The sequence below is a fragment of the Papilio polytes genome, unplaced genomic scaffold, assembly GCF_000836215.1.
Source record: "Papilio polytes unplaced genomic scaffold, Ppol_1.0 DF823935.1, whole genome shotgun sequence".
In the NCBI taxonomy this organism is placed as follows: Eukaryota; Metazoa; Arthropoda; class Insecta; order Lepidoptera; family Papilionidae; genus Papilio; species Papilio polytes.
Window position 1 is genome coordinate 1534249 of NW_013525269.1, and position 72089 is coordinate 1606337.

The 72089-nt window shown below is 33.1% G+C and overlaps 4 protein-coding genes across 5 annotated transcripts in view; all 4 read left to right on the plus strand.

Moving 5' to 3' along the window:
- The first annotated feature begins 3497 nt into the window (after nt 1–3497).
- Nucleotides 3498–16089, plus strand: LOC106101858 (4-coumarate--CoA ligase 1-like). Its single transcript, XM_013281199.1, has 9 exons — nt 3498–3742; nt 7217–7424; nt 8990–9326; nt 10305–10467; nt 11293–11432; nt 13087–13213; nt 13434–13655; nt 15103–15273; nt 15724–16089. The coding sequence occupies exons 1-9, from the start codon at nt 3626–3628 to the stop codon at nt 15847–15849; spliced, it is 1611 nt and encodes a 536-aa protein (XP_013136653.1). The 5' UTR covers nt 3498–3625; the 3' UTR covers nt 15850–16089.
- Nucleotides 16090–17831: 1742 nt separating this feature from the next.
- LOC106101856 (4-coumarate--CoA ligase 1-like) lies at nt 17832–22955 on the plus strand. Its single transcript, XM_013281197.1, has 9 exons — nt 17832–18373; nt 18824–19031; nt 19848–20190; nt 20649–20811; nt 21351–21490; nt 21561–21699; nt 21762–21983; nt 22250–22420; nt 22717–22955. Exons 1-9 carry the CDS (start codon nt 18257–18259, stop codon nt 22840–22842), a joined length of 1629 nt encoding a protein of 542 aa, XP_013136651.1. The 5' UTR covers nt 17832–18256; the 3' UTR covers nt 22843–22955.
- A 69-nt stretch (nt 22956–23024) lies between these two features.
- Nucleotides 23025–39490, plus strand: LOC106101860 (serine proteinase stubble-like). 2 transcript variants are annotated; one of them, XM_013281201.1, is made up of 7 exons: nt 23025–23887; nt 31794–31973; nt 37000–37177; nt 37546–37738; nt 38159–38263; nt 38349–38456; nt 38614–39490. In XM_013281201.1, exons 1-7 carry the CDS (start codon nt 23428–23430, stop codon nt 38788–38790), a joined length of 1401 nt encoding a protein of 466 aa, XP_013136655.1. In that variant the 5' UTR covers nt 23025–23427; the 3' UTR covers nt 38791–39490. The 2 variants fall into 2 exon arrangements, with proteins under 2 accessions (XP_013136655.1, XP_013136656.1); XM_013281202.1 differs by lacking the exon at nt 23025–23887 and adding an exon at nt 29277–29874.
- A 2124-nt stretch (nt 39491–41614) lies between these two features.
- The window catches only part of LOC106101875, a 33192-nt gene continuing 2717 nt past the window's right edge, over nt 41615–72089 (plus strand). Inside the window, exons 1-7 of the mRNA XM_013281228.1 lie at nt 41615–42002; nt 59241–59318; nt 61476–61623; nt 61866–62007; nt 70332–70510; nt 71177–71255; nt 71627–71769. Coding sequence (XP_013136682.1) covers nt 59249–59318; nt 61476–61623; nt 61866–62007; nt 70332–70510; nt 71177–71255; nt 71627–71769 — 761 coding nt within the window. The 5' untranslated portion in view covers nt 41615–42002; nt 59241–59248. The remainder of the gene's footprint in view (nt 42003–59240; nt 59319–61475; nt 61624–61865; nt 62008–70331; nt 70511–71176; nt 71256–71626; nt 71770–72089) is intronic.

The window sequence follows — 72089 nt, forward strand, 5'->3', positions numbered from 1 at the left end:
GGGCGCCTGTTATGCTTAAACTAGACCTGGTCTCAACCTATAGTTTAGTGAGATGCCAAACTATTTGTATTCTTCCGCAGAGGTCATAAGGTTACAGACAGTCTTACAGATTTTTTATATTAACAATCACTTTTCGTACAAGACAATGGATTATTAATGAAATATGTAGATATAAATGTAAACAGTTAGATAAACTTTTTACTATTGTATTCTATTGTCACATCGTTGAATTAATTAACTAAGGAAATTTCCACTAATGTAGATGTTTTTTATTTTAAATAAAATTGCAAGATTTATTTTGCACAAAAACATTTTTATCTTGCAAAATAATATTTTAATCTTACTAAGATTATAACTGCAGAAGCTGAGATGGATTGATGGATGTTTGTTAGAGTTTACCGCTTAAATGGCTGAACAGATTTCGATGAAATTTTTCATAGGTGTAGAGCAAACTCTAAATGAACTTCGTTTGCTTTTTTTTTAAATTCCTTACGGACGAAGACGCTGGCGATATGTATCTTTATAAGTTTTATCGTCTGAAGCACCCATACAAATAATTACTGCAGATTTAATACAAGAATGAAAATGGATTTTAGTATTTCGGTAGCTTAGCACGCAGTGGGGTATAGATATAATTATTAAAAGATATACATTATCGAATAAATATGAAATACAATTTATATCTAAAGTATTTAATCTTATCTAACACTTTATATATGTTTTGCAGAGAATAAAGTCAATAGTGAATTGAATTTTTTTTTCTTTAAGTATTTCATTAGAATATTATTGATTGAAATTAATGGACTTCATTAATGCGAGTCGTTTAGGAAATTGCATGCCAATTAAATAACAACGTGAATAATTGTATTTGCTTAGATAAATAACCTACAAGCTTTCGCCCGCGACTCCGTCTGCGTGGAATTAAAGACCAAAGTAAATAGCCCATGGGTACCTTCAGACTATTTTCTACATCTATGCCAAATTTTATCGAAATCCATTTAGCAGTTTAAGCTACAAACTCTAACAGACATCCATCCATCAATCTAAATTTTCGCATTTATAATGTTCGTATGAAAGTAGTGATGTAATAATTTAGATGGATGAATAGATGGATGGACGTTTATTAAGAGTTTGTAGCCTAAACGGCTGAACGGATCTGGATGAAATTTTGCCAAATTTCAACTATGCCTAGTTGTAGAGGATAGTCAGGAAGAACACATAGGCTTAATACTATTTTTAATTCCACGCAGACAGAGTCGCGGGCAAAACCTAGTTTATAATATTAGCAAAATAAATGTATTATATTATACAAGTTTAACGTCTAATCCAGAGTCACTTTTCGAAGTGACATTTTGTATTGTACATCACTCTGGGGCAATTTATCCCAACAAAAGGCCGACGAGGTCATACTATTATATAAATAAATGCGAAAGTTTGTGTAGATTAGTGGATGAAAGGATGGATGGATGGATGAATAAATGATAGAAAGATGTTTCTCACTACGTATCTCCACGTCTTTATGTATCTCGGTGTACGGTACAGATGTAGAACATAGTCTGTAAGAACATATAGACTTCCTATTTTGTAATCTCCTTAAATTCAGAGACACAGAGAGTTACAAAAATATAGAGTCGACATTAAATAAATTAATGTTTATTTGAGATTAAAGATGTCACATAGATGAATATCAAGCATGGTAAATAAGTATGTATTTACATAATACAGATTTTAGATTTATTACAACGAGCTGTCGCACGCAAACTTCGTTAGCGTAACGGACCGCCCGTTCCGACATTTTGAAAAAAACAAACGCGGACAGCGGACCGACACACGGACAGACAGACAAAAAAATCTTAAATGCGATTTTCGTTATCAGCAACGCATATACCTCACTATCCCGAAATCTGGAATTTTTCTTTTGATATTATAAACAGACAGTCCAATTTCCTCACATGTATAGATATACATAATTTATTTACGCGGTCACAAACTTTAATTTTTATATTTTTAAATATTTATCCGCTCCATCAGTATATCAATATTGTTGCTAGTCATCATACGTTGTAAGATTATTGACGCGCATAATTGACGCTTGATAATACTTGTTTCCACTCGTATTGTCGTCCTCTTCATTCTGTTTGAATAAATTGAGACAGTTATATATCACTATTTAGAGTTGATTAGAACTTCACGGATAAAGTTGTATTATTTTCCTTACGACGTTATCTTACTAATATTATAAATATGAAGATTAGAATAATGGATGCATGTTTGTCTTAGTTTGATGCTTTGAGGGCTGAAAGGATCCCGATAAAAATTGGTATACGTGTAGAGGATAGTCTGAACTACTTACTTTTGTTTTTTTTTCCAGGCGGGTGGAGTCGCGGGCGTAAGCTAGTAATAAATATTTATACCAGAAGCAGTATGGTGAAACTTATAATGACCCACAATATCAATTAAAACCAATGACTTAAAACACGTGTTTAACTAAACAGTGTTTAGTGATATTTTAGGGAGTAATACCAAAATTATATAGCGTGCATATGAGGCGGTGTTAGTCAACATAATGTTCTAAGATTCTAGAAGCGGTCTAGACCGCAACGGTAATGGTTTAAGATTGCATAGGCGCTGTGTTCACCATCTCAATAAGCTATGTCCTTAATATGATTATACTTGAAGCCAAAACTTTGTACCTCTTTTTAAGAACATAGCACGAACGGATAACCTTATGTGATCTAATAAAGAAGTACAATAAGATTTATTTTATAAAAAATAAAATACAATAAAGTACTGATAGTCATCTTGCAATTATTCATGCTTTTTTATTATACGGAAATAAAGAATGTTTTTCTATATAATCCGTAATCACACAAGCAGTCATTTACAAACAATCGCCTATCCATTTATGCAAATCAATGCCCACAATGAACTTGTCTTTTGACATTAAATTGACTTTGACATTACAATCGTTTGACAATTCTTTTTAAATTTAGTAGGGATGGGGTTGTGTAAAATCAGTCATGAATCTTATCGAGTTTCGATTTTTGTTCTTATAGAAGTTATCGATAGATTTATAGTTATAACTTATGAAATAAAACAAAAACACTGTTTTCTCAAATCAATAATGGCCATAACAATTAATAAGAGTAAATAAATGTTTATTACTACTACAGCCGTACGTAATCTAATTGGATTTCGCTATTTTTACTGTCATCGCTAAATTCTCTATTCTATAATCAATACTAGAATTGTCCTCAAAATTAGTGAATAAGAAAATAATAATTTTAGTTCAGTTCAATAATTATTTAAACCGAATATCGATAGTTCAAAATTGTTCGCTATGTGTGTTTGTTTCGTCACTACGATACCTGTCTATTAAGTACGGCATTTGCTTCATACAATTTGAATTCGATACTTCATATGCGTCATTTATCAAACTAATCTATCTTATTTATACACACTATAATTATTATTACATAAAAATTGGTAATATACGTTAAATACATTATTGCTATACGCGTACGACAAGTACAATCTAGTGATTACTCACTGCCGGTCGCAAACATTTGTACCATAGTGGCCTCGGTTCGCCGCGTATCGGACGTGTTTGTTAGCAAATTATATAATGTTGAAAAATCCTCTTTATGTATACGGTCCGGAGGACAGACATGTGCCCGCCAAATTAAACGCCGGCGATTTTTTCTTACAAAAAATATGGGAGCACAAAGATAAAGTCTCTATGGTGAGTAATAATATCAAATTATACACTTATTGTAGACTTTACAAACGACATTCTTGTATTTAAAGGTTATGTTTGTTATGGTAGATTGATGTAATACTAAAACGTTTTGTAGCATACCTAATTGGTTTGAGATTTTAATATTTATTATTTTGCTAATGTTGAAATCATTTCTGAAGGTCATTGGCCATTTGACATTTGTATCACAGATAACAAAGATTTTATGTTTGTAAACGTTTATCGTTATAGAGTTTTAAAGAATTAAATTAATATAATTTCAATTATAAATAAAAATGTAGATTAAATTATGAAATGAAGTGTATTGTTATATTAAAAGCTATCATAACTACACAACTTATACAGCGATGTATTGTCATCCCTCTTGTTTTCTTAAAAAAAAACAGAGATAGACATATGTATGTTGTGTACAGGTATAAACAAAAAAACCAACGGTGAGTTAAGACTTGACGTATCTACAATTCACACTATTTGTTCAAAATAAACTTTGTCTTAGTTATAGTTGTTTTTTAATATATTTAATACGATAAAAAACTATGTACACAAACTGGTTTTGGTATTAAAATTAATGATAAAACACACTTCCATTACCCATCTATTTAATTTGCTAAAAAAACGATTGTCATTTGTTTAGGACATAGATATATAACAATAGATAGGAGATTGCTTAGAAAATACAGCGTTTGCGTCGTTACGATTTTAACGCGCCTTTAATGTTAACTCTGTCATTAATGTTAGTTCGAGAATTCTCCCCAGGACCAACCTCAGCTATCAGCGCCAAAATGGCGAAAATCAAATAGACACACAAAACCGTAGTTTACATTATCACTGATTAACAACCTCTGTTTTTATTAGTAGACTAGCTGTTCCCGTGCGACTTCATCCGCATAAAATTATGAAAATTTTATTGTTTACATGTCTCAAATTATCAATTGCAAATGTCAAAATGACATGACATGATGACAAAACATGGCAACCTTGCTTTCTTCATGTTGGCAGGAACTTATGGTCTCTTTCGCACATTAGGGCTTTTTTCCAAAATGTTTTCCCCTAAGTTTAAAGGCGTGAAAATATGTAGCCTAAAGCGTGACGTAAGTGTAGGGCTTTTTATTAAAAAATAATTATTCAAAAATATGCTGTAATTGCTGACATCTTAGGCAACAAAGAAGTGTGTGTTTACGCTTTATTATAATAGTATAGACATAGATTGATTATGTGTGAAAATTATGGTCAATAAACATTTTATTTCGTAAAATCCAGCCTATATTTTAGTGTGGTATTTGCCGATACGCGAAAATGCAAATTCAGTATTATACATATAATAAAATTAAATGAAAAACAGTGGTAGTGCCCGCTTTAACATCTTAGCACGAATGCCACTGCCAATCTTAGCCCGGTGTAATACCACGACCACATAAAAGACAGGCGTGAAATGAAAGCAATACTGTGTTTCGTTTGATGAGTGTGGTGCCGGAGGCCTAATTTAAGTCCCTTTCTCTTTACCACCCTTTTCTTATAAGGAGAGGGAAGGGGAAGTGGATTTGATGTCGGAGGAGATGCATAGAAAGGGGAAATATCCTCTTTATGTGCGTCTCCTCCTCCGTCGTATAAGGGTAGGCAACGCATCTGCAATTGCGGATGTCTATGGGCAGCGGTCGCCTCGCCATTTTGGTGGATTCTAGTGGCCGCTTTCTCGTTTGCCACCTTATGTTATATAAAAAAAAACACGTTTTAGCTTATTTTTAAATAGCTATTCTATTGCTTAAAGACAATAAATGTTACAAACTGAATCAATGAAACCATTGAAATAAATATTTCAAAAACCTGATGTTACTTTGTGAAAGGAACGGAAATACTTTTTTCTTGGTGCGAGATATTTAGATATAAACAAAAGAACATTTCGGTAGCTTGCATCTAAATGTTTTTAACTAGTTGTCGCCCGCAGCACTGTCCGTGCTGAATTAATAAAAAATCTTACTTAGTCTACGTGTTCTTCTAGACTATGCTCTACATCTATGTTAAATATGGAATTCAGACGTTCAGCTTCTGACAACATTCACCTAAACATACAAATTTTTGCATAAACATAAATTAGTGATTATTTTTTATTACCTTTAGTATATCCTGGATTAACTGTAGTGACGACACCACCGGCGCAGACTATTCCAATAACAGTACCCCAGAATTCTCTTCTGTTCTCCGAACAAACTGCCACCACTTTAAAGAGAGAATGGGAAGTGTAAGTGGATTTGACCATGAAGGAGATGCATAGGAAGGAGAAATATCTTCTTTATGTGTGTCTCGTCCTTCATCGTATAAGGGTAGGCAACGCATCTTCAATTGCGGATGTCTATGGACAGCGGCGCCATTTTGGCGGATAGAGGTGGCCGCTTGGTCGTTTGCCACTTTATGTTATAAAAAAAAAGAGATTTTTTTTTATTTTTGTCTGTCTGTATGTCTTTATGTCCCAAGACACAGTCTGTTACGGGTGAACTCCGAAACAGATGGGCCGATTTTGACCAGACTTTCGTTGGAAAGTACCTGATGTTTGTGGGAAGGTCATAGGCCACTTTTTTTTTACTCTACGGTGACGAAGTCCACGACAGCTAGGCGAAAATAGGTTATTAAAATTGGCGACTATTCACTAGTTTATTTTAGTTAGTGGGCCCTTAAACAATGATTTAAGATTTCCATGAAATCGGACGGCGGATCCAGGGAGGGGGGTTATCGGGCTCATGACCCCCCCCCTGAGTTGTTTGGTCTTGACCACGACTATGTGACCCCCCCTGGCGCCAAAGCTGGATCCGCCCTTGCGTAAAATGCACATTAAACATGACTCATTTTCAGTAATAACACCTGTTGATAAAATATTGGACAGATTATGTTTTGCATTTTATCACTCGATTATATCTGACTCATAATGTTCTGATATGTTTTCGAAAGATTTCAAAGTGCGAAGTCCGAAGATAAAGTTAGCAATTTTCAATACTCGTGATCGGCAATACCTAGATTCTTCTTTAAGGCACTGAATTTTTCCATTGGCATCGAACATTCTTTAAAAAAATATTAATTCACACAATAAATTCCAACTATGAAACTAATTAACTAATGACCGGTTTCCCGGCTACTTTTAACCATTCGTTACTGTTTTTAGTTCGATAACTTCATAAAATGCGTCTCCGAACTACGTAGCTTGAGTTTTACTCCGTTGAAACTTTGTTCAATCTAACACTAAAGAATTTTCGGGTAATGATAAAAATGGACACTTCAGCAACCCAGCATGAATTAGTTACCATAAACACGTAACGTTAATGCGTAGATCGCGATGCGGGTCGGCGCCATGTGCACGAGAATTGAACAAATATGTACATACGTTAACCTTTAAAATCTAAACTACTTTGAATGGCAGACTTACATAATATTATTTATTATATAAAAATATTATTTTTGTTCTTTTAGATAAATGGAGCGACTGATGAAAAGTTAACATATGGGGAGATCGCCCAAGAGGCTATGAACCTTGCAGTATCTTTGGTGAAAATCGGCGTAAAGAGGGGAGATGTGATAGCAATATGCTCAGAGAATCGCCGCGAGTTTTGGAGTTCTGTTATTGGAGTGATCTGTGCTGGCGGAGTTGTTACCACTATCAATACAAGTTATACCAAAGGTAATAATTGCTATTTGACTAACGCGACTAGCTGTGCCGGTACACGTTTAAGGAATGAACGTCGCTAGGTAATGGTTTACGGGAATAGCCGATATTCAACCGTGCAGTTTTCGCGGAACTTTCTGCTCCGCTCAGCCGCATTATAGAACGGTCTATTCTCGGCGGTATTACCAAACCAATACGACTTAGGGTTATTCAAGAAGCGAGCCTACAACTTCCTCAAAGGCTAGCCACGCATCTGTAGTTCCTCTGGTGTTGCGGATGTCCATGGGCGTCGTTGACCACCTTTGTGTTCCCGCCGCTCGTTTGCCCCCTTCTCATATTAAAAAAAAGTGGAAGGCTATACCAAGAGAGTATTGTAGTATAAATTCTTTTTTATTCGAATTTTGAAACTCTTTGAAACCTTACCCCAGCCATCCCCTTCCGACGCCCTACAGTGGAAGGTACAGTCGCGAAAGTCTACGGTGTTCCACTTCAGGAAAAAATGCCTTGTTGATTGCAAAGAGACAAACTTTGCCTCTGTGTACCAATAACTAATTAGAGAGCAGTAAGTAGTGCTAACGAAGGGATGAAAAATGAAACTAGTCGTAACACTAACCGATTTTTTTTGTATAGATACATTTAAAGCTGCGCTGTATTAGTTTTTGTTTCGCGTCTCGTTTCCAAATGTTTAAACGTTTGTAGCTTACATACTGGAACACCGCCAGTATCTCCGACTGTACCGCTAGCTTTTAATCAAGCTAGTGGATAGGTGATAATGAAAGTTAAGAATGTGTACATTAGAGGAAGTTTGAAAGTAACGCCAGTGTTGGAGAAATTGAGAAGCAAAAGGTTAGCGTGGTATGGACATGTTATGCGACGAGACGATGGGGACATAAACCAGAAAGCATTGAATTGTTGCTGTTGCTTGTAGAAAGATTGAATGTTGCTACAAAGGTAGAGGAAGACTGAAGATAGTATGGATGGATTTTGTGAAAGAGGATAATTATAAGAAAGGAGTGGATTCAGATATGACGGCTGATAGAGATGTATGGAAGAGCAGCACATACTGTGCCGACCCTCAAGTGGCAAGTGGATGAGTGGATAGGTGATCTAATGTGATATATATCATTTAGGTGCCTGGAAATAATGAAATATGAATAAAGTGAATCAATATGTAAAAATGTTACTGCAATAAGGATGAAATATTATATCATAAGAATTATATTGTGTTTTCTTATCAAGTGTTGATTTTATACTAACTATTGTAAGTCCAATGGTCAAATATTTATTTACCTACAAATTTTAAAGTAAAAAATTTCGTGCAATTTTACTTGAAATTAGCGGGTTATCTTTTTGCGTTAATTACCAGTATAATAAGTATGTAAAGGTTATGTAAAAATATCGATTAATTTAAATTTTCCATTTTTACATACAAGTATATTATTTGCATTTTTATCACACATTTCATACCTCAAAATGGAGTTTATGGCGAAAAACATGATGGTGATTAAACCGGGACCTGGTAGATTTACATATGAACGTTTTAAAATTGCTTATTTATAGTATATTTTATTTATTTACAGACGAACTGAAACATGTAATGGGAATATCGAAGCCTAAATTTGTAATCTGTTCACCATTTTCTTATAAAGCGCAAGAGAAAAACTTCAAGAATATAGAAGGCATTAAAAACTTGATCATCTTTGGCGAGGAGATACCAAAGAACACATTGTCTTACAATGCCTTAGCTATAGTTGGAGGTTCTAACTCGATGCTGAAAGAAAATGTCAAAATAGATGAGTTTGAAGCAATAGAAGTAGTGGGAAAAGACGATCTGGCTATGATTTTATATTCGTCAGGTACAACGGGTCTACCAAAAGGTGTTATGATAACACATTTGAATGTTGTAACAGCTTGCTCGTACGTATTTTTCCATATTATGAAAATATTTTACATCAAATAAAAGTGGTAAGAGTTGGCACGTCGGGTAGAATGGTATTCTTGTTCCAGACGTGCCAAATGCATTATTAAAGAATTCGATCCGTTAAATGCGTTCACTTTTTGTTTCCATTTATTCGAATATGCATAAAGTAAATTTATTCTTTTACCTTAAAAATTATATTTAGTAAATTAAAATAATGATACTCCTAGTCCCGTGAGAACATTAAATGAAAACATAAAACTAGAATAAACGACTCTTTCGTTTTTTACAAATTAAAATCTAAAATTTCAACGATTTTGCATTTTTCTTAACAATGCGCTTCTACAGAAGAAAATAATTTTGATGTTTGTTGTTGAGTAAACCAGAGTACTGTGTTCAAAAAAAATTCAAGCAATCAGAATTAGGTTTTTAATAAAAAAAAATTGTTTGTGCAGTATGCGTTGCAATGTCAAACTCAGTATATTATACAATCAGGGAATTTGGCGGTGTACCATCTTATACGCTCAGTTATTTGACGACGATGCGAAACAATAGACTGCCTTTAAATGTGTACAAAAAAGTTCTGTCAGTGGCACAGGGATAGTTTCTTCTTTTTCGAGCATTTCACTGCTACCCAATTGATTAATTGTAAATCAAGATGGACTTTGTCTCGTTTAACGAGTTTTCTGTAAGTAGGGCACCGCGGTTTTCCGCCAACATACTTTAATCAAAGTATTCACTTTGACAGTGCTTTGAATTTGTCGCATACCGGGATCATCTATATTATTAGAGAAAATATTTGTATTTTTGTATGTAAATAACTCAAAAACTACTGGGCCTATTTTAAAAATTCTTTCACCGTTTAGAAGCCACGTTTTCAGAGAGTAACATAGGCTATATTTTTTTTCACATGAGTGAAGTCGCTACCAATAGCGAGTTAATTAATAAATAAAGATAAAAAAACTTATCGTTTGCAGTCCGACAATGGAGATGCCGGACATCGTGGCACTGACAATAACGCCGTGGTATCACACTATGGGTCTTATGAGCCACCTCATAGGATTCGTAAAAGGGAAAATGAGCATATATCTACCGAAGTTTGAAGTTGAACAATATCTACGGACCATAGAAAAATACAAGGTGTGTTGCAAACAATAAAAATTAAATTTTCGTACTTGGCAATACTGCTTAGTAAGGCATGTTGTAAAAGTCCGATTTTTACTCGAAACTTCACGTGTTTGTCAAATATTTGATTTATGGCACTTAGCTATTCCTGTGTAAGTTCATCCACAAGAAATAACTTTATTTCATTGTTTACATTCCGTTTAATAGAGACTGTTAACATTCCAATTCTTAAACGACAACGGAGGCCTATGTCATTGGCTAATAATTACCGTTACCATGGTAATCTTGCTTCTTAACTAATATTGGCTTGTAGATTGTGTCACTTCTTTGGATGACATTTTTATAATTTAGAGGCCCCTAAAATTAAATAGCTAAGCGTGTCATAAGTGTAGAAAATCATCAAAAAAATATGCTGTTACTGCTGATATCCTATATAACAAAGATGTGTGTGAGTACACTTTATTATATTAGTACTAGCTTTCGGCCGCGACTCCGTCCGCGTGTGATTAAAAAACAGAAGTGAGTAGCCTGTGTTCTTCCAGACTACGCTCTACGTCTATGCCAAATTTTATCGAAATCTGTTCAGTCGTTAAGGCTACAAACTCTAACAAACATCCATCCATCTAAACTTTCGCATTTATAATATTAGTAAGATGGATATAGAAGTATGGAAGTAGAGGTGGCTTTATTTGATGACATAGTCCATATTTAAAATGTTTGATGAAATAGGTGAAATGTTTTTAAAACTTGTTTCAGATTTCATCAGACGTGTTTGTCAGGACGATTACGCTTAAATAACGATATCTTTAAAATAATTCGTGTTTTGTTGTATTTTTTCAGGTATCTCAACTGTCGGTGGTGCCACCAGTGTTAGTTGCACTTTGCAAGTCACCAACTAAGCATGACGTGAGCTCCGTCATGATTGTGGTTTCGGGCGCAGCGCCTTTGCACAAAGAAACCGCGGATGCAGTGCTTAAAAGGTGAAATTTTATTAATTTTACTACCTTTCGCCCGCGACTATGTCCGCATGGTGTTAAAAAAAGTAAATAACCTGTGTTCTTCCAGACAATCATCTACATCTATGCCAAATTTAATTAGATCGGTTCAGCAGTTTAGGTTAAAAATTTTAACAAATGTCCATCCATCCATCTCAACTTTCGCATTTTTAATATTACTATCTGTTCCCGTGCGGCTATATCCGCATGAAATTAAGAAAATTTTATTTTATGGTTAACGTTTGTCAAATTATCAATAGCAAATGTCAAAATGACATGACATTACAATTCTTGCTTCCTTGATGTTGGCAGCAACTTGTGGTCTCTTTAACACATTAGGTTTTTTATTTAAAATATTTACCCTCTACGTTTAATGACGTGAAAATGTATAGCCTAAAGCGTGACGAAAGTGTAGGGCTTTAGATTAAAAAAGAAGTATTCAAAAATATGGTGTAATTTCTGACATCTTAGGCAACAAAGAAGTGTGTGTTTACGCTTTATTATAATAGTATAGATAGTAAGATTAATTTATTACTTTTTAAATTACATATTCAATTAATCGAATAATTTTATCACCGATTAGGCATCGGGTCACATTTATCTAAACCGGTTGGAACTCAGTATTAGTGATAGATTTGTCATTGTCTGATAAATGGATATCTCATATCAATAAAATTAAATTCTATTTAATAATTTACAGCAGGTAACTATATTATTAAATGAAACGTGGCAGATATGTGTATGAAAAGATGAACTATAGAGTGATGAGACGGTATAAAATAAAATATGTTTTTTTTTAATTTGACTTGATACTAAATATACTCTGTCCTAATTTAGTTTCGGAAGTTTATAAGAAGTGCCTGAGAAGGAGATATTTGAAACTAAAAGTTCAGCATGTTTTAGATCTTATAAATAACTAGCTGTTCCCGTGCGACTTCATCCGCATAAAAGTATGATTTAACTTTATTATTTACATGTGTCAAATTATCAATTGCTAATGTCAAAATGACATGACAAACCTTGACAATCTTGCTTCCTTGATGTTGGCAGCAACTTATGGTCTCTTTCCCACATTAGAGTTTATATCCGAAATATTTACCTCCTAAGTTAAATGGCGTGAAAACATATAGCCTAAAACATGACGTAAGTGTAGAGCTTTTTATTAAAAAAAGAAATATTAAAAAATGTGCTGTAATTGCTGACATCTTAGGCAAGAAACAAGTATGTGTTTACGCTTTATTATAATAGTATAGATTAAATGTCCAGTCGCACTTCTAGAGAATCTGGCAGTGGAATATCGCGAATTTTCAGGAAAAATTGCATCGTTCATTGCAAACTCCGCAATTTCCTATAAACAGCTTATTATATAGCAATGAGTGGTACAAACGAAGGGGGAATAATAAAAAGAAACTGACCGTGTGGCACTAACCGACTTTTTTTCCATACAGACACATTTATAAGTTGCGATGTATAGGTTTTTGTTTCGCAACTTGTTTCAAAATGATCAAACGATACCAAATTTTAAGATGGAACGCCGCCAGTTTTTCAGACTGTACAATAAGTCAGTTCTAAAGTTTAATAATCGGTCGCTTAAGAATATATAAAAAAACGATATACGTTTAACGATAAAATTTTACAGATTCCCAAATGCGCAGGCAGTGTTACAAGGATATGGAATGACTGAAGCTACTCTAGCGGTTTCCATAAATACCAATCCGGATAAAAAAGCAAGCGTGGGACAAGTTACCTCAAACAGTGTTGTTAAGGTGAATAATGCGTTATTTGTTAACTAAATATGACACATTGTATAGATAAAGTCTAGAATAGTATGCAAATAAAATAAATTCAAAATCCACAAAAGATACTAGGGTAAGAAAACTGCTATAAATGTTTTAAAGAAAAGAAATGTGTGAAAAATTAATTTGTATTTGGCGACGTATTGATATGTACTGAAAAACAAGTTTTTATTCTATTTATGATATACAGATCGTCCATCCAGAAACGGGTAAAGTTTTAGGACCAAATCAAGAAGGAGAGGTACGTGTTAAAGGTGTAATGTTAATGAAAGGTTACATAGGAAAGAAAAAGCAAGATGATTTTGACGAAGAAGGATTCTTTAAAACAGGAGATATCGGATACTACGATGAAGATAAATATTTGTACATCGTTGATAGACTAAAGGAACTCATCAAATACAAAGCCTATCAGGTTTGTATTGAATCTATCTTCTATATCTATCTATACATATAATAAAATTGGAGTGTCTGTTTGTAATATCGAAGGAAAAATTCCAGATTCCAGATTCCAGACAGAACGAAAATTGTATTTAATTTTTTTTGTCTATCTGTCTGTCTGTCCGCAAGCCGCGTTTGTTCCGGGTAATCTCCGAAACGGCTGGGTCGGTTTCGACCGGCGAGTATGCCTATCCATGTCAGCTACCTTCCAGTGAAAGTCCTGTCGGATTTGGACCAGCCGTTACGGAGATTTCTCGGAACAAACGCGGCATGCAGACAGGCAGGCAAAAAATTTTGAAATGTGATTTTACAAATAGACACTCCAATTTTATTATATGTATAGATTTTAGAACCATAACGCAATGAATGACTAAATGCAGATCCCATGTAATATCCGTTCAAGTTGCTCAGATTCTTCATACATATGCTCTGTACTGTACGACTAGTTGTTCCCTTACGGCTTCATCCGCTTGGAATTATAAGAACTTTTCTATATAGTAAAATTCACAATTGCAAATGTCAAAATTCAAATTAACTAATGACAACGAAGGCATTTGCATGGATTTGGTGGATGGATGAATGGCAAATGGATTTCCAAAGAGACTTACGCACCCTTTTGATCAGGTTCGCGGGTTCAGTACCTTGACATTGCGGTCAGTTTACGCGATACTATGTTGAGCATACGATTAACGTTGACGTTTCCAGTTCTACGTTAACATGAGATCAGAACACATTACCATTTACCTTGATTATAACCCTCCTTGGAGTTTAACCAACCAACCTTAATTTCCAATTAAAATTCATCTTACTCCTTACTAATCTTATTTCTTACTTCTTACTAGTCTTACTAATATTATAAATGCGAAAGTTTAGATGGATGGATGGATGGATGTTTGTTAGCGTTTGTAGCTTAAACGGTTGAACGGATCTCCATGAAGTTTGGCACAGGTTTAGAGCATAGTCTGGAAGAACACATAGGCTACTTTTTATCCCTGGAATGTTACGGTTCCCGTGGGATTTATTAATTTAGTTTTTTAATGTTTACTCCATCATTCTGCAACGGCTCAACATATCTCATTGAAATTTGGCACAGATATAAAACAAAGTCTGGAGTACACATGGGATAAGCTTCATCTCCGAGAAATGTCCGGTTCCCGAGGGATACGTAGCTTTTTGTAATTTATATAGTTTGTATGTTTTCTAATACCACGCGTACGAAGTCGCGGCAACAGCTCGTCCTACATATTTTATCTATCCTTCTTTTAAAAATACATTGAACAAATATTCATCTAGAAATCTTGTATAAATAAAATAAAGTAGCCATTAGTTTAACATTCTTCGAGTAGGTTCTGCTCTTGGGGTTAATATCGACCTTCTTAATATCATAACATCTTGATAATTCATTGAATCGCATGTTCCAGGTTGCTCCAGCAGAAATAGAAGCAGTGCTACTTAAGCACGAAGGTGTACGCGACGTTGGAGTGGTGGGCAAGCCGCATCCTTCAGCCGGCGAGGTGCCGGTCGCTTTTGTTGTTACTCAGCCTGATTCAAAAGTCACTGAAGCTGAACTACAGCAGTTTGTCGCTGAACGGGTAAGAATATATTTTGATCGTAACTTTTGCCCACGACTTCGTCCATAAAAAAGTAGCATATAATATGCCCGTATATATCAGCTACCATTTAATGACAGTCCGGTCGAGAACGGCCCAGCCGTTTGGAAGTTCACCCGAAACAAACGCGGCTTGCGGACAGACAGACACTCCAATTTTATTATATGTATAGATATAGATTAATCTTTTGAATTTAAGGAGTAAACAAGAGGTTTTTTCGTAAAAAAATCAGCAGATTATTATTTGTACTATTTCCTTGTATTATTATTCGTAATAATTGATCCTAACTTTAATATAGATATTGAGATACAATTTTTAAGTTTTAACTTAATATAGGATTTTAATTATTTTTTTCATTTACCATCCCTTTTAAAATTTGAAAATGTATTGGATTTTGAATCATTTACAACTTGATCTATTTTCCCTTTCCAGTTATCAAACACAAAGCATTTACGAGGAGGAGTAAGGTTCATCGATGCTATACCAAAGTCGGCTACTGGAAAAATTCTAAGGAAAGATCTAAAGAAAATGGTGATATCTTCGAAGAGTAAATTGTAACACGGTTTAATTAGTGTCTGTTAAATTCTGTAAAAACAGGTGTAATTAAATTATTTTTTCTGATGCAATTTTCGTTATCCATCAGAAACTAAACACGTGTTCACATTTTAAATTTTCTAGGAGTAAAGGTGAAGGTTTTTTTTATATTGTTTGATGCAACCAGTTAACAATACTTTCATTAGCTTTAAGACGTTATACGGTGAATTGTTATTTGTTATAAATTGTTATATATTTTTATAAATAAATGCGATGTGATTATTTTGTATGATATACAAATTTTTGTTTGCAATTATTTTCCTTTTATTTATCTAACCTGATGATGATGAATTGTAATCTATACTGATATTATTAAGAGAAAAGGTTTGTATATTTCTATGTATTGGAATAACCCAAAAACTATTGGGCGGATTTCAAAAATTCACTATTAAAAAGCTACGTTATCACTGAGTAACATAGGCCAAGGGGGTGACACTGCCATACAATATGATTGAAAAAACTTGGCACGGTAATCAACATCATCTAGTAGAGAAGTCTAGGAAACTTAGTCATTTAAAACGTTTAAATTAAGACTAGATGGCGTTAAAAACCAGCCAGTTACTCTTAATGGCTACAAAACTCTTTGATAGCAGCACAATATTGTGTCAAAATTAAAAGCAAAAATAGTTTTGACGTATAAACGTCACAAATTTTACAAAACTAAAAACGACTAAAGTTAATAATAAATAAATAAATTACTAAAGAAAATATCTGATGTGCCCAAAAGCCCGCGATAATTGTTATTTCGATTGTAAGGTGACTTTGTAATATAACTGAAATTGTATTCTGTAGAATGTAGTAATCATAGTTAATTTAGATTAGTTGTAGAGGAAAATTATAACAATACTTGTTATTACAGAAAATATCTATAAGTGCAACAACATCGACAGAAAAAAAGTTGTATTGAAACGTCCACAGTTTTAACGTATCAGGTCACTAAAAACTTAACTTTGCGGCAGGTTTGTGCCAGTGATTTTATGATGAATATTATTAGCAAGTAGCAAGTTAAATCAAAGTTCATGATATACTAGATTCAAATGGGAAAAATTGGAACTATTTAATAGTAGTCTGATGTGAGTGTTGCCTTTCTATGCCTATGAGCTTAGGTGGCTCAGGGGTCAAGTATCTTGACTTGGAATCTGCAGGTCCTGATTCGAATCCTGCCATGTACCAATGTGATTTTCGAATTTGAACAAATTGTTCTAATGATATAATTTAGAATTAGAGGTTGGTGACTATATAATCAGCGGGCGATAATTAGTAACCATACTATAGTAAAAATTATAACTCAGTCAGGCTGAGTTGTTAGTGCCTTGTTACAATGTTTAAAAGTACTAACTGCTCGCACCTTCTCTCATGCACAGTTTGCTACGCGAGTGAAACTGAGGGCGGTAATTAGTAGCGTAAATACGTTGTATGGTAAAATTTGTTATGCTTTCAGGTTCTCTGCATCGTTTCTCCAAGACTGGCCGTTTAATAGAAATATTGAAAATCTGGAAAACGCTGTTCGAGGACGTCACTATTGAAAATGGAAATATGTAAATGTATGATAACCAATTGGGTTACGCAATAAACATTTAATTCCAACTTTGGGTTTCTATTTTAGCAGATATTTACACTTATCCTAATATATGTAAATATACACATTTGAAGTATGTGTGGGTGTGTGCGTGTGTGTGGGTGAGCGCGGCACTTATACGCCATCTCTTGAACAAGGCGAGGAAATAAAAAACTGAAACGGCCGTGTCGCATCTATCTCAGTATATATATGTATTATCTATGACTTAGGCTTAATTTTTTAATTAACTGTTCCCGTGCGGCTTCTTCCGCATAAAATTATATTCTTTTTATTATTGTTTACATTTGTGTAATGTCAAAATTCAAATGCATAAATGACAACTTTGCTTTCGTAATGTTGGCAGCTTGTAAAGCGTTTCGTAAATGTAGGACTTTTTTATTAAAGTAAGAATTATTCAAAAATATGCTGTGATTGCTGACATCTTACGCCATGAAGTAGTGTATGTTTACGCTTTATTATATTAGGTATAGACATTTCACGCGGGCACAAGCAGCTGTTAGTTATCAAAACAAACACCTTGAAAAAGGCCAATGTTTCTATAATTATGATTACGTGAACATAGAATATAACTGATATAAACTTATCAGGGAAATAACAAATTATGTCGACAACGGTACAAGATAACAGTGTTTGCTCTCTCTTGTTGATACAAAAACATTCACAGAGCATTGAAATCTATGCGTATCACAGTCGAGTGGGGCGCGTTAACACGGTCATTGTTCTGTGGTAAACTACTGCATTATCCGTATCAAACAGTATCGTATGTAACGTTATAAAGAACGGTCTTGAAAAATGTTGAAAAATCCTAAATATGTGTACGGTGAGGAAGATCTGTATTTACCAGCACATTTGAATTTTGGTTCGTTTATGTTGAATAATTTATGGATGAATAAAGACAAAGTAACATTGGTAAGTTCTGCTTTTTAATAACAAATTATAAAAGTCTAAAAACGAAAGTAAGATATAATAATTATAACATATTAATATTATAAATGCGAAAGTTTATATGGATGAATGGATGTTTGTTAGAGTTTGTGGCCTAAACGGCTGAACCGATTTCGATGAAATTTGGTATAGATGTAGACAATCGTCTGGAAGAACACGTAGGCTACTCACTTTTGTTTTTTTTTTTTAATCCCAAGCGGACGGAGTCGCGGGCAAAAACTAGTTATTCATAAATGTGAATAAAATTCAAATGTTATTTGTCAAAGATAATGTTCGAATGACTCTCTTTCATTTAAATTATTCCATCCCGAGTGCCCATTTTTAATACATGTAGTTCTAATATCAGCGTATAAACAGAGTTTCTTCAAAAAGAGAAAATGTAAATTCAATCAAGTATTTTTTGTTGAATATCAGATTAATGGATCAACACACGAAAAACTTACATGTGGCGAAATAGCTCAAGAGGCAATGAACATAGCTGTTTCATTGAGAAATATTGGTCTTAAAAAGGGGGAAGTGGTAGCAGTTTGTTCAGAGAACAGACGAGAATTCTGGGGTACTGTTATTGGAATAGTCTGCGCCGGTGGTGTCGTGACTACAATTAATCCAGGATATACTAAAGGTAATAAAAAATAATCACTAATTTCTGTTTATGTAAAAATTTGTATGTTTAGGTGAATGTTGTCAGAAGCTGAACGTTTGAACTCCATATTTAACATAGATGTAGAGCATAGTCTGGAAAAACACGTAGACTACTAAGTAAATTTTTTTATTAATTCAGCACGAACAGTGCTGCGGGCGACAACTAGTAAGAAACATTTAGATGCAAGCTACCGATATGTTCTTTTGTTTATATTAACGCATCTCGCACCAAGGAAAAAGTATTTCCATTCCTTTCACAAAGTAACATCAGGTTTTTGAAATATTTATTTCAATGGTTTCATTGATTCAGTTTGTAACATTAATTGTCGTTAAGCAATAGAATAGCTATTTAACAATAAGCTAAAACGTGTTTTTTTTTTATAACATAAAGTGGCAAACGAGCAAGCGGCCACTAGAATCCACCAAAATGGTGAGGCGACCGCTGCCCATAGACATCCGCAATTGCAGATGCGTTGCCTACCCTTATACGACGGAGGAGGAGACGCACATAAAGAGGATATTTCCCCTTCCTAAGAATCTCCTCCGCCATCAAATCCACTTCCCCTTCCCAACCTCTCCTTATAAGAAAAGGGTGGTAAAGAGAAAGGGACTTAAATTAGGCCTTCGGCACCACACTCATCAGACGAAATACGGAATTGCTTCCATTTCACGCCTGTCTTATGTGTGGTCGTGGTACTACACCGGACGTGCCGGCCCATTCGTGCTAAGATGTTAAAGGGGGCACTACCACTGTTAAACTTTTTTACATTTAATAGTACTTCATTTGTTATTTCAGATGAATTAAAACATGTGATGAGTATATCGAAACCTAAATATGTATTCTGTTCACCAAACACTTATAACACATGTGGAAAAACACTAAAATCAGTTAGCAGTGTTAATAAAATTATTGTATACGGAGACGCATATATTAAAGAAAAGAATACGCTATCATATAACGATCTAGCGAAGGTAAATACCAAAGGAGAGATGTTTAAGAAAATTGATTTGGAAGAATTCGAAGTTGTAGAAGTTAACGGACAAACAGATACCTTGTTTATATTATATTCATCAGGAACTACAGGACTACCAAAAGGAGTTATGCTAACCCACCTCAATGTATTGGTTTCATGCTGTTTGTACGTATCTATACAATCTATAATAATATAGCTAAACAATTAGCTGTTGCTAGCGACTTCGCCCGCGTGAATTAAAAAAAATAGTAATAAAAAATGGCCGATGTTACTCACTGAAAACGTAGCTTTTTAAGGATGAAAGAATTGTTTAGAGTCGACCCAGTAGTTTTTGAGTTATTTCAATACATACAAAACTACAAATATTTCTTCTTTACGTTATCAATATAGTACGAGTAGGCTTAGTATATAAAAAAGAGGAAAGATTTTTATTTTTGTATGTACTGAAATTGTAAATTTAAGATAAAATGATTATTTTCGTGTTTTGACATTATCGGATAGTTGTTGAAGAATTAGCTTATTTTGTTTTCCTTCAAAAATCTCTTTGTAGATCTAATTTCTGTAAAGCACTTTTCTACGTAAAATTAAAATTTAACCATTAACATAGTATCTCATTGTTTAAGGGAGCCTACCATGCAATCGGAAGCAGTAAACCTCACAATAACGCCTTGGTATCATACAATGGGCCTCATTGGAACGCTACGAGGTCTGTCAACAGCACTCAAAGTAGTCTTCTTGCCAAAATTTGAAACAGAATCGTACCTCAACACAATAGAAAGATACAAGGTAATGAAATAGAATTGAAAAGATAAGTATAATATGAGATACGGAATCAACATGACAATTATCGCGTTGCTAAATCTTATTTTTATTATATTATGACTAGTTGATGCTCACTACCAATAGTAACTTCAACTTTGACTTTTCTATCAATCTTTTTATTTATAGTTTCTTATATTTTTATTACTTCATTCAGATATGTTGACTCAGAGGAATCTCGTACATATCTTTACTTGACACAAGATCTGTTAGATTCTTTTGCACTTTGCACACATTCTATACATCTTATTTTTACTCATTTATTTAAAACTTTATACACAAAAACTAAATACTAATAATACAAAATCTTACTTAATATCATATATGCGAAAGTTTAGATGGATGGATGAATGTTTGTCAGAGTTTGTAGCCGAAACTGCTGAACGGATCTCGATGAAATTTGGCAAGGGGATAGTCTGGAAGAGTACATAGGCTACTTACTTTTTTAATACCACACAGACGAAGTCGCGGTCTAAAGCTAATTGTTAATAAAATATGTTTTACAGGTTAATTTGCTAATAGTCGTACCACCTGTGTTAGTCGCTCTCTGCAAATACAAATCAAATCATGATCTCAGTTCTGTAAATGTCATATATTCTGGAGCTGCGCCTTTACACGGAGATACTATAAAGGATGTTCATAAAAGGTACATAGTATTTCAATGGATATATCAAATTCTCTATTCCTTTTTGTTTGTTTAATTAAAATGTTTGTAGATTTCCCAAGCTACTATCCGTGTTGCAAGGATATGGAATGACTGAAGTCACGTTGGCAGTAACACGGGATGTTCAAAGCACAGCGCACTTGGCTAAGCCTGGTGGTGTCGGTTTTGTTGTAAAGAATGCTGTTGTTAAGGCACGTATATGACTCTTTATTAATTTTTCATACTTCGGTTTGTTAATAATTTATCGTCACAGGTCGTGGATATCCATACAAGAGAACCTTTAGGTCCAAATCAACCGGGTGAGATTTGTGCAAAAGGCGTTATCATAATGAAAGGTTACATGGGAAAAGATAAAGGAGATGATTTCGATGAAGAAGGTTTCTTCAAAACAGGCGACATAGGTTACTACGATGAAAACAAATATTTCTTTATTGTTGACCGACTCAAGGAACTTATCAAATACAAAGCTTATCAGGTACGTTGGGTAATAAAGATATACACTTTACACGGTTTTACATTATGAAAAAAAATGAATAAGTCTAAAACAGCTATGTAATGTAGATGTAGCTATCTATTTCTTCTACCGATAGTACAATTCAAACATTACTTGACTGTAATATTCTAGAACTTCGATTCTAAATTCTGATCTAGTTTAACCTATCATACCAGTTATAAAATAATACCAATTAAATAATTTGTTACTACCTACAGTCTATGTTTGTCTTTTGTAATTTATCCGAGGTGCCACCAATGGAATTGGAAGCAGTACTGCTGCAGCATCCAGCAGTACGCGACGTGGGTGTGGTGGGTTTGCCACACGCATCAGCGGGCGAAGTACCCCTAGCGTTTATTGTACTGCAACCCAACACTAATGCAACGGAGAAAGAACTTCAGCAATTCGTCGCTGAGAGAGTATGTCTATATATTATTATCAGATGATAAATCTTCCAGAATAAATATTCCATTCTTAGTCTTAGCTTGGTCTTTTGTTCTGTCTATATTCACGTCTTTGCTAAATTGTAATACTATACCTTATAATGGTGCTTTTTTACATTATGAGTTTGTAATTAAGTATTCATATTTAACTTCATTTGAATACTTGTACTATCGAATATTTTATTAGGTAGTACAATATTAGATAGCATACAGGTTTAAATATAAAATATTACTTTAATTTAAAAACATCAATAAAGATTTTAATTTTTCAGTTGTCAAATCCTAAACATTTACGAGGCGGTGTACGATTCGTGAAAGAAATTCCTAAAAACCCCAGTGGGAAGATACTAAGGAAACGCTTGCGAGAGATGGTCAAGACTAAAAAGAGTAAACTGTGATACTCAGAGACGAATTTATAGCTAAATATATGGGCGTTGTCAGCCGATGAACTTGTAATCACTTAATGTCATTAACTCCAATGTAGATAAAAATAAATTACTTTTTGATAATACCCTTTGCTTTTTTAAATGGAATCCTTAAGGTGAATGTTACATAATCGTCCTGTCCGTAGCAAGAACCATTTAACTACATTTTAATTGCATTTGTGCTTTAGGCGGATGTACTTTATGTTATAAATGGTTATGTAAACACATTTCTCCAAACTTGCTTGTCAACGATCGAATTTTGTCCACTCGCGCGACCGCGTCTCGACTTCGCGGCCGTCGCTTTCGCTTTTTTTATATAAAATCTGTAACTATCGATAGTCTGACAATTATCAACGTGTACGGTACTCGCAGTTTTCGGACTCGGACGTGAGTTTTCGGACTCGAAGTGCACTAACAAAGAAGAACAAAGAAGTCGGTCAACAAGTGATTGTTCACAAAGTGATTAGTCTCCGATAGTCTTTTGTTTTTTTTAAGTGGTTAAATGAAAATTTCTTAAACTTTTTTATTAAATCAACCAAATGGTAACAGAAGTCAATAATGCATAACGTAATTTCGTCAGCTAAATTATTAGTACTCATTTATTTATTAAAAAAGATAGTGCCGGTATTATGCGAGAGTTCAGAAGACGTGGTGAATGAAAATTTGTTTTATAGTAAAAATATGATTCATGATGAAGGTAATCCTGGACTTATAAGACTTTTAAATGAAAACAAATTTAATTCGGAAATACTTAAAAATGTAGGCAAAGAATCTGATGTCGTCAATCATTATGAAGATATTACTATATTAGATTCTGATGGAGAGTTAAGAAATTTGAAATACAAATCAGCAAAAATACCAGTGAAACAAAGAGTGATACACAGTGATGAAAAAAATAAAAAACAAAACTACAAAGTGATGGAAAGTGATACACAAGTTGAAAGTACTTTAAAAGGTGATAACAATGACAATTTCGATTCCAGTAGACATAAATCGAAGTTTTTCGACGAATTGGGATGTAAGTATATGTTCATGTACCACTTTTTAAAACCCTCACTAATCAGGGGTCCTATCACGAAAATTCATGAGAAAGTTTTCATAAATGTCATCGAAATTGATATAGTACACCAAAAAATTATCTAGTAATATAATACATAATGGCAACCATCACGCAAAAATTCGTGATAGTTGAAGTCAGAACTGGCGCACAACTGTTGTGCGATTGTCGATTGTTTCGTAGCCATTTCAACTGTTTAGTTGCACAACTAAAAATGGAGTAGTGTGCGCACCTTCACATAAGCTCATAGCAATAAAAGCGCGACTAAACAGTTGTTCAGTCAAAGTCTAGTGTCATTTGTCAAAAATACTTTATAGATGAACTATTTTTACCTGTGTTTAAATTGGACTCAAACTATAACAATAACTATCTAATAGACACAATATTGGGCAGGAGGTCGCCAATATACTAATATTGCTAAATATGCGAAGTATGTCGCTTCCATATTCTAAACTATGATTATTTGGCACACAAAAGTACGTGTAAAAGCGCGCGCACACCTGAAACTGAACTATAGCACAACTGTTTAGTCTTAAAATTATTACACCATTAAAAGGTTATCAGTGAGTAACATAGGCTATATTATCACGCGGACGAAGTCCCTAGCAACAGCAAGTTAATACGGTATTAATACAATAAACAACAGCTCTACAGTGAGTCGTATGTTTTGTAAGGTTACGACAGACCGCGTTAGGGAGAAAGCGGTGTCCGGTTTTCGTAATTGCAGATTATTCAATGTTACGCGTAACTTATAACGATAATTTTCTGCAAATTAACGTTATGTAAGACTGAATTATCTCGATAGTAATCTATATAAGATTTAACTTATTTACATACGAATCAATTATGTCTGTTTGAATGATTTCTTTTTAGTAACGAGAACAACACTAATTGTCATACTCGTAGTTAACATAAAATATTTATTACCCAAACTCTAAAACGTTTTAAGTATGTAATTTATAGTAACTAGACTTTGATTTGTTAATTATTTAATATTACAAGGTTACAAAACCCCTAAGTAAGTAATATTTGCAATCATTAATTTTCTCTGAACATTACGAATAGCAATAATACAAGCCAATATGATTGCTATTAAAATGTATGCGAGTTTCGACATAAATCACGAGTGACCTTTGAGGAGGCAGGGGAAAGAGCGTACAGCTTTCTCTCAGTTAAACCTCACGTATAATGACGTAAATTCATGGCCGCGTAACTTAATTATGCAGTGTATATCAGTTAAAATACCGCGACCATGAATTGTAATTACAGAAAACCATTTCTCGAAGCCAAGGTTAATTCTTTGGCCTATTGAATTTCAAATTTTAATTAACAGAAATATTAAAGAATTACGATTTAAAATGGTTTTGAACGCCTTTAAGTGAAATATACTCGATGGAAAAATTAAATAGTACACTTTTAAAACTGCAATTTGTCGTAAGTAATAAAACAATTGTTTCAAAAACGTTTCATTGTAATCATTCAAGTAATGCTACTAATGTTTTCACCTTAAGATGAGATTTACTAAAGAAAGCTTAGGGTATTTTTTTTTATTCGAAACAAAAAAGAAAACTCTTTACAAATTACTTGAAAACAATTCGAATAGTGTAAATAATGTTTAGTTACAAATTCCAACTAGTACAGTCAGAGGTAATAGACACCGTAAGTTCAATATCCACATATCCAGTAGCGATATCCGTTATTGGATACAAAGTGAGAACGCGTCCGTAATCTATACTGAGGCGGAAACTTCCGCACGGATGTCAACGTTACAACTCACAGTATGTTTCCATTGCCGAAACATCTTTACATATTGTGGTCTCTCTTGTTTCAAAAGAAATAAAAAGGATGACAGTATGTTTTATAGAGATATAATGTCAGTATAACTAAACGGTTGCATAAGTAAAATGCAAATTGCTGTAAATCTTATTAATTTAATATAATGTTTATTTATATTTATTGCAAATTAAAGTTGTGCATAAAATTATATAAACTTTTAGATATAAAACTGAAAATTCAAGAAATAAAACTTTAGTAATGTCTAAGAGCATGTTTTCGCGTAATTTCTACTCCTTCACTTTAGATCAACATTTTTTCAAATATCCATTTAAATGAGGACTTAATACAAAAATGAGAATATTCTATAAATTTTAGAGCCAAAAATTACTTCGCATCAATCTTTTTCACATGACAGACAAAAGTAAATCCAAGACGCAGTGTCCCAATTTTTTGCAACTCCCAAATGTTAATACCGTTCTAATCTACAAATCTAGATCGAAAATCTGAGATCAAGAGTGTCGCGTTCTAAATATAAAAATTAAAAAGTAAAACCGGAGGCAGCTTTCCAGCCGCTCTCGCCGACACCTCTCTCTGGCGCCGCCAGGGGTCATAAACAGTTTACGTTTCTGACCAATGCATATCGCTTGAAAATTAAAATCGCAACAATATAAAAGGCAAGAAAAAGATAGATTATTATAATCAATAGTAATAATTCGCTGGTAGGGCCCATGGTTTAGTCAACTACACGACTGACGCTTATTTTGCATGTACTTATTAAGTACGCATCATGTTAAACGCGCTCAAATATAGAAGATATAATTGGTAGATCAAATTCAATTCTAATTTACATACACTTTACAGTACAGATTGATAGAACGTGTGTGCTTAAACCAAATAATTGGTATCGTAACAAATTCTAATGAAAGTAAAATGTTTAGTACCCCTGGGTCCTATAATGGACCGTCTTCGTGTTGCGACAGCAGAGACAGTATCGCGGTGATGCTAAAATCAAAAGCACGTTTTCTTTGAAAACTAAATAACAATGACTTAAAAAACAAACAACATTTATAGTATCGGAATCGTGAACACGTTTTAGTTTTATTCTGTGTCTATTTGAAGTAACAGAAAGATTTTTCATTTTTTATATTTTATCGTAAGTTTGTAGTTTATTTGTGGTAAGTAGGCATCGTTACTCTATTCGAAAATTCAGGTAGAAATTTCGGAAAAAAAATCCCACTTTTGAAGAAAAGATAAACGTTGCCAGTTAAAACTTTGCATAATAGAAAAAAGCTATTAATTCGATTTATCATATTGTAACATAGTCCAAAATTAGATGAAAGAAATTCCTTTAACTTCTCATTAGTATGCTTATTTAAGTTTAATTTGAAATTACATTGGTAAAACTGTTTTAATGTAAAATACAAGATGACTACCGGTGTTATAATTTTACATTGTTATTAAAAATCTTTGCAATTGGAACGTATAAGTAAAAATTAATTAAAACGACGAATTTCTTTAATGTATTTTATCTACTACACATGTGCAATATCCGGTGTTAGGTATTGTTTCATTCGGTAAACGACTTCCATATTTTTGCATCACAAAACGTTACGAAAGTCATTGTGAAGCTAAGATGAATGCGCTTCGTAATAAGATGTCGCGTTCTGTTTCACGCAAAGCGATCACACAATCGTGACACATATGTCCCCATTGCTACTAAAGCCTTCAAATTCGAATTTAAAATGTCTGACCTTGATTTATTAGACACGATCAAAGTCTGAGTAAAATTTTTTAACCTTAATATCTATCTATTAAATCGACACAGTAAAGAAATTCTAGTCTACTAGTAACTATAGTATGGTAAAGGTCTTATACCTTTGCTTTTCAAAAACGTCTTACACCATTAAAAACTAATGAAGATGCTATTTAAAATATAATTAGATTAAACAATTATAATATTTGTATATTACATTATTCTTACATTTAAATAAAATGTACTTTTGCATAGAAACCGTTGATTATTAAATAGGTTATTTGTTAACACAAGCTATAAAATGTTATAAGGTCCCATAACAATAACAATTCAAAACGTTTCGTAATCAACAATGCAACAGTAGGCGCTAAAATGGCGCGATTCTAATTTCACGCGAGTTTCGCGCCAAGTGAAACGAAAGTGAGTTGGCGCGAAAAATGAACTGTCAAACATCGCGCGGACTCACCGCATGTTCCGTTCGACGCAGTCGTACGCATTCACTTTCGATTTTATTTAGGGTTAAATTGTTACGTAATTTTGTTTATACGGACATTTTATATTATCACATTGAAAGCCATCTTGTATTACCGTTGTTTTTTTGTTACCGATATACAAAAATAAGATACTTTTCATAAATAATAGTCAGTCTTAAATATTTTAATAACAGTAATCCAGTCTAAGACGATTTTAAACATCGTTCATCACCTTCAAGATGTGCAAAAACATTTAATTGAGGATAATTTTATGCATATAGGATTATTTTTTTTGTGTAGTTATAATAAAGAAAACTGATTTAAAACAAAAAGCTTTCTAAAAATTAATCCAACGACTGATATAAATACCTAATAAAAGAAAAACTGTAGAAAACGCCGCTTTAAAAACTTCCGAAAAACCGGAAGCGGTCCGACGAAACGAATTGGTCACAAATTAAACGCCACAACTGGCTTACTAAAACGCTAAATGTACCATATTAAAAGAAAGTAGACTAGTTTAACCAAGTACCCTTAACCTACTGCAAGAATATTCAGTTTTATAAGTCATTTCCTTAAGGTATAATCTAAAATTAAATTTCTAGTTACAAGAACTACAACTTACGTACTTCGAAAGCAAGCGAATGTGGACACTGAAATATTCTCAACAGGACTGCATTTCCTTTAGGTTTTACATTCACTTAGGCCGTTTTAAGAATACCTAAGGCCGTGTTTTGGAAAGCTAAGGCGAAAGTCGTCTCTGCAAACTATGGTGTGTGTGATTGCACAGTTTTGATACTTGCGTGTGCATAATAAAATATTTAGATAAATCAATATAAATTACATCTAGATTAATACAATCTAAGTAATTATCTAGATTATAATTGTCCTAATTAAAAACGATTTTATCTATAATGAGATATTTTTGATAATTTTGACCGTTGAATAGAGAAAATAGAATTAAACAAAAAATATTATATGAATATTTGCCTGATTGATATTCAAAAAGTATCAAAAGAATAAATCCATGTATAATCGTCCCCGCCTCTGTTGGAATTAATTACGTCATTATTGTATCTATACTGCGTTTATTTAAATCCCCGTTTAATCATTGCTTATAAAAATTTCCATTAAAAACAATTTTTACCTGAAATACCATTTAACAACATGAAAAATTTATAAAAAGAATGATTAAAAAAATACTGTTATTGCTACAAGCCACATAACTAATTATTATAAAGTAAAAATATTATCTTCTAAACATTTCAGCTTAAAGTTTGAATTTCTGTTATATAATTTCTTTACCAATCCTTTTCTAAATGCTAGACCGGATGAGTGACGATGTCTAATCTCTTCTATGACTCCACTTAACGATATTTTAATGAGCCGTTATATAAATCAAAGCTGCATAATCATTATTTCTTGTGTACCTCAAAGAAAATGTTACTGTCCGCTACTGACAGAAAGTGAAAAGAAACGCACCGTAGCGAGCAACTCTTTACTTCCGAAAGACAACCGCGATCGGACGTCTAAATAAAAATAAACTTAAATATAAATAAAAAATGATAAAACGGTGAACAATGTGCCAAATACAAAAGTGAAAATGTGTACACAATACGTAATACCGGATTCGATCGCGGGAAGATTTCAAAAAAAGAACTTCAAAATACGCAGAAGAATTTGTGATGTGAATTTCAAATTTGGAACGTTTTCTTTTCTTTTATTGTCAACGGCTTTTATAAGTTGCGTGCACTCTGAAAGTGACAACGACGTGCTGACTTTAGAAGACTTGAATTTAAAAGATGACATAGCATCTGATAGAAGAAGACCAGCCAATGAGCAGGAGAAAGATATCCTACTTCTAGATGCATTAGGAAGAAGGAAAGGCTCTTATCACAACGCTTATGGCGCTCCACAAGAAGATTCTATAATGGATTTATTAGGCAAAAGTGAGTATTCTCCTAAAATTTAGCCCAAACTTTATTTGGGACAAAGATATTTATGGTCCTCTCTTTTTTGGACAACCTACATAAGAAGTAAACTATATTAAATTAAGTTTTTGTAAATATAAATTTAGATTCAACTTACATACAAACATTTTGAATCTATCAGTTTTACTTACATGCCGTACGAATAACAAACGAGATTACAAGTGAAACTATAATGAAAACACCCTAATAAACATATTAATAGTTTTTTGCCAACAATTAGATAATTCACAACCTGTTTTTTTTTATATCTGTTAGTAACCTGTTATTTATAATATCTTAGTTACACTCTGTTTATAAAAATCGATTAATTTTCAATTAATAGTATTTTCTTCTTCCAGAAGGAATACTGCTTGTAACTGAACCATATAATATTAAAAAAAAAAACAGAGTACATTTTTTAGGGATATTTGAACTAGAAGAAATGAATACTTCAGTGATGTAATACGTTAAAAACTTTTGTTATACAAATTACATAACAAGTAATGTTCCCACGTTCCATTTCACAAGAATCAAAATTCTCTTCATGCACATTAACCTAAGTAAATTATTATTTTACTATTTAATTTTGAAAAATAATACGATTTGAAAATTCCGTTCTATGCTAGCCTATTATTCTAATATTATAAAGATGAAAGATTTTTGCATGGATTGAAATAACTCAATAAAACGGGGGAGATTTTCAGAATTAAAAGGTTATCAAGTAACATAGGCAATATTTTAAATTATTTATTAATTTCACGCAGGCGAAATCGCGAGCAACAGTTAATGTATGATAAACGGAACATCATCAGAAAGAGTATGGGTATGACAAAAAAATATAGTCTTGCAACCCTGGCGAAGCTGGGGCGGTGCGCTAGTACGTAATGTAACAAGAAATAAAAACAGTAAACACGCACGTGAACGTATAAATCAGTGCAGCGGTGATCGACCGACATGATCAGTTTCACTATCAAGTGCAGTACAAACGCTCTTACTATTGATTGATGGCGTATTTCTAAATACATATTCGCTCGGTCTAACGAACAGTATAATTTTTTTTTATTTATTTATACATACAATATTACAATTCGAATATAATTTTTCAAATACATTTCACGCTTTTTTTTTTCACTTTTAATTTTAATTTGTATTTTATTTTAATTGTATTTTGTTCAATTATATATCCTTGGCTCCTTTACTAGGTTGATTCCCTGTATTAAAGGAGCCAATGACTTCCCTTACTTCGTAATTCATTTATTCATTTGCTATTTAACTGATCTATATTATACAATGTATATTACACAATGTATTTGAAAAAAATGAGTAAAAATAAAATGTTCAGCCGTTTAGACTGCAAAATTTAACAACCATTCATCTATACAACTAAACATTCGCATTTATAATATTAGTAAGAAGATTAACACTGGCGACTATCTATGTTGTACTTGCAACAATATCATGTAAGCAGTAAGCAGTTCATGTAAGCAGACTTTTTTTTTTAATTTGTTGATAAAGAAAACTGTCTTTAACAAGGTAATCTGTTTATGTTTGCTTCATTTAAATTGTATTTGACTATCATTGGAAATCGTAAATCGTGTACATCTATCGAAAAATATGCATACTTAACTATTAAAAGTTTACTATAAGAGCGTGCACACTTGAGACAAAATCGAACAACTGTTTAGTCTCGTTTCCTATGAGCTTATGTGGAGGTGCGTACATTACTCGATTTTTGTTAAGCAACTAAACAGTTGAGGGCTGCGAAACAATCGACAATCGCACAACAGTAAAGACTTCTTTGTTACCTTTTATGTACTATCATAATCGTTTTTCATTCATTTAACGCGTATATTATTATTTAAAATATGAAAGGTTTGACAGGTACCTATGTATTCCAGTGATACCACAAACTTGTCGGTGGCGTGGTGCTCGGCATCCGTGCGGCCTGAGCATATCCTGCGTGCTAGGCGGTGGGAAACCTCTCGACCTCTGCTCCGGTGGCATGATATGGGCATGCTGCGTCGACAGGGACACTACCGAGAAACCTGTCGAAACAGCCCCTGTTGTACATAACGCAAGTAAGTATTTTTTATATTGTAAAATGGCAAACGAGGGAGTGACCACCTGAACTCCCTGAGAAGACGAAGCGCTGCCTATATAAATCCGCAATTGCAGATGCGGTGCCCACCCTGATTCAACGAAGGAGACGCATAAAGAGGATATTTCACCTTACTATGCGTTTCCTCCACAATCTAAACCATTTCCCTTTCCATCCTTACCGTACATGAAAATGGGCAAGGAAACGGACTGAAATTAGGCCTCCGGTACTCGACGAAATAGAATATCATCTAAATATGATATTTCCAAATAACTGACATTCTTGTATCCACAATCTTTAAAAGGTCACGGAAGCAGTTTACATAGATTTTTATTCGTGATTAACAAATTGTATGTGACGTTAATAATACAATACATTTGAACATAGATAAGCGAAAATTGGATGAGATTGTAACCTCTAAAAGAGAGTCAATTGTCCTATGTCAGATGCCTCCCATACTCGCGAGTTACTCGGATTAGAGAAACCTCTATTAGCGGAAAAATATCGCGGTTCCTTGGACCTTCGTTTATCTATGTACAACTGAACGTAAATTAACCTATTTTTTATAATAAACCTTCTTGTGCATAACTATTATATCTTAACTATCATTAAAAATTGGTTAGACAGAGTCTATAAATTAAGTTATACTCCAATGCATTTTATTAAATTATGTCAGCTATATATAGATAGAAAAGTCATCTCCTGATACTTAATTTATTTAAATCATAACGAAATTTAAGTAATTAAGTTACTGGAGTCCATGATTGCATTGTCTATCAAAGTTGCTTAAGTTAAAAGTTAAGTTTATAGTGGATGTCTTAGACGGCTACTTGTGTTATGATTTTATTCACGCATTCTGTTATGAAATCGCGTCATATTTGTATAACAATAACGCTCTCTCCTAATCTTTGGTACAAGAGAAACGCGAAAGCATATTCAAACATCACACGTCCTTATGATAAGAACACCACTGTATTCGAATTTCAAAATCGCAAATAGTATTTATTTTCAAATACATTTTCAACTGACAGTAGCCATTGTTTGCTATTGGGTTATGTAGACAAAACAAATGAAGAATGACATGGTCCATTTAACTATTTTATTTAAGACAAACGTATTATTAAAGTAATTTAAATCGAATTATGTCATTACAAATAATAAAAACACTACCATTTATAGTAAAACGATTAATTAGATATAATTTTAAGAAATCGCTTCGAGTCAATCACTTGTACCACAACAGTTCACGCGCTGTTAGTCCTATCCGTAGATTACGTACCTCCGCAAAAGCAACCGGGTTACATCCGGTGTGTTTCTTTGTACTTCTTATGTGATAATTCACATAAAATTCCAGTTAAGTAAAATTTAAGCACATCCGATTCACATCACACATGCAGATGATACTTCAAATGCGTCCGACTTCTTTATCTAAGTTTATTACTTGAACTGATTAACTTAGGTTACCACTGTTATATTACCCGAAGAAAAATTACCGTCCCTTATACGTATTTCGGGAGTAGAAAATCCACCATTAAATGAAGGAAAATAAATATGCTTTAGGTGAGTAACCCTTTATTTCTAGCCATACCAGCTACAAATATCTCAAGCACGGAGAGATTTAAGTGAAATTTAAGTGAAAGTCTCGAATTGTATCACGTCCATTGGACCGTAAACACAATGGTGTGTAATAACACTGCTTAAGAGGGACACGTGATAAGAAAAATAGATGATAATTAGGGGATTTCGTTTCATATCCGGTCGCTGTTCACTCACGGAAACCTTTCATTTATGCAACTACAACTCCAGTAAAGGTTTTCTATCTTAATAATATTATAAATGCGAAAGTTTAGATGGATGGATGGATAGATGGATGGATGTTTGTTAGGGTTTGTAGCCTAAACGGCTGAAGGAATCTAGATGAAATTTGGCATTGATGTAGAGGATAGTTTGGAAGAATACATAGGCTATATGCTTTTGTTTTTTTTTGAAATTACGCGCGGACGGAGTCGTGGGCGAAAGCTAGTTCTATTATAAAGTAGAATTTAGGTTTAACAAATCATTAAGGGCCACCCATATCATTATCTATACTAATATTATGAAGAAGAAAGATTTGTTTTTGTACGTATTGATATAACTTAAAAACTACGGGGCCGATTTTAAAAATTCTTTCACCATTAAAACGCTACGTTATCAGTGAGTAACATAAGCTACATTTTTTTAATTTAACGCCGGTGACATCGCGAGCAACAGCTAGTATACGAATGAAATCAAAGACATTTGTAAAGTACTTAATCCACTCTGGACTAATGTGAACGACTAATGCGTAGCATGCTTTAGTTAAGACGTAGCGCTAATGACAAATTCCTTATCACCAGTTATACGTTCCCATTGGACTCGGAGCCTAAGTTAGGGGTAACTAGGTTATAGATAATCACGCTGGTCCACTGCGAGTTAAATTACAGGCACATAATTGAATTTGTAACAGATATGTGCAGGTTGAATCACGATGTTTTCCTTTACTATAAGGTTGAGTACATATGAAATTCGAAAATTGAGAAACAAATGAATACATGGCGAGACAAACCCAGAGATTGCAGTTTGCAAATCGATACTCCAAACGTAAATCTTACTTCTTACTAATATTATAAATGCGAAAGTTTAGATGGATGGATGGATGGATGTTTGTTAAAGTTTGTAGCCTAAACAGCTGAACGGATCTCCATGAAATTCGGAACAGATGTAGAACATAATCTGGAAAAACACATAGGAACACATAGCTTAATATCATTCTGCAACGGTTCAACATATCTTATTGAAATTCGGCACAGATATAAAAAAAAAGTCTGGAGTACACATGGGATAAGGTTCATCCCCGAGAAATGTCCGGTTCCCGAGGAAAACGTAGCTTTTTGTTATTTAAATAGTTCGTAATTTTTTTAACACCACGCGGATGAAGTCGCGGGCAACAGCTAGTGACAAATAACTTTTCCTAATATTTATAATGTAAAGTCGATTCATAGTACCTTTAATGGACAATAGATTAAAAGCAAGTTGAACTTCTGCTTTCAACTTAATAAGGTTAATAACAATTATCAAAAAATAATGGTAACGATCACTTTATCTCCACAAAAGCAATTTCAACTTGACTCAAAATGTAGGACAAAAACATAAAACGTAACAGTTACGCAATTCTTAAGAAAGTAAAAGTCGAGACGAAATGGTATAAAGGATGTTTTTATTTTCATTATTACGTAATGTAAGTTTATATTTATAATCGAGTTGAAAGTTTTTAAATCAGATATATCAGAAAAAATATTAGTTTTTATAAAGGTAATAAAACTGGCCGATAATTTATTTGCATAGTTACATGAAACGAACATGAATTAAAAAAAACATATGCGTGTGGTACAATGTTTTATCAAAGCAAATTATTATACATCGTCTGTTTTCTTTGCTAACTTGCATACTTAAAATTGTCTTAAGTCGAATTAACTTTTAAACAAGCTAAACAACGTAAATATTATTTTAAAGTTTAAAATGTATGAGCATTTTCCTTTCATTATGTCAAATGACATAATAGTATCATAAACAGAAAAGTATTAAGATTCAATTTTGATACAAAGGTAGAGGAAGACCGAAGTAAGGATGCATTGATTGCAAATGGATATGCTTAAGAAGGGAGAGAAGTCAGATATGACGCGTGCTAGAGATGTATGGAAAAGCAGCAGTACAGGCCCCATATGGACAACGTCAAATTGTTAATGACTTTGTTAAAATCATAGTGATCTATAGTATCACATCATCAATACATCTACTTGCATCACATTAAAACAAACGAACGTTCTATACAGGTGATCTGATAGAAATCATCGGTACATTCCCACACAACTACGATTACCAGACCGATACTAACCAATTTGAGGACCCAATTATTATCTACACGGAGCCAAACAGACCTAAGCCACACTACAACCGGCCGAATCCAGTAACGGACCGGCCCGAACCGGATTCGAGTGGCCAGAACCGGCCGAATCTGGATTGGAATAAACCAAATTACGATCAGAATAATTATTTTCATGTGAAGCCATCGTACCATGAAAGCACTACAGTACATCCAACACAGGACGACTTTTACACATCAAATCATTTCGTGGGTGCAAATAACGCTGATGGTGATGATGATTATGTGCCAGTACACACGAGCGGTCATAAACCGCAGAAACCTAGTTTTCCGGGTGAGATAAATTTTTCAAACAAAATTTACGGGAATATTCTTGGATAAAATGAAGACGGGAAACTCAAGTTCTATATTATTTGTTACCTTTCAATAGAAAATGCAATGTAAAGTTATTTAAGACTAAATCTTGAAAGCTCTTTAAAAAGTAATTCAATGTACAATAACTTCGTACTTACAACAAATGATAAATCGACGTTAACAATTAACATAAATAATTTTGCTAACACAAATAATTGTGTACTAAATTCTGTTTCAACTTAAGTTTCCACGTCAATAATCGTTATAACTGTTTCTTGCTTCTATAATGCCAGCACTGCGTTTTCATAATCATCATGCACTTTCTTATTATTTGTACAGCACCTGCTTTTCACATTTTTGGCTATAACACTGTCGGTGGTGCTTCGTTTGATTCAATTGTTATTGCGATTTTTAACAGTTTTACTCCAAAAAGGACAATTTTATCTTTACCTATCCACTTTTAAATTACTGTGAAGATGTTCAAAATCGTCGAGAACATCGCATCGAAGATTCTAGCAAAATGAACTAATGTGACAAGACATTTAACTGCTACCTACGATGACTCTACATGAGCTAACAATGTTGTAAAATTTCTAGAACCAACTTTGAACTTAAAGTAAATTAACGAAGTACATTTACGTGCTATTTACTACTAGAAAACAGAGAGACATAACAAGTTGCAATCTACAACGGCTGATATGCTTATATCCAATTATTCTTTACAAAATTACCTTTACCTTAAATATTCCAGGTTGCGGCGAACACTACACTCGGTCTAACCGTATCGTAGGCGGTCACTCAACTGGCTTCGGCTCGCACCCCTGGCAAGCCGCGCTCATCAAGTCCGGCTTCCTCAGCAAGAAACTCGCCTGTGGAGGAGCGCTTGTATCAGATCGATGGGTTGTTACTGCAGCTCACTGTGTAGCCACGTAAGTCTATATTTCTACTTAGTTTTAGTATCATATCAGCAATTAGTAGTCTAAAGCAGTTTATCAATTGGTTACTGCGACTGGCATGGTCTGAAGCAACAAATAAAATGACGGGAAAAGTCTTAGGTCCTGTCCCACCAAATTGTAAATTGTCTGATAACAACCAAACGTTTAAATATGTGATGGAAACACCGGGTTTTGTTACCTTTTCTGACAGTGACGTCATTTTTCAACTATTTGAGCCTCTATCAGCCAGTGGTGAGACAGGCCCTTAGGATTAAAAAAAGGAATTTTATTTGCTCTTTAGTTCCACACCCTTAATATTATTTAGTATACGCCTTGATAAGATACCATAAATAATTTCCCAGGACTCCCAACTCCCAGCTGCGCGTCCGTCTGGGAGAGTGGGACGTGCGAGACGCGGGTGAGAGGTACTCTCACGAAGAGTTTGCAGTGCAGCGCAAGGAAGTGCATCCCTCTTACGAGCCTGCCGACTTCAGGAATGATGTCGCCCTGGTACAATTAGATAGAGTAGTTGTCTTCAAACAACATATACTGCCTGTAAGTTAATTTGAAACTAATATTTAAAGTGTCTATTATGGTTCCCACTGGAACAGCCGTAAAAAATAGATGAAAGTAATATTAAATTCCTCTACAGAAACACAGAGTGAGAGAGATGGATATATCTTTTTGTTTCGAAAGTTCAAATATAGTTACCCAACGTAAACTAATTGTGCATTTGCTTTTTTTTGTTTTTTTTTTGTTATTCGTCATTTCTATAAAAAGTTAATCTAATGTTTTTCTTTGTATTTTATGTTTAGACACTTATGAATATGTATTGCTCTTCACAAATGGGGAAAGGGCTTGGCTCCTGCAGCGCAGGGGAACCTAGTGCAGGAGCCAAGGCTCTCATGAAATGTGTTTATTTTTAAAGTGAAATAGTAAAGGATTTATTTCATTTTATTTTATTTTCCTTTTCAGGTGTGTCTACCCCATAAACAGATGAAGCTTGCTGGAAAGATCGCCACCGTAGCTGGCTGGGGCAGGACTCGGCACGGACAGAGCACAGTGCCATCTGTGTTACAGGTAAAACAAAAAAAAGATTATCTCCTTAAATTGACGCTTATATTTCTGGAATATGCACAAATATAAAATATAATGTTTATAATAGGAGGTAGACGTAGAAGTGATACCTAACGAGCGATGCCAGCGCTGGTTCCGTGCAGCGGGCAGGCGCGAAACTATACATGACGTGTTTTTATGTGCCGGATATAAAGAGGTAAATACTTAACGATTTTTTTTATTTCATTTTGTAGCATTGATTATTTATTTTATTATTCTACGCAAATAAAATAACTGTATCGGTTTTATTATCGATATTATAAAATATAGTATAGCGCCATCTATTGGTAACTCATAACAACTATGTATTTTAGGGTGGTCGTGATTCCTGTCAAGGGGATTCTGGCGGCCCGTTAACAATGAAGATGGAAGGACGCAGCACCCTCATAGGGCTGGTCTCGTGGGGTATTGGCTGCGGCCGCGAGCATCTACCAGGAGTGTATACGAACATACAGAAGTTCGTGCCTTGGATAGACAAGCTCATCAGCTAGCTAAATTGAGAAATTTAAATACATTGCTACTTAAGTTCAAGTCTTAAAGTCGAAACATCAGTTTCAACATCATGAAGGAAATTTTAATGAACAGAATATAAGATGGATTTTTTTTACTCTAAAACGACATCTAGAAACTTCGACAAAGAACTTTTCTCACTAGAACTATGGCGAGTGTTTTCAAAGATTGCTGTTTATCAAGCTATTAGAAGATTCCGAGCAATAGCTGAGATAGTTATATTACTCATAAGACCTCTCTAAAATATTATAACGAAAGTGTTTGAAGTTTCAATCTCAAATACAATGTGTTTTACAATTATTTTATATGTATAACTTTCATGAATAATCTTGCTCATTTAAATACAGAGCATTATAAAAATTATTCAGTTACCAAACAATTCATTTGATTTTAACAGTGATTGCATTTAATATGAATCGTGTAATTGTAATCAAGATTAGTTTAATGTCAATTATTTAGTATTTAATTAATCTAAAATATTGTATTATCAAAATATTTAGACGCACATTAAATGAGAAATGTGATATTTTCTAAAAAAAAACTATACTTTTGTAAATATTTCTTACTAGTAAATAACTATAACGTGTGGTCCTTTTTGTTACAATATTTGTATGGATAATTTATTTTTAAAATAAGTTTTTGCTGTTTTTGTTTACTAAAACAATAGTAAATTAAAATGTTTATACAAAATTGTTGTTTTCTTTTACACAAACCTAAGAATCATACAAAATAGTTACAATAATAACTGGGCTTATACAAAATTTTCATAACTATGTGGAATAATTTATAACTCAAAATGTAGCATTGTTTTTAATCTCTATCATTCCCTTGGTGGAACCAAGTATTTATTATTTTAAAAACCACGCCATCTGTTGAGGTAAAAGTACAATTAACATCGATCTAAAATAGTATGTCAATAATATACAACAGATGGAAGCACTTGTAGCATTTAAACATTTGTCCATTAAGGAGCATCCTATCCAAAAGTTTAGTTATTTGAGCATCACCTGAATCAAGAAATCGTTAAATTATTTTTTAATTATGACAAGCAGAATGTAATACAAAATTAATAGATTTTCTTTTGCCTTTGACAATTTGACTTCATGAAATTGTCGGATTGTTGCAAATTGTCTGCGCGTTGAAGTCTTTTATTAAGAAAGACATTTAACTAATTTTAATATTATGGTAAATACCAACTATTATTCTTATTATTTACACGTAACTCAATAATTTAAACAGATATTCAAAATACATATTTCCATGAATATTGTTTTGTATCTTAAAATGTAAATTTTAGTGTAAATCTTTAGTCTTTGTCAGTAAAACTAAATTTTGTATTTTAATGGCCTTAATTTAAAAGTTAATTTTACGTAAATCGCCAGACATTAAGATGTTCGAAGTGAACGATTATTATTAAATCTATTTTTAAACGAGCATGTATTCATTTAAAAATTGCTTTTATTACGTAAGCTATAAAGTTCATATTTCGTCTTTAGTGACTTTTTTCTTACTTCATGGTAGAAGCAAGAGTTAAAATCCGGTTTTGCATTGGAAATGGAGGTTATAAAAAAACATATTTGACTTGCAAAAACCTGAGCAGAGTTTCAAAAACATTTTGTTCTCAGTATTGACTTACATAACGTGTTCTGGACTGACAACGTCTTTGCAGAGAACACATTGTTAATACTAAGCATAATTAGATACTTCTAAACAAAGATTTTTACAGATATATGGAAAATTACTTACCAAAAATTGTCATTTGTATCTCGAGATAAACACACTATGCTCTGTCATTACAATGCATTTTATCTATTGTTGTATATTTACAATCAGTATACTAAATCGATTAGTCGATTAAAGTAGGAAAAAATACTTCTGTATTTCAGTCTAAGAACAATTATTGCACCAACAACCATTTGATTATGAACAAGAAAACAAAATCGAATCGCAAACTCTCATGACCATAAACATGAACAATATCATTGTCTTTAGAACACTTTTTGTTGCATCTTGCATCGACCAGTTTGGCCGCCTTTGAGATTTTTAATTTTTATTCTACCTTCAAAGTTTTCTTAAAATGTAACTTGTCCTTCCAGTTTTTATTATCCATGAAGCGGACGATATTTTACGGAGAACCATCAAGTTATGTTTATTTATGGAGCACTCGGCGAGCCTTGTTTTTACTTCCAGACCGAGACAATGCTAATACTGATGAGGTTGCATTACATGAAAAGCTATTAACGTATATGGGACTTATGTACTCGTATTAAATGATTGGAACTTTACCAGAAGTAAATAACAAATTATTGCACTGCTTGTGAAAATAAAACAGTATGCTTATTCAAATCTATAGATTTTAAACCTAAATGAAACAATTTATTTCATTACACACACATCATTTTCACAAAAAATCTAAAAGTACTAAGGAACTGCTTAATTAATAACAACTCTGAGAGTGGCAGAAAGACTTATCTTCCTGTTCTTATCCCACTCTCGTAAGGTCAGAGTACGAGGTTTTGTCCTGCAGATCGAACTATCTCCAGTTATCTCAGACATCAATCCTTTCTTGATCGTGTCACCTTCCTCGCTATCTTTAATAATGGCAGAAAGACATTAAATAATTTTACGAATTCAACTCCACCATTATACATTAGTCATCTTAAAGTCTTCCCGTTATGGTAGAACAAGTTTAAATATCCTTTTCTGACATCATCTTATGTTTCAGCTAAGCACGGTCTTGCATGAATTTATCGATATACGACCTTTTTGGCTCCAACGGACCGGTTCGGTCTCGACGCCCGCGCAGTGCAACTGGCCAGTTCTACACACGAGGAGCGAACGCGCGGTCGCGATGCGAGAAAAAACGATGATTAAAAACGAATACGAACCACATGAAAATACAAATTAAAGCGCCATTTTAAATTTAAATTTGGAATATTATTTCTTCATTCGAATTTTAAATAAATTTGTTTTTAAAATTAAAAAATAATCGCACGGCACTCGAAGCATCTTGGCCAGACGAAGGATGTGAACTTTTTTTTGTAATATTATTTGTGCGCCTTCAAAGGAATGTGGTTTTAGTGTCCATGCAAAAAGAACGTGTGTTGTGTGAGTTGTTTTTATTGTTTCGATGAGTGTGGAGCGAGCCCTTTGCTAATAGTCAGTGTTGTGTAAAAATAAGTTATTGGAAAAGGTAAGAACCTCGACTTTTGTTTTAAGTTAGTATTTAACTAAGCGATATTTCACAATCTATTGATTTACTGTTTAAACAAAAACCACTGACCTCGGAACTTGGACCGAGCATTAATTACAAATTGAATTATCTTTAGCTATTTGGTTAATTACTTCTACAATTAACGTAAACATTATCTTTTATCTAATCTTACTTTATTTTATAAATGCAATAGTTTAGATGGATGCTTATTAAAGTTTACAGCCTAAACAATTAAACGGATCTAGTCTGGAAGAACACATAGGCCCATTAACTATTTTTTTAAATCCGCGCGGACGGAGTCGAGAGCAAAAAGTAGTCTACATTTGAAAATAGTATTACACATGTTGAAACAAAAATAATACACATAAATACGGTATAAAGTTAAATTTAGGAATAGAATAGAATTTGAGTATAAACAACTATTAGTGCAAATTTTGCTTATACTCAGTTTATTCCTAAGTTGTATTTTTCCTGTAAGTATTTTTCTTATAAGAATGTTTTTAACGCCGCATGCAGAGGTCGTAAATGTATGTGACTGTGATCATTAAAAGACCCCTCTACCTTGTGGTCAGTAATTAATAAAACTAGTTGAATAGAACTCGTTCAAATAAAGACAGTAATCGACTATTAAGACAAATAAAACATCTTAAGGTATTTAGTTATTATGTACTACTACTTCCTAACATAAACCAGTGTTGAATAAAAATATGACATTTATGACAAAGCATAATGCACCAATTTTTTGCCATGCGGCTTCATGCGCATGACATGATGACAACTTTGCTTCCTTGATGTTGGCAGCAACTTGTGGTCTCTTTCCCACATTATCCAAAATATTTAACCCCCTAAGTTTAATGGCGTTAAAATATACAGTCTAAAGCATGACGTAAGTGTAGGGCTGTTTATTAAAAAAGGAATTTTTAAAAAATATACTCTAATTGCTGACATCTTATGCAACAAAGTGTGTGTTTACGCTTTATTATAATAGTGTAGATATACTTTAATCTTACTAATACCATAAATTTGGATGTATGGGTATTCGATACTATATAACTACAGTACAAGTACGGATCTAAAATGTTAAACAATTACATTGTGAAAGAGCGATATAAACTACTAGCTTCTTTTATTTCAAGCGGACAAAATAGCGGGATTTAACGAGTCTTAGTAACTTCGTAGACATTAATACAATCTGTATCGATACGTCATCAGTTGACTCAATAACATTCGCTTAGGACACCGCCATTCACTCTTGTATCTGTACAAATATTATAAAGAGGAAAGATTTGTATTTTTGTATGTATTGAAATAACTCAAAAACTGTTGGGACGATTTTAAGAATTCTTCTAACATTAAAAAGCTACGTTATCAATGAGTAACATAGGCATTATTTTAAAACACGCGGGTGAAGTCGCAAGCAACAGCTAGTGTTGAATAAAAACACAACCAGTTTTTATAAGTTTTCAATATTCGGTTGCATCTCACACGCAAGACAGCGATTAAGTGATTTGCTTAGCTTATGTCGATGGCCGTTTCGTTCCAGCTTAGTCTTCAAGTCAAGGTTGCACGCCTACACTTCGATTGTACACCCACGATGCCAGTGACGTTACCGCATTCGTAATAATTACACATGAACAGAACCGGAACTTGTTTGCTCATTGTACGGTTGAAGGAATGCAGTTGGTTCAAATAAGCTTTTATTCTGATACAACCACAAATTATTACAACATAACTATTTGCTATGTAACTAATTAATGATAAAATAAGTAATAAAATATATGTAAAATTTATTAAACAAAAAATGTTTTTTCTGGCTAAAAAAACAATAGGTTCTAAATTTGTTAAAATATAATATTATAAACATTCTGGTCAATGCAAAAACTATAATCATTAGATACATTTATATTTTCAGCAATGGTACAAATTCAATCGAGTTGCCAAAGTTACGCGGTATTAAATCACGCTTTTCTTTTCAAAGGATGGGAAGGAAAAGTGGATTTGACTGTGGAGGAGAGGCATAGGAAGGGAATATGTATGTCCTCTTTATGTGTGTCCCCTCCTCCGTCAATTAAGCAACGCATCTGCAATTGCGGAATTTTATGGGCAGCGGTCGCTTTTCATTTCGATAGTTTCATGTGGCCGCTTGCTGGTTTGCCACCTTATATTATAAAAAAAAGTCAAGCAGTCGCAACGAACATTCATGCAGTCAACATCGTAGTGTTACAGGATCTCCATGGAGCAATCAACTCATTGCGAATGTTTCACCTCGTATCGGCCAGCACCTAAAGAGTTTTCTTAGTCACCAATTAAGGAGTAACTATAATGTGACCAGAAGGTATATTATTTTATGCAAATCAAGACTCGATTGTGACACAATTTACGCCTTATTAATACATTTACTCCACAAACTATTAAGCAATCCCACCTACGTGAACTCATCTTAAACACTCTCAAAGACTTGCAAAACGGAACGTATGTTAAAATCCTACCGTTTAATGTGAAAATTGCTATTGCAGGAATACATCATATTGCGACAATATTTACTCTTAAATAAAGGTTGTTATTTTATACAATAAGCTATTACGTGTGTAATAGCCAGAATTAAAGTCCTAAATGCTGGCTTTCTGAAGTTTCCATTGATTTTATAGTTACCTAGTGATTCATTATTGTTAGGTTGATATAAGTTTCAACGAAGTCAAACTCAAGATACGTTGTTCGGAAACGAAAATCATATAATTATAGCACGAAAATTACTAACGAATAGTTAAATGTAGCTGGGAAACCGGACATAAGTGCGCAATAAAAGTCTGTAGTCTGCGGAAGCTCTTATGCATATAATAATGCTGTACATTTCAATATCTTATAGAGTACTACTATATGTGTACATAGACGTATTAAGAAACATAAAAATTTTATCGTTAAATACTTAGGGAATATTCAATCCAAGAACAGCAATAAATATAAACAGTGAAGCAGATTTATTGCAGCAACAATTTTATGTGCTCCACGGCTATAGAATTCGAAGTGAGAACGTCGCTGTGAATGTGGAATCACCATATTATCTGCAATGTATCTACCTTACGTCATCAAGAACTAGGCCTCGAAGGCAATGTTTGCTTAGATCTTGCATTTATAAAGAGATTTATGTTGTAATTCATTAGATGAGATTTTAGATGTTTCTTGGAATTTTAGTATAAAAAAAGGTTTAATCCTAAACCTTTATATATTTTTTTTAGTTTGAAGCGTAAAAATGTAAAGCTTTGAACTGTTTTTGTTTTAAACGAAATTGTTCGCTTGTAGCAAGACTTATTTTAACAGTGGTAGTGCCCGCTTTAACATCTTAGCACGAATAGGCCGGCACGCCCGGTGTAATACCACGACCACACAGAAGACAGGCGTGAAATGGAAGCAATTCCGTGTTTCGTCTGATGAGTGTGGTGCCGGAGGCCTAAGTTAAGTCCCTTTCTCTTTACCACCCTTTTCTTATAAGGAGAGGATGGGAAGGGGAAGTGGATTTGACGGTGGAGGAGATGCATAGGAAGGGGCAATATCCTCTTTATGTGCGTCTCCTCCTCCGTCGGATAAGGGTATGCAACGCATCTGCGATCGCGGATGTCTATGGGCAGCGGTCGCTTCGCCATTTTGGCGGATTCAGGCCGCTTGCTCGTTTGCCACCTTATATTATATAAAAAAAAGACTTTTTTAATATTTAAAACTCAGAGTTACACTCGTAGACTTAAAACTCTTTAGTGTTAAATGGTTTTGATAATTCACAATTTTGACTAGCATACTCAGAGACGTAAGGTCCCTCAGAGTGTCTTAACTACTTTGAGTACACCGGTTATATATTTACTCATCTTCTTTTCTTATATTGCGAAACCAGTATTTTTAATTACTTAACGGTCACCTTATATGAAGATGGTATGCTCGTATATGGAACTGAAGCCGTAACAAGGGCGTGCGCAGGCGACTTTATGCTTGTCTTACTCAACACAGCCTACAGATTAACATTTTGTAATCATCCTTGAAGATAAATTTAAATTCAGAAATTAAATAACTGATACAAAATTAATAAATAATTGATACTGTTTTTTAATTTGTTAGGAAATCCGAGTTTTTCATTGTGACACTATAATTCAACTAGCTTTTGCGCGCGATTCCGTCCGCGTGAAATTAAAAAAAAAACCAAAAGTGAATAGCCTATGCGTTCTTCCACAATATCTTCTACGTCTAAGCCAAATTTCACCGAAATCCGTTCAGCCGTTTAGGCTTCAACTCTAACAAAAATCCATCCATCTATATAGACATTCGCATTTATAATGTTAGTAAGATTGAAATGTTTGTTTCGTCGCGCTCTCAATATATCTGGTTTTAAAATTCATCAAGTAACATTGAAGTGAGGGGCAGCCTCTAAAGCCTGTTTTAAAAGGTGACAACGCTTTGCAAAGTCCAATAAAGAGTTTGTGGGTGTTGAATGCCCGCCCACTGGACCATTAAGATTGTATACCTTTCATTGATTTTTAACTTTGAACAACGTAACTATAATATTTTTTTACAATTGTAATCGTAGCATGGAACTTAAAATCAGCCACTCCGGGCACAATCTCTGCGTTTTGCTGCTCAAATTTCTAAGTTGAACATCAGGGCATTGATATGCACCGTGCACATATCTGCGAATAAATCTATACTTATTATAATAAAGCGTAAACACACACTTCTTTGTTGCCTTAGATGTCAGCAATTATAGCATATTTTTGAATAATATTTTTTGTAACAAAAAGCCCTACACTTACGTCATGCTTTAGGCTATATTTTTTCACGCCATTAAACATAGGAGGTTAATATTTTGATTAAAAACCCTAATGTGGGAAAGAGACCATAAGTTACTGCCAACATCAAGAAAGCAAAATTGCCATAGTAAAGCAATTGGTATTTTGACATTTGCAATTGATTATTTGACACATGTAAACAATAAAATAAAATTTTCATAATTTCATGCGGATGAAGCCGCACGGGAACAGCTAGTTATATAGATATCTGAGGAGTCAATAAAGAGTTGGCTGGAGCCTCTTGGCGTGGTCGTGTATGAACAAACGACTGTAAGAATTATACAGTAAGAAATGTAACTATGACATCAACCCACAAACTTAAATATATGTAGTGTTTTTTTATTCTTTAGTCATACTTTGACATTAAAACTTGTCCGCCCATTATGGCCCGAGCCGAGGCTCCTGAGGGAGCCCTCGAGCCTAGTTACTCATAAAAGAGGTTTAGGCTAAGCGCCATCTGCGCTGGGCCACCTCAAGCCCGGTGAATCTGTAAATGCCTCTTCAAGGCAAACAGTGACAAATCAGTCACAAAAAAAAAAAACTTGTCCGCCCATAGTTTTTGTTTTTCGCCTTTTTATGTTGAAATTAATTGCATTTCTTGATTGAGAAACTAAAATGGCAATGTCCGTTGTTGATTTACTATGCTACCAAATGTGATTATTATTAATTTAAATAACGGAATGTTTAACTTTAAAGGAAACTCAATTAGTGATGAACTGTAGAAAAATCGTTGACCCCTTAGACTTAATTAGAGAGGACATGTTTATTTTGTCTATATTACGGTAAAATTGTTGAAAATTGATTTAAATTATGTACATATGTTGTTTTACTCTATGTCTTTTTTTTAAATAATTGAAATAATCTAGTTAACTCTTAATTCGACGGAGTTTTTTTTTTTTTGTAGTAAAAAAACTGTTTTTAGTAAAGTCATATTTTTGACATATACTTATATTTATATTCAGTATATTATTTTAATTACTTGTTCACACTGGTCACTATCGAATTAAGGGTAAAAATTATGACAGAAGTTATTTTATCTAATCCGACTCTATATCCAGTATATTTTTCTAAATACTGAGAAACAGATAAAAATAAACGATTTACTTTTAACATTCTAACTACTGAACACGTTTAGCAAATCATAAAATCATGATTTGTGTGAAAAACTACCAACAAAATACAAAGCAAACTTATCTTTAGCTAGTATGTTATTAAAGATCAATTTTCTTTACCACTTATTAGTCTATTTGTATAACATTTACAAAGTAAGGAAGGAAATCATGTTAAGGAAAACTCGACCCTTTGGCCATTGTTGTTTGGTGTTACCTTTGGCATATTGAATGTGGTATTGGCAGCGCGCGTCCTCGTCGCGAGGTCACGCATAATCACCTGCCGCTTCTGCCATTATAAAGGTGCTATCACACTGGAGATGCGTAAATAATTGTTGCATGTCAGTAAATCGAAAAACTGTGAAGGATTTTAAATTGATAGAAACCCTTATAAAATCATAACTATTAAATATAAGAACCCAAAGTAAACCATTTAATGTAACCATAACGACTAAGTCAAGTATAATTTCATGATATAAGTTGTTGTACTTAATAAATTACTTGCATCGGTTCAAAGTTACTTAACCTGCGCACTGAAAGATTGCATTAAGTTGCTATTAAGAAAAAAACTAAATAAAAATCTAACATGTGTACGCTACTTTACATAATGATGTCACCTCCATCGGTCGCGTCACCGAGCATGCTCTCCAATGGGCAGAAATAACTATTCTACTGCAGCGATTATGCACAATCTAACTATATACTACATAGTAAATGTAATAAAGGTGCAAAACGACGTAAGCTTTAAGCCGGCATACACGGACGAATAGTAGTCAACATTTGCCATACACTTCAATTTGATGCCACGAGAAGAATTATACTTGCACTATTTCTTGATGAAGTACGTGTATTTTAGCTTTTATATTTTAAATTTAATTAACTATAAGAGCAATAATGATTTTAAATTCGTCACACTTCGTCATCTTACCTTCGACATGAGGAAGACAGAAATATGTTACAAGTGTCAAGGCAGTATGGAAGTATTACATAACTTCCTGTATTAGTGATAATTTAGAATTGCTTTAAAAATTAGCTTCACTTATCAATAGTTCACGAGATTACAATCTGAAAAATATTGAGTTTTTTATTATATTAATTACAATGTCTTGCTATTCATATTACGTAGTTGTTTCTTATTTAGTCCTGTTTCAATCTGTTCTAAAAATTGACACGATATTTTGTCTTGACATTGAATTAGGTCGATTGGAACTCGAGTGTTGTCTTATAATATTTTGTGTACATTTGCTAAACATTACATAAGCCTGACTTAGGTAACAATTGACACATAAGATAAGGTCGCACGCTTGTGAATCACTCGAGGTCTTTTTCGATATTAACAGACACCATTTTAATTTGGTCTCTATTTTATTGTAAGCAAAAACTTTGATACTACGGTGTCAATAAATTTATATTAAAACCCTTTAAAGTATAGAAATAGTAACTAACATTAGATAGAATAGACTGACCACTATGAACTATCATGAACCACTACCACAAAGAATGCCGGGTAAAGAATTATTGTGTGATATTTTATTTGTATTGTCAATGTGGATTCTTATGTCTGTTCTGTTATATATCTTATACTCTACTATTTAAAAAATGTTTTTATCTTTGTGTTTTGTGTATAGAATGACGCACAAGGATAGGTTTCTTGCCGACAGCGTATGTGGTAATTAGTATTGCCACACGTTCGACTTTCCCATTTTTATGCAACACACTGGAGGCGTCAAAATCCGACATCAAAATAGCGATTTTTGTACGTATCATCACAAACCAAATGTTAACTTAACCATATTAATGTACTTTATTTTACTACTTAAATACGTGTTTAATATGTTTTTAAATTTAAAAATGTTGTGCAATTGCACAAAAATGCGATATCTCATAGAGACCAAGTTAAATTGGTGATGTGAAAAGGACAGTAATTCCGCGGTCGAAGAAAACCTTGGAACTACTAAGCCGTACTCTTCCTTGTAGGTGGATTTGCATTTGAATAACTTGACATTCACCCAATCGACATTCGCGTACAGGATCTTAATTTCCTTCAATCATACACACATATTTTCCTTTATTTTTAACTAGAGATCGGCCACAGCTTGTGTGCCAAAGGATATACGTCTCATATCTTTTCTGTGATATCCATACCCTTCCTGTTAATGTCCCGTTTATACACGAGTAGTCTATGTTATTTAGTGGCTTAATATCAAAATATTGTTTTTGAACACGGTTTAGTAGTTTCTGAACAAATATTTCCTCATAATAATATTTTAGATAGAAAAGGTAAAAATGTAATTCGTGAGTATAAAAACCAAGCGAAAGAGTTCAGCGAACAAGATTTTTTCCCATTCTTATTTGAGTCATTCAAGGCAGAAGTTATCATGCTCTATTTATGTTAGCTATCGATCGCTTTTTTTCTTTTTAGAAAAAGGTATGTATTTACCTTTAGAGTGTAATCAATTGTATCAAACTGATAGTGTATTGCTACGCGTTTCCATTATCGAAACATGTTTAAACAAACGGTCATTTTTCAATTGAACTTTCTGAGGGGCTCCGCCTAACCTAAGTTAGATTGACTAGGCCATAGTTAACCACGCTGGCCAACTACGAGTTGGTTGACTTCACATATATCTATGAATTACTTTGTCGATATGTGAAGGCATTACGATGTTTTCCTTCACCATAAGAAAGTCGGGTAAATTATGTACATAAAATTCGTAAAATCGAAAATCGCATTGGTACATGGAATTCGAACCCAGGATAGATTTATCAACTGCTTTAACCCTTGAGCCACTGACGCTCATCATAATACTAATTTAGTAGTAAAAGATAGTTAAAGAGTTGCTACGACATTGAATTTAACATAACATAATCATTTATGGTATTCGATAAAAAATGCGATTACATTCATAGTACAAGTGTCACGTTTCTACCTTTACCTTTTGCCCAAGGTTGGTAATACCAAATTGATATACACATTAAGACACAACAAATTATTTCATTCGTAATTGAACTGTATTGGTAAGATGATTAGGATGAAATTTAAATAGCCAGTTCTGCGTAAGTTTGCGTAAGTGGTTCTCACTGATTGTAGAGTGCTATTGTTGTATGTAGTTTGTGAAATGTGGGTGTATTTTGTAATGGGATACAGACGTAGCCAGACATTTTATTTCTGGAATTACGTGATAATTGTAGATCACAATCTTTGTTTCGTGAGAGTTTCATTAGCAACATGTTTGTTTAGTTCTTCCTACCATCTTCTAGTTCTTAAATTACAAAGTAATGTGTTGAAAAGGGAAATATTACTAATAGTATTGCTTCGAACTAAGTACAGATGATATGAAACGAGACTCTTGTACCGTTTGCTATAATCTAACTTGTAAACTAACTAATATTATAAATGCTAAAGTTTAGATAGATGGATAGATGTCTGTTTGTTAGAGTTTGTAGCCTAAACGGCAGAACGGATCTCAATGAAATTTGGCATAGTTGTAGAGGATAGTCTGGAAGAACTCACAGACTACTTACTTTTGTTCTTTTTAATTCCACGTGAACGGAGTCGCGGGCGAAGGCTAGTACAATAGGATATTTTTACTGTGTACAATTAATATCGTAGAGATAAAAATCAATAGGTGATTCCTACAGACTTTTCTGTCAAACTTTATGTGTAAAAAATAAAGATGCGATTCGATGTAAAAAAAACAACAACAAAGAACACAGAACAAAAATAAACTTAAATGTCAATTTATTTCTTAAGAATAAAACAAAATAAGTAACTTGTAAACAAGTTTTGATATTAGCAAGCGGTCAGTTGGCCTCAGTTTCTGCTGCATGGCCACCGATGTGCATCGCTATTGACCTTGCCTAGCCTCACTGAAACGTAATACCAACATAACATGATCACCAACATAACACGTGACAACATAACACGACGTTTAAACGACAGTTTATAGGAAACTAGGAATGCGGGCTTATTATGTAAACGGCGTCTGCAACATTTACGATATGATAGGTAGTTTCCACTGCTGTACCATCAATACAAAAAGCTATTGTCATCCCTTTCTCTCTCTTAAAAATCTAAGATAATAGTTATCTCAGATTTTTTTTTAAATTTGCTGTTTTGACAATAGAATTGCACTGTAAAAAGTCTATGTAGCCATTATGTTTAGACAATTGTTATAATTTAGTGGGTTATAGATATGGAATATATTGTTTATAATTTTTTTTTCAACTACAATTAAATTAACTAAAAACCATTTCTTCTCTTTGTATATTTTTTTCTATTGCCTTATCGACATCACCATTTAGAGTTTATTTAGATATATTCAATACAAGCTTACTCCCGCGACTGCGCTCCGCGTAGAATTAAAAAAAAACTAGGTAGCCTATGTGTTCTATACTATGCTCTACATCTGTGCCAAATTTCATCAAAAGTCGTCCGGCCATTTAGGCCACAAACTCTAGCAAACATTTGTAATTATAAGATAACGTAATGAAACAAACAATTCCTTCTTTAGTCAAGTACTATGTAATGTATATCTCTAAAGAAACCACAATCCGACGTCCAGGTATGTCTAGGTTAAGGTGGCAAGGAGATAATACATTATTTATATCATGCCATCTGGATACAATATATTTTAAATTTGTTTACACTATAAAATAAACTAAAAGAGATTCTTGCAGTTTTTAAATAAATAATTCCTTTGCTACAAAACGTAGATTTAAAGATAACTTAATTGACGTAATAGTGTTGCCAATGTTTCTTATACTTCGAACGACCTTTGTGAACACCTAACCTTTCTAAGACTATTTAATTTCAAGTGAACGTAAGTTATTCTTTATATCATTTTTTATCTTAGAATTTAAAATTATATTTAGGATGCAAAAATATTATTATTTAAAAGAAGCGGGTATTTGTGTTTTCAACATTTTATTCATTTCAACATTGTGTTTACTTTTCATATTTAACTAAAATTTGATTTGTTTTTGTGTTATAATGCAAACTATTTGAATTCATAAACAATATAAAGTACTTTTGTAAAATAGTATTCAGCTAATATTTCTGTACTATTAAATATTGAGTTTTTCACATATGTAAGTATATAAAATTGTTTATTTCTCGCAGATTTCTTGACGGATTTAATAAAAAGGACAGATTTGTATTTTTACATTTTTGTATGTATTGAATTAATTCAAAAACTTATGGGGCGATTTTAAAAATTCTTTCAAGATAAAAAAAAAACTGCGTCATCAGTTTACGCAGACGAAGTCGCGAGCAACAGCTATTAGTAATATACAAGTAAGTTGCATGTTAAAATACATTAAGATACCGCTAAACGTAAAACATTATTTGTAGTTATTTAACTAACGCAAGGAAACGTAAAAACCAATCTATGCGTTCACTTCCTCTGTACTAAAACAAACATTACGTCAACGTATATTGACCACGACGTGATTCTTTTATTAGCTCAGTGTACAATGCGTGTTGTGTACCGTATTACTTATTGTGAGTGCATTAAAACACTTTAATGACAATAGCTCGTTCAATACAATCGTTGCTAGTGACGTATAGTAACGGGTCTGGAGTTTTTAAAGGCATGGCCCGTTAGGTCAGACATGGTGAGTTAAAATGGGTATATTTAAACTGGTACAAGTATCGTTTGCGACAGAAGATGAACAATAGTACCAAAAGTTTCCAATGATGCAAGGAACGTATTAAACAACCATCTTATTATTATATGAGTAAAGAATCTTTAAGGTAACGTAAAATATTTCTTACTTATGTTCTTAGGCAGTAATTTATTAACATGATGAGTATAACTTTACATTTAAGCTTAATGGGCATTTATTATACAAATAAAGACATGTTTAATTTATAACAACCTTATACACTAACTAAACTTGGCCTAAACTAAAATTGGCAACCTCATTTTGTGTTCGCTCGCTTATTCTTTGCCAAAATTGGACTATCGTTTAAAAAGATATAACTGTCAACTTAAAAAACATTCTAAATATAAAAAATTACAAATGCCAGTCTTGTATAATGAAAGCTTCGCAAAAGTTCAAAAGCATCAGCCAGATTAAGTATGGCATAGCGGAGGCCGGTCTCCGAAAATGGCCGCCAGATGACGTAACCAGCAACCTTGTGCAACAGACATACGGCGACGAGTACAGATACAAAGAAAACTGTTATAGAAATATTAATTAATATACGTTAATTGTTGAGACTTTATCTATCTGTAACTTTTTTAAAACATTTTTTTTTAGGCATCCATAATTACTAAGAAATATAGTAATTTGCCAACAGCAAACTGTGAACATTTCCGGTTTGATGCTTCGAAAAAATATAAGAAATCGGCAAAATGCATATAAAACGAATCCATTCACTAAGTTACATTGTTCTACGATTTATCACTATTTGACACTTCTTTCGAATTCAGCTATCAATAAAAAATAAAAATAAATAAACGTTATTTTGCCCCTGCCTGTACATTCCCAATATTTGGGCGAGCGTACAAGCGCTCCAGTACCTGTCAACTATTACCGAGCCTCTAATGACATTGACTTGCCCGATGTTGCATTAACTGGGCTGCTTTCTTTGCACATTACGAAATACTTTTTGAATAGTAAGTTAATATTTAAATGACCTTCCTAGGTGTAGATTTAGTATGACAAATCTGCGATAATTGTCCCCTTAGGGACCAATAAAGACTGATTGTGGCAGTAAACTAGATGACTTATACTTTTGAATAACACTAGATTTTTTTAATTATAGAATGTGATTTTAAAACATAGTTTCGTAGATCACTACTACAACCTAAGAAATAGACAGTTAGACAGTATAAGAGAGACAGTTTATATGATTATACTAGTTTTTGCTCGTGACTCCGTCCGCGTGAAAATGAAAAATAATAATAAAGAAATGGAAAAATATAGCCTATGTTACTCACAGATAAATTACCTTTCTAACGGTGAAAGAATTTTTAAAATCGGCCTAGCAGTTTTTGAGTTATTTTAATACATACAAAAATACAAATCTTTGCTCTCTATTATATTAGTATAGATAGACCCATCTTATTATCTTTCTCATACTATAAAAAAAATTCTGTTTAAGCATATCAGTAATTTGACCCCATGGTAAAAGGTAAGTCACAAGTCATTTAATTAAAATCTTACATCATAAATACCAAGTAAATTGCATCTGTATTGCCTTTATGAGTTACTCAATAACAGGTCATACTGCATTACTTTAAAGTCATCAATGAAACCATGTCTTATGTAAAGATGTGACCGAAATTCGATGGTACACTTTCTTGAGGTTATTTCTTTATACAGCATACCGTAAATGTACTCATCACATACTGTAGTAACATTTTGTAATGAATCGTATTACGTATTACTATTATTTTTCATTTTCACGCGGATGGAGTCGCGGGCAAAAGCTAGTTATTACAAATTATCAGATGTTACATACATAAGCAGCTAAATTTAAATAAAACCTAAGAGTAAATTATGTGTTCCTCCGTACTATGTTCTACATTCATGATAAATTTATGTAATCACAAACATTTACCCATTCTTCAATTAAAACTTTCACATGTATAATATTAGATAGAAGTAAGATGTCGTCATAGATATGTTCCTGCAATGAAATTATAGTTTTTTAAAAGTATTTTAGTAATAAATTAGTATTCAAACTTTTTAAGACAACTTCACACATATTTTATTAGCAAATTATCCGATGTCGTCACATCACGCTATTTAGGCATTCTCTTTGTTAGGAGCATTTGCTAAACCGCAGCAACCGCGAAATAAAACACAATTATAAACAGTATTACAACACGTGGACAATAGAAAAGAAACAGCACACCGTTAAATTACGTATCTTATTATTGAATTGAATGTAACTTATTATTAGAATATTTTTTTAGATACAGAGTTAAGTAAGCCTTGAAAATTGATAAATAAGATCATAACTTTTTATTGAAAATAAATTATCGATATAACTAATAATGTAAAGAACGATACTTTACAAAAATATGAGGGGTATTCAAATACTCCTTTGTAAAAATTGATTTTTTAGGAAAAAACGATAACTAACTGAAAAAACAGCTTATATTTTATTAAAGTTGATTAAAAAAGTGTCAACTTAAGTCGTTACTTAGTTTACGAATTGATCGAATTATATTGTTACGTAATTTACAGGTTACATATGTCATTTATTAAACTTTTTTAATCTATACTAAGATGTCAGCAATTACAGCGTATTTTTGAATAATTCTTTATTTAATAAAAAGCCCTACACTTAGGTCACGCTTTAGGCTATATATTTTCACGCCATTAAACTTAGGGGCTAAATATTGTGGAAAAAACCCTAATGTGGGAAAGAGACCATAAGTTGCTGCCAATATCAAGGAAGCAAGATTGCCAAGGTTTGTCATGTATTGTCATTTTGACATTTTCAATTGACAGTTTGACACATGTAAACAATAACATAAGCTTTTCTTAATTTTATGCGAATGAATACGCACGGGAACAGCTAGTATAATATAAAGATTAAGTAGGAATTACATAGTCGTTCTCGTGATATAGTAATTACGAAGTCATACGCATTAATTATAATAATTCGTAGTCGGTGCGTCTTTACCTTGATGTTACGGTCCGCAGACCTCGACTCGGCTTCCGGGTACGCGGGTAAACAACATAATGTGTTAACTAAGGAAGACGTTTGAGAATTTGTTGCTCAAAGTGCTTTTTGTTGTTAGTATTTTTTACCAATCTCTGGAAGTATGACTAACGATTGATATATTTTAACATAATGTAATGCATATACAATTTACAATTAACAAACCTAATGACTTTCCTAGTCACCCCCTTACTTAGGGGAGGCTCCAAGCCCCTCAGTGGGGACGTATAGTTAACTGATATTTTAGAAATGATTTTATATCAAAATAGAGAAAGAAACCTAGATCCCAATTAATTACTATAATGTGTGTTTTTAAAAAACCTTTGCATATTTTAAAAGATATGTTTTTGACTACTACAAATTTATATGTATAGACATGCTGATAGCGTAAATATTCTAACATTTTCAATCCTAATTTGTGTAACATTAGTTATTTGTGCAGCAAATTAAAAATACTCAGTTTGCTTAAGTGAAAGATAAAGTTACCTTCACACCTAAGCAGCTGGCTCGCCTAGATTATGTACAGGCACTAAGTGAATGGCACACGTTACGCAACTGCCCAACGAACTGATCAATTGCTTTCTCTATACACCTTCTCATAAACAAAGGTTATAGTCAGGAATATTAGTAAAATTTTACCTTGACAACGAAAACACCATATAATAGAAGATTCAAATAGAATTAAAAAGTTTTGATAATTGCTCATCTATAGTAACAAAATAAAGAGGAAAGATTTGTATTTTTGTATGTATTGAAGTAACTCAAAAAATACTGGACCGATTTCAAATTCTTTCACCATTAAAAAGCGACGTTTTCGCCGAGTTTCGTATGCTATCTTTTTAAGTTTTACGTGGACTAAGTCTTGAGAAACAGCTAGTTTTAATGATAGATAATAAATAGCCTAAAGATAAGTAAAAACGCAATATCACCCTAATATGCCCGCCATAAACATAATTTTGTTCTTAATTCTATTAAAAAAAAAAACTAATAAATAAAAAATACACATGTTTATTTTTTACCAGGGCTAGATTACCTATGAACCACAGTTTTTCACTTTAAAGGCATTCTGCATCTCTTCTTATGGGTAATAGGCGTTATAATTTTGTTTAATAACACCTGACTGAGGAGTAAAATTAAATTTAAGTACATTCATAGTTTGTTCAGTTGTTTTCTTCTAATATCGGTTTACATTCCAGTGGCCAGTAGCAATGCAAGTGGGGCGCACTTGTCTACAAGCATTGCGTAACTGCGCTCAGTTTGGTTTGACATATCGCAACTGAATCCGATACGGCAACACTTGTCCATACAGCTTTTTAGGTTATGTTTGTATTGGTGTAGATTTATTTTAAATTATATACCGAATTGTATTCCAATTATATTATTGATGATTCGACGCGCATGTACCGGTTACCAGCTCTACTTTCCTTTAAGCGACAAAAATATTAAGAACTAACTTTTTCACGACTTCGTGCTGAATTAAATAAATCAATCATAAATATAGCCTATGTTATAACCAACTCAATAACTTAAACGCACAAAAGTACCGGACATCCAAGCAAGTTATTGGTTAAAATAAGAAACTAGCATATCATTCAGTTTAATATCTACACTTTTTGTCCAAAAGATTTATTCTGATATTTATTGGTCACGTATTTTTCATAAAGAGCGGACCTTGAAACGTAATTTAAAAATTAGCTCTCTTGTACTACAATGAAGGGATCCTAATTGTTATAAAAACATTAAAAAACACACATTTTTGTTAAGAAATATTGACGACGTCAAATTAAAAATTTCATAATTTCACAACAACATTATCAAATTTTGTTTTGACAAATATAAAAATATTCATGAATAACTTCGAAAATCATAGAAAATCTTACTTTTTTAATATTATAAATGCGATAGTTTTGATGTATGGATGTTTGTTAAAGTTTGTACCCTCTAATGCTGAACGGATCTGAATAAAATTTGACATAGATAAAGAGGATAGTCTGGAAGAACACATAGGCTACTCACTTTTGTTTTTTTTTTAACTCTACGCGGACGAATTCGCGGGCGAAAGCTAGTTAATTAGAAAGCTTAATCAGACATCTATGTTTTTGAAGACAAAAATATACGTCATTTTAAAATTCAAAACTCTCAATTACATATTTATAACGATTATTTTCAATAGACAGTAGTATTTATAACCGTGGTAATTGTAGTAGGGCGGATAACGTATGACGTTCGGTGTAACAAGATCGTGTTACGTACTAGTATCGTTTTATATGCAAGCATTATGTCACGCTTCATAGGTCAGGAGGTTGCATCGGAACACAAGAGGTCCTATGTAAAAACTATTGTATTTGTTTATACCATATTATTTGCAAACTCGACATATAGAAGTTATAACCAAACATCTATTAAAGTCATATGACAGCGAACTTAACATATATAAAAATCATTTTCTTGTCTTTACACGTCTTGAAAAAACTATTGTTTACGTAGACATCTTTAAAACCCTCATAGATTACCTGTTTAATTCTTGTGTAAAATTTAGATTTTGGTATTTTATAATCATTGTTATTTATTCATAAAGTTTTTCTCATTGTTTCAGACTGAATCATGTGGACCCTTCTGTTGGTAGTGGCGCTAGTGTCGACCGCGCGTTCAAAACAAATTTATTCCGCTACCGGTAAGTTAAAATATATTCTTTAAATTAGCATAATATTTTTTATATCGATTAAAAGTATATTTCCGTCTTCTAATTCATATTCCCTTCTGCTTTTTATTTCTTTTTAGTTTTCGCTACTCTATTTCTGAAAATGGACGATTTTAAGATGTTTTTTGGTTTTCATTTTTTGTCTTCTGATTTAACTTAGCATAGTGTTCATAGCTCGAGTTTACAAAATCATCTAAAGATTAAAAATAGACTCTCAATAGTTACAATTAAAAATAGGTTCTCAATAATAATCTTGTTGATGATAAGGTTAAGCGCAGACTATACGACATTACATCAAGTTCAATGAAATTATAGATCGCTTCTCATAGGACAATTCTTAAAATAACTTAGTACTTTAATGTAAAATGTAATTTTTGTTTCAGACTTTTAATTGCCCTTACATTGACTTTTAAAATAAATCTTTTATTCACTAATTGGTTATTCTTAAAAAGTGATTATAAAATCTTTGTAAGCTTGTTTTATGATCGTCTTATCGTTACTCCGTCACTCCTAAAAGTACAGCTACAATGTAGCAATATTCCGATGGTCGTTTTAGTGGCCAGTGGCGATGCGGCCGGGGTCAATGACTCCCCCTCCCCTATTCCCCAGGCCTGCGCACGCGCATCCTTTAAGCAAGTCAAGTTTCTGCTTACAAATTGTCAGTATAATGCGACCATATTTTATGATTCTGAAGTACCCTGAGATTCCAAGAATGTTGCACTTGGTTTTATCCAATTAAAATATTATGCTAATATTCTGTAAAGCAAAATATATTTAATCTAAGTCCCGTTATATCTCTCAGAAGAACTTTTCAGACTCCCTAATGCAAAAAAACAAAACTATATTTATTTTGTTATAACAATAGGGGATTTCCATCACATCATAGTGTATTTAAATTTATCTTTTACCTTGTAGTAAAACATATTACATGCTACTAGGAAAAAAGCCGCAAGTTTAAATTCTAGTAACAATTAGATCATAGTTCCGATCATAATCATTACGTATACGTGATGTTAGTTTTTACATTTTACTTTCGCTCAAAATTACATGCACTTAAGTAATATGTTACTTGACTGAATAGATTTTTGGTCAGTAATTTTAGTACTTTGACAATACAGGACTAGGCAAAGAACAACTGTTTCACTAAAAAAATCTGTTACTTTTCAAACTAGAGAAGCGAAGAAGAGACATATTTAATATCATGTTTTAAGTTAAATTAATTGTTATCGCTTAGATACTAACTAGATAATTTTAACGCACATCCAAGCAAGTTTTAATTAAGGTTCGGTTTTTTGTCAGATGGGAACGCTAGTGCAAGACAGATCCTGTCTCTTAAAAGTCAAAGTTTTAGTAGTTTTGTAGATAATTTCACTTCCGTAGTTTATATCAGTTCGATCGATCAAAAATGCAGTAAATATTGACTATCCGTACACGGAACAGCAATTTTAACCGTTAAAGCAATTATAGTCACGTATTGTTTTGGAAATACAATCACGCTACAGTACAGTAGTAACTGCTAAATGTAATTAATATAAGTGTTATGTGTTCTTTATTTGACGTATCTTTTAATTAAATCTTGTAAAGCAAATATACATTTCCATGACTAATTTTTATATAAGCACAATGACTTAGTACATAGGATAAGGTGTATTGTATGTTGTATTTTAGTACTAACGTAAAATGTTCAACGATTACGAGCAAATTAGGCAATTTGTACTTTTTATTTTGGTATCATAAAATCCGATCTCTTCATACAAAAGACATAAACGCGTTCGTGTTAACTTTAAGTCCCCATAATCATTTAACTTTTCTTAAGGCGTCTAAATTATAATAAATAATAAAATAGAACTTTGTATATAATTTATAGGTTTGTGCAGCTTAATATGAGGTGACAATATCGTGCTATAACTTGGGAAAGATTCAATTATGTTAAAGTTAAGAAATGTTTACGAAGTCGTTGGCTGGTAGTTGTGTCGAAAAAGACCAATGGTCTAATCCCCTAGACTTTTTGAGACCACTTCGCTAAATTCATTATTAAAATTAAATAATACGACGTGACAATGTACATAGATGTATGTCATATATCTGCAGATAAAGTAGCCGTAGTATATCTGATATATTTCTGCACAGATCTGAGGACATCAGTGGGCACGGCCACAGACTTGACGACAGAGTGGCCGTACGCAAAGGCGCCACTCGACAGGCTCGCCGTGGCGTGCGAGCGGGACAACATGCATGTCACTATCTCCCTCGCGTCCACGGAGCCCGAAGGCAACAGGTAATAGTCGTGTACCTTTTTTGTCTGCACTAAAGGACTGGACGTTTAGGTCTTTAGTTTTCTTATTTGCCAAAGTAAGGTTTTAAAACAGTTCTGTTTTATCTGTGCTATTTTTGATTTGTAATAGCTATTTATTTTTTATGTTAAGGTAATATCCATGCAATTTTTTCTACATCAGGGTATGGCTTTTTTGGCAGGGCCCACACTCTTTCAATTAGATTTATCATGCGTCTTTGTTGCAGTATCTATGATACATTCAACGGGATAGTATACCCCGCCGGGCTGGGCAGCAATTCGTCCTGCTTACGGGAGTATATCTCCGCACAAGGCGACCTGCAGTACACGCTGCCTCTGAAGGGCTGCAATACTATGGCCACTGATGACGTGAGTGTCTTTTGTTTTACAACCAGCGATTGACCATGACCCTATCATAGTTGTGTGGTGATGGCTAAAGAATGTACCAGTGTAGCAAAAGAAGGTTCACCATGTTGTTAAACTACTGCCTCTTAACTTTACAAAGCGATAATTGGTAGGACTAGAATGGTGGTAGTATTTCCGAATAACGAATCAATTGCGATTTTTTTATGAGTAGGAGAGGATAGGAAGTACAGTGAATAATCGAAGTTCAAGACGGTGACAAACTTTAGAAAGACACAATCAGTTTATTAATTAGGATAACATACCTTTGCATTTTTATTTTTAATTAATTACAAATAATTTTAATAAAAATTATTTATAAAAATCTTCGCCACGCTACAATGTCTCAATGCCGAGTACAGCCTGAGAATGCCTTTGTTTGCCCTTCAATGTATATTGTGTCCGCGCTGCGGCAAACACAAGTAAGGAAATACTTTGAATATATTATTTCTCTTCGAATATATAAATACTGGAGACATTTTCATGTACAATAAGAACGTGAAGCTGTAATTTTTTTTTGTTCAAAAGTATAACAATGAACACTGTTCTATCATACATTATCTCTACTTCTCTCAAATCGCTTTCCAAAAATACCAACATCTAGTCTTATTTACTATTTCCTCACACTGGGCCAGACCTGTGTAGTATGGGTTGTTATAAATATAAAGATAGTTCCACAATTAGTCCACAACAGTTAGTCCAACTGTATGTCCCTACATGATAACGATTTAAATATATTTTACAGATTATTGATATGCACATTGTATTCTTTTTAGTCTGTGTAGTCACCGTTTGAACGTATGTGTTAACTTGACTTAGACGTAATAATATTTCTCATTAAATAAATCACTTAGTATTTTACAAATGTTTTAATTCGAGTTACAATAAACTCTACAGCGTCTGATGAAAAAAGTACAAAAACTGAACAAGAAACAATTATCCGGTCAATTAAGCATACACGATAGTTCCTGTAGATATGGCAAGAACGCAACGCTAATGATTCCGAACACGCGCTTCCTTGCTGCAATCTTTTCAACGTCACTCGATCATCAATATATTTTTATCATGTACGATATATTTATCGTAAAGGATGATATAAATGCAGATTTCAGTAACGTTACTTATTAAAATTGAACTAACTATAATACTTCACTAATAGATTCTTTAGTGAACGTTAAATAACTTTTAAAGCGCATATGATCGAAAAAAAAAGGTTATTTGAGAAGATGTATGAAAATCTGGTTTTCCGCGACTCCGCGAAATAAAAAAAGACTTAGGCTACAAACTCCAACAAACATCCATCTAAGCTTTCGCATTTATATTAGTATGTTATTATGGTTTTGGCATTGCAAAAGGTTATATTCGTATTTTGTCTTTCTTATTCTGCAGTTTTTTAACATATTCACTTTCTAAGTTTGGTTTATTCGTCACTTGTTCTAAATCTAAAATCTAAGAAATTACTACAAAAATACTCGCCAAGAGACAACTTCCCAGTTAGCGATAGCAATCTAACAACGGTACAGCCAGTTAGCAGATGTCATTTGTTATCTTGCACCGACCAAATATTATCCTTTTATCATGAACGGACAATGACCACACAATAATAATGAATAGAGCTATTTGGGAACATACATTTTCACTTACTGTATTTCTTCCATACAACGACTAACTGTTGTAAAGCAATTGGAAATTAAAAAAATAAGTAAGCAGCTATGTTCATTAACAATTAACCTAAAAGAATTATAAATCTTACTGTCTTTTATCTTGCTTATTATAAATTTTAACGTTTGAATGAGTGGATAGGTGTTTGTTAGAAGGCATCTGGAGAATATCTAAACGGAGATCGCTAAAAGAGACCAGATGTCGAACGGTATCTAGAAGAACAGTCAACTAATTGTTTATTTTAATTCCGCACATATAGCTTTACGGACAGAAGCTTTTTAAAAAATTTATAACATTTACTATCAACCATCTAAAGAAAACCAGTAGCTACCGCGCGTAACCCCGAGCCCGTTATGTGGCAGTTATAAGGCGCGTAGCAGTTATTTACCGTACACCACTGTGATATATGGTCATAACATTTTTACTAATAACTCTCATATAAGTTTCATACGTTGTTCATGTTTCTAGTTTAATTTTTCTTTAAATCCAATAAGTAGATATACCAATAATGCTATTAAAAGTTTCATAATAGACAAAAGAACTAAGCGACCGTCTTAATTATTATTATTTTTTGAAAAACAGAACAGCTAAGCCTGGAACATATTTTTAAATACTAACTTCGCCCGCGACTCCTCGTGTTTTCTTCCAGACTATGCTCTACATCTATCCAAATTTGATCGAGATCTGTTAAGCAGTTTAGGCTACGAACTCTAACAAGCATCCATCCACCTAAACTTTCGCATTTATAGTATAATTTGAAGTATAATTAGCCGTCAGTTTTTATTTTGGTGTGTTATGTTTTGTAAGTTATCTATAAACAAATAAAATAAAATAAATAACTATAGTAATAAACTTATCACAACACACAATATCTTTTATATTCAGTTTGCAGAAAAATATTACATACGTACAAGTAAATGTGAATCTGACATCAACAATAACGTGTCTCGACATCCTTTGTTCGATGAAAAAAGTCCCGATAACATCAAAACAAACTATGCATGAATGAAAATTATTGTTAACGAATCAACGTTTTTACATGAGCTTTATAATCTGTTAATAATATCTTGTATCCGTGCTTCGTGTGAAAACCCACTCTTACGTTTGTAAACATCGTTTAACCATCTAGAATAGGTTATAGACATAACCCCGTGGTAACCTTCCTTTATTGTGTATTTATGCGTACAGTCAATATTGGAGCGGCTAGAATAAATATTCATAAACGATGACCGACACCGACGTCACAACAACGACACGACACGTCTCCTAGTCACGATAACGCAATACTGACCTGTAGAATTATATCGAACGATTTGTTAATAAGTTATTATGTAGCCTAACCAGAAACAGAGATCCTCGCCATATTGCTAAAACATATTTAATTAATTTGTTTGCACACATTAGATAGTGATATATTAAAGAAGCAGATTGAAGAGAGCCCAGGCCAGGTTTTTGAAAATATTAGTTAGGCTATAATTTAACTAGAAATAGAATATAGATAGCTATTATTTAGAGTCTTAGAGAGTTAATCTTACTTCTTAATAATGCTATAAATGCGAAAGTTTAGATGAATGGATGGAGGTTTGTTAGAGTTTGTAGCCTAAAAGGCTGAACGGATGTATGGGAAATTTGGCATAGATGTAGAGGTATAGTTTGGAAGAACACATAGGCTACTCTCTTTTGTTTTTTTAATATCACGCGGACGGAGTCGCGGGCGAAAGCTAGTAAGAAATAATTTAAACGGAGGAGATTTTACCGGAGATACTGTGACATTTGTATAAAATAATTTAATGTAGGTTGATATCTAAATATTTACTGCAAACATTCCGATCCTATATAAACATTGTAAGGTTTTTCTGAGGTCTTTTAACAATGGCTTATCTCATCGTTTAATATTAACTTTAAGTTTAAAGTTTGTCTCAATTAAATATACATTGTTAAGTTTTCCAAACACAACATTGGTTTCAATACAAAAAATGTTGAATTTGCCTTACATATTTTATTGTTTGCTTTCTATACTTTTCAACTAAATCCACGCATCCATAATTTCTACTATACTTCAAGTTGTAACTCTAACTGGTTTTAATGAGGTTCTCAATTCGATTGATTTTATTTATATTAGTACTATTACTTATTATTTATTATTTATATTTATATTTATACTTATTATTTAGTCGACCTTTAAAGTTATGTTTGTAAAGCAAGGTTAAGTAACAATGCATAAGACGTAAGCAATAAGTACACAGTATATTTCATGAATTAAAAACGAGATCATATTTGGATTTCATACGTATTAAAAAGTCTTTTATCCAAGTGTTGGTATTAGTATATAATGTAAAGGGACCAAGGTAATATGTTATACTCATAAAGTTCTATATATGGTGTTTAAAGATAATATCATCGATTACTTTACTCAATTCATACGTTAAGATACTTTCATTATATCTAACAAAGCGATTCGTTAAACTTAACCTCAAATTCCATGCTTAATATTCTATTTGTAATATTCATAAAAGAATCATTTAATCTGTCAATCGATAAGCAAAATATGTCCAACTAGCTTTCGCTTGCGACTCCGATCGCGTGGAATTAAAAAAAACTGAGTTGCCTATGTGTTCTTCCAGACTATACTCTACGTCTATGCCAAATTTCATCGAAATCCGTTCAGCCGTTTAGGCTACAAGCTCTAACAAACATTCATCTATCTAAACATTCCCATTTATAATATTAGTATGATTAGTATGATTGTTAATTGAGAATTTATTTTTGTAATATTCGCTTTAAACTATATTAATGTTTAAGTATATTTTATGTGTCTAAAATCCTATATCATATGTAACAAAAAGCAAACTCTGAGCTTAAGATTGCCATGACTTATTTATATGTTGAGCAACATCAATATATTAAAACCTTGATATTTATAAATGCTCCTATTAGCCTGTTTTAATTTTATATGCTTTGATATTTCGAAAGCATATTAGATATCACTGTACGTTATAAAACGTAGTTTAAAATACATAAAGTTCGCATAATCTTCACGTTATGTAATGAATACTCATTATATTATGTACTAGAAGTTTTTGCTCGACATCGCTCGAATGTATTTCAATATTGCACAATAACGTAATCTGCATTTAACATTTAGTTTTAGTAAACTAATTATACCAATTAAACTAACCACTATTTTATTTGATTGTAAAGAAAGTTATGGCGTAGCCTTAATGAGATTCAAATGTTTTTTATTCCATTTGATTACTATGCAGCTATTCTTGAGTTATTTCTAATGTTTATTTAATTGCCAAGGCGTTATTAAGTTCCATACCATAGTAAAAGTAACAAAATTGAAGTAACTGAACGGTTAATAGGATATTAATTATTAATAAACTATGGACGTCACAGCCATGTTATGCTTTAATAAAATATAGTCTTCATTACCTCTTATGTTTTCTTCCAATTTGCACAGAATAACCTTACCATATGGCCGTCGTGTCGTCGAGCTAATGCAACACCCTTATTTTTGACATCCGACTACTATCCGATTATTAACATAACAAGCAGAATTACGACATTTTAAAACCATGACATATATATTTTAAATAATGTTTCGGATCACAATTACAAAGCTTATCGTCATTTCAAATGGTATTGATTTATCGCACAGACTAAATAACCTTCAAGAATACATAATACATCAAAATAGTTAAAAAGCTAACAAAACGTAGTGCTTATCTCTTTTGCAAATATTAACTATAGATTTAATAATGCCGTAGCTATAGTTTATGCTCATTCTCTTTCTTATAAGTCTATATCACTTTTACCTAAACATTGCAGCACTGATAACGCACTATTTCAACTCAATTAGATTGGATGGAATGTATTGTCACGTTGTATTGTAGCAGTGGCTCGCCTGAGGACAAATCGAGAGGTGCGGTTGCAGCACGCCGACCTCGATATACTAACAGTTTTATGTAACGCTCATGAAAGCCAGACATGAGAAACATTCGACGATCTCATTATACGCAACGCACTACCGTTGCTCTTATCAGATGTGTAAACAATACCATTTTGCTTTGGCTTTGAATATGTAAAAAGACAAACCGTACAGTAGACACAAAGCCCAAAAGTAATGCAATATTTTGGGCATTGAAAAAATAACATAAAAGCTGACACAAACTTCTAAAGTATGGGCAACATAGAACAGTGGAAGTTCTTATAAACTGTTGAGTATATGAGTTGCTAAGACAATAAACAATTTATTAAAACCAACAAAATAAACGCGGCCGTAAGAACAAACGAATAGTTGCCACCATCTTTATATATTAGGGATCTTCGTTTACGATGGTTTCTTACTTAAGACAATTAAATCGTCCGGGTATTTTAAAGAGCTCTATGTAGAGTAATTGTGCTGCCAAACCAGAAGCAAAGACAAATTAAAATTATCAAAACCTAGAACATACTATGGTAAAAACTATAACATTTGCGGGAGTACAATTATATAATACTTTACCTAAACTTATCAGAGATGAAAGAAAAATTTCCTTATTCAAATTTAAATTTAAAAAAAATTGTAAAGAAAAAAAAACTTAATAGTTAAACAAACTAGGCTACTGATGTAAATTGTAAATGTTAAAAAAAATGTTTCTCTTCAAGTGAATTGTATATTCTTAAGAGAAATAAATACTTTAAACCACAAGCATGATCATTGATGTGACTTATCCACAAGGAACTTAAACTGTTCCTATAGCTTTCAAAAAGAATGCCATTAATTATAATAAAGAATAATAAAAGGATTTGTATGTCTGTGTAGAAACAAGTAACCTTTGTAGCGACCTTGTTATCGTGCGTGGTCGGTGCCAGTGGGCACACTTGTTTATGGCCAACACCAACTATGTCTTGTGGTCTAAAAATTGAGACATTTTATTAAATGATATAAGGCCGATAAACAAATATAAGGCAAACTGATATGGAGATATCTATATATGTAATGTCCTACAATTTACTTGTGTAACAAACTAGTTAGAATTACTTAAGCTACGTTTTTTGTATGTATTGAAATAACTCAAAAACTACTGGACCGATTTCAAAAATTCTTTCACCATTAAGAAGCTATTAGAAGAATAATAAAAAAATAAATTAAGATTTTCAACCAACAAAAAGTAATGTACTAAGTAACAATGTATGCTTCCATTGAAAAGTGTTCCAAAACGTGCGCATGCACCGGAACAATGAGGGGAGGTGACGTCACTTCCCGCCCGCGGGACACCCCGACACGTAGGCTTAAAAAGGAAAGGACGTAGAATGTGTTGAATTACAAATAGTGAGCAAGTGACGGTTTATTTCATTGAATTATCTATTGATTACTTAATGCGGCGATATCAAACAATAGTTACTTAATGTAATTTCCCTTTACTTATTTACTAAACGATAGGTTACTTAGCAATACATATTTTTACATAGGTTAAAGTTTTACCCAAGTTTAAATTCAAACTATTCTATAAACTTTTTAATATGTATGGAGATTGTAATCTTTAGTGCGTAATCTTGTTAGAAATAAAACTAAAAATTTGCATTTAATACTATGAATATTGTATGTAGAGTACTTTACGTGAATATATAGCAATTACATACTGCAACATGATTTACCATGTCGTTATACCTGTACCAGTTTGTTAATAGAAAACTTTAAACTTGATATTTATTCATAATTTACAAGGATGTTTATGGCTTAAAATCATCGTTACAGTCTGCAATTACTTCTGATTAAGAGAAATAATTGTTGCAAGAAATTGTAGTGCCTGTATTTTTTATAACTGGTAAAAAACTCGTTAAAGATAACGCATTTAACATTTGTTTTAATTATTGTAATCCGAATTTATTTATGCTTTTTAATATTTTAAAGCCGTCCACGACACTGTCCGCCCAAAATAAATAAAACTTAGTAAGTAGCCTATGTTCTAATTCTGTGGAAAATTTTATCAAGATCCGTGTAGCCGTTGTGTAAAGTAGTAACAAATATCCATCCATCAAAGTCAATTTTTGTCCAATAAGAATACATTCCAAAGACGTATACTTTTGATATATGTTACAATATCTCTGCGTTTTATTTTATTTTGTCGGTAAGAATCACGTTTTACAGAAAACAAATGAAACTTGCGTTCACATGTAATATAAAATATAATACATTTTTTTAATACGTATGTTAAATGTTACTTGTTTCCCGTTACCATATTTTAATTCAAGTCCATGACATTTAAAATGTAAAGTTTGAATCATCAATATGAATACGAATTCGTCTTTTCTCCTTCATCGACGTATTTACGTAGTTTCATGAAGTGCTTTAAATAATAATATCTGTAATTCTTATTTAGATTTAGATAACTTTGTCTAAAAATATTAGATGATTTTGCCACTCCGACTTACAGTAAAGTAAATTTTTAATAATTTGAAAATGTTATCTGAGATCCCGCGAAATATCGATTGCCTCGTCGAGGCAAGCGTGGCCAAGCTATCCTTTTATTGAAGAGACTAAAGACACTATTGATTTACAAATCCTATAAACAATTGAATATCGTATGTTATACGTTACGAATATACGTAAAGTTATGGGCTAATTTATTTCTTTTTTACAGGAGGACGGCACAGTGGAGTACTACAACAACATAATAGTGCAGCCCCACCTGCGGCTGGTGACAGGCCAGGGGCGCGGTTACCACGTGCGCTGCCGATACCGCCGCCGCGACCTCACCATGTTCCATCTGCATCGACCTCACGCTGACAGACTCACGCAGCCTAGAGATGGGTACAATAGGTAACCAAAAACAGTAAAAGTAGGCACACACCTTTGACTACGTGCACAACAGTTGTGCGACTATCAATTGTTTCGCAGCCAATTCAACCGTTTAGTTGCACAAGTAAAATGCCACAGAGTGCACTCCTTTATATAAGCTCATAGAAATCGAAGCGAGACTGAATAGTTGAGTGATAGTTTAGTCAAAGGCACGCTAGCACGCTCTATTAATAACAAAACAAGGAGTAACCTGGAAGCAGAGAATACTCATTTCGCGCGGACCTTTTTATGTATCGGATGAAATCGACAAAAGATTTGACTCTAGTGCGGGAAAATCAGAGTTATGTGAAATTTGATTCACGGAAACTCCCTTGGTAAGAATCCACGAGTGTAACTGAAGAGAGTTATATCAGTAGAATAAAAAGGAATTTCCGTCAATGTGTATTAAACAAATCTAAAAATACGAGCTGAGTAGGTTAAGGTTTTAACTGGGTTAAGGTCGGAGTAGACCGCTAACATACGCTTTGCGGTTTACTTCCTACTTTAAGACAAAACAGTTTGTTCTTGCTTCTTGAATTTATTCCTATGTAATACGACACATACGACACACAACACATATTATATCTACCGAATACGACTTAGTATTCTTTGATTAAATCAATGTAAGTCTTAAATTTATAATTTCAGCGAAGAGTTTGACGAAGACTCGGGTCTACTGCCGTCGGTCACTATGAAGATTTACAAAGGAGACCCTGAGGACAATGAGGTAAAAAAAATTTAAAAATAAAATTTGACATTTAAATATTGCAACACCAACTGCAAAACAACCTTGTGTGTAGGTTATTAGACAATTAGGATTTAAATTTCCACGTTCACGAAAATGGACTAATTTTTCATAACTACCCACTGTACTGAAAACAGTCAGTTGACACAATGATGTGACAGTGTCGATTTGTGGCATACCTTACGTTATAATAGTGATTCAACCAGATTACACATCCATTTTTCTTCAACTTATTTTATCTTGGTTGTGTTTTGATTTTTTTACAGTCTACTGTTATGAGCCGTAGCATGCGCATCATTTCGACCTTATTGACAGCATATATGAAATAATGTTAAGAGGTTTAATGTATACAGGTGGCGTCTAACGTGCGCATTGGCGACACGCTGACGCTGTTGGTGTCGCTGGAGAAGCAGCGTCGCTTCGGGCTGCTGGTGTCGGAGTGCGCGGTGCGCGACGGACTGGGCTGGGCCGAGCAGAATCTCATCACTGACGACGGGTGAGATACGACGGATTTGTTTAATCGTGACAAATTTTTTTGTGAATCGCAAGGCAATAGAGTTAATCGTAAGGCATCTTAACCGGAGAAGTGGCCTCGAATTTGGTGAAATAACTAAGGTTTGTAAATTTACTATTTTATTTCTTTTCTAGACTCTATCTGCTTGGAATAAAAAAGAACACAAGAAAGTAACTAGCATATCAGATACCCGTGAAACTAAAAAATAGTAAAAATCATAGCCTATGTTATTTAGCGATAACGTAGCTTTTTAATGGTAAAAGATTTTTTTTAAATCTGAAAGTTTTTGAGTTATTTCAATA

Bases quoted from the DNA above. Each gene is read 5' to 3' on its own strand.
- LOC106101858 (XM_013281199.1), top strand. From the start codon at position 3,626: ATGTTGAAAAATCCTCTTTATGTATACGGTCCGGAGGACAGACATGTG. The intron at 7,425-8,989 runs GTAATAATTGCT...ATTTATTTACAG, and splicing joins CAATACAAGTTATACCAAAG to ACGAACTGAAACATGTAATG. The intron at 13,656-15,102 runs GTTTGTATTGAA...CGCATGTTCCAG, and splicing joins TCAAATACAAAGCCTATCAG to GTTGCTCCAGCAGAAATAGA.
- LOC106101856 (XM_013281197.1), top strand. From the start codon at position 18,257: ATGTTGAAAAATCCTAAATATGTGTACGGTGAGGAAGATCTGTATTTA. The intron at 20,812-21,350 runs GTAATGAAATAG...TATGTTTTACAG, and splicing joins ACACAATAGAAAGATACAAG to GTTAATTTGCTAATAGTCGT. The intron at 22,421-22,716 runs GTATGTCTATAT...TTAATTTTTCAG, and splicing joins AGCAATTCGTCGCTGAGAGA to TTGTCAAATCCTAAACATTT.
- LOC106101860 (XM_013281201.1), top strand. From the start codon at position 23,428: ATGCATAACGTAATTTCGTCAGCTAAATTATTAGTACTCATTTATTTA. The intron at 31,974-36,999 runs GTAAGTATTTTT...TAAATATTCCAG, and splicing joins CCCTGTTGTACATAACGCAA to GTTGCGGCGAACACTACACT. The intron at 37,178-37,545 runs GTAAGTCTATAT...ATAATTTCCCAG, and splicing joins GCAGCTCACTGTGTAGCCAC to GACTCCCAACTCCCAGCTGC.